We start from the raw sequence: 72,089 nt of genomic DNA, 5'->3' as shown, positions 1-72,089 counted from the left end.
TTTACCTGTGTGATTGACATGTATCCTGTGTGATTGACATGTATCCTGTGTTACCTGTGTGATTGACATGTATCCTGTGTGATTGACATGTATCCTGTGTTACCTGTGTGATTGACATGTATCCTGTGTTACCTGTGTGATTGACATGTATCCTGTGTTCACCTGTGTGATTGACATGGATCCTGTGTGATTGACATGTATCCTGTGTTTACCTGTGTGATTGACATGTATCCTGTGTGATTGACATGTATCCTGTGTTACCTGTGTGATTGACATGTATCCTGTGTTACCTGTGTGATTGACATGTATCCTGTGTTACCTGTGTGATTGACATGTATCCTGTGTTACCTGTGTGATTGACATGGATCCTGTGTTCACCTGTGGGATTGACATCCTGTGTTTACCTATGTAACTGACATCACCTGTGTTACCTGTGTAACTGAGTGAATTTATCCTGTGTTTACCTGTGCGATTGACTCCTCCTCCAGGTGTGCCCGAGAACCACACACCACTGCCCTGTTAGTACTATTCTTATTTACGTTCTTCATTTCACTCTCCAGCTTTGTAAAGTCACTAAATTTACTTGCACCATCGGCATCTGCAAACAACAGGAATCGTCCCCGAGCAGAAAACATTCCCTGATAAAAATTATTACACTTGTGAAATGCCAAAACTTAAAACAATCAACAAAATAAAATAAAATGATGCAGTCTAATCAAAATCAAACCTCTCACTTCACTCAATATACAGACAATCGCTGCATGTCCGTATATTGAGTGAGAGGTTTGATTTTAATCAGAGTGAAAATTATGAGAAGTTGTTGGGAAGACACAGAGACATTGGTTACATTCATTCATACACGGAAATATCATTACACTGTCCTATCTGAACAAAGAAAGATCTTTCTGTATATTAATTACTGTGTAACAGCGATTTAGTAATGTTTACTGACCAATCTTATGGCACCACCTTTCCCACGATTCTTTGCTAGAGTCAACACACGCACTTTTTCAGATCCATATTTATTGCAATAACTTTGTGCTGTCTGGAAAATATGAAAATCAATTTAATTCTTTTTCCAAAAAATGCAAAAGTCTTTTTAATGTTCTAAACACTTATCTTTATTGTTTAGGGGGGAAAACAACTAAAAATGAACTTAAATCTGAAAAATTATAAATCCATCAAATTCAAGCAGAATAAAACAATGTGACTTACTTGTGTAGTTTTATCTTTGCTTCCATCATCGACAACAATCACCTCATAACTAAAGGATCTGGATTTTTTCTAAGTACAAAGAAAAACACCTTAATAACAAAATGAAAGACATACTCTCTCACATTACTGTAAACCAATATTCAAATGTACCCAAATTTCACTTTGGACCAAAAAGATAATTTGACAAAGTTTGACTAACTTCCAAGATATGATTATCTTTGGATCTATAACAAACATACCTTTCTATCCTCCAAAAATCCTAATGCTTCATCCATCATAACTGGTACTACAAAGAAATCGGCTATTTACTAATTTATCCATTAATCATGTTAATGAATTAGTCTGAATGAAGTTTTCAATATAATATACGTACATCTCTCCTCCTCGTTGTATGCTGGTACAATCACCGAAAGCTCCACACTGGCTGGGTCGTTGATTGATGGGAACAGACACTTCTCGTGTTTCTCATTTAAAAAATATTTCTCAGTCTCATACCTTCCTAAATCTGGATATGGCTTCGTTGACATGGCCACAATAATTAACGCCTGCAATATGAAATGGGATTACTTTTTAGGGCTAGACAAATAGCATTACCTAAGTTCATGCTGTATGAAAACCACTTCTATTTGGGGGTCCTTTGGTGATCCGGGTTAGAATAGGTCCTCAGTACCCCTTGCTTGTCGTAAGAGGCGACTATATGGGGCGGTCCTTTGGATGAGACCACAAAAACCGAGGTCCTGTGTCACAGCAGGTGTGGCACAATAAAGATCCCTCCCTGCTCAAAGACCGCAAGCACCGAGCATAGGCCTAAATTTTGCAGCCCTTCACCAACAGTGGTGACGTCTCCATATGAGTGAAATATTCTCAAGAGGGACATTAAACAATATCCTGTCAGTCTGTGACTGGTTAAAAGTCTGGCGGACTGACCAACATTTGTTTTAGTCGGTCCGATAGAACTGTTTAAATTTTTAAAGCATCATTTTGGAAAATATACTTATGAAATCTTATCCACATATTTGGCATGCTTCTGTTATTAGACGAACCCGATTAATAAACATAAATCTCACATTAGTGTTACAATATTTTCTGAGGCATATTGAGTTAAATTTCATTTCAAGAACATTAATGAAATATGTTTAATTATTTCTGGAAAACTCTGTTGGACTGGTAAATTTTTCTGTGGACTGGTTGAAATTATACCCCATCAGTCCGGCTGGACTGGTGATATAAAAAGTTACCTTCAAGCCCTGATAACCAATCAATCAATCTATTTGGGGAGGGGGCAAGTGATACAAAAAGCAATACGTACCCACACACCAGTAATTTCCAAAGACAATCTGCACGTCCAGTACACAGATCGATCTCATGAACATGTGCACACTGATTTCAAATACTTATATCTAAATTTCATTTCTATGTTTTCTTGCCTCAGACTAGAATATTTTTTGAAGAGTGTTTCAACAATCAATATAAAATAATTACCTCACTTGACAGTTTTATGTAATAAATTAAATTGAAATATTTTAAAATGTCTTTATCAATAACTACATATTGTTCTATTGCTTGTATTTTCCATAAAATGTTTTGAAAATCACTGATTTGAACACAATCTCACAATGTACACACCATATGTACATCAATTAGATAGCCCTTCCTCCTGGTTGTTTTCTTTCTTTTTTTCTTTTAATTTGATTTCTTAAAAAGTACCTAGATAATGAAAAGGTGACGAAAACGAACAGAGATCAATCTAATAGCTCCTATATTTAGGATACAAAATTAAGAGTAGGGTAAACAAGGACCCCTGGCCTGGACAAACCAGAGATGGGATCAGAGGGTTTTGACACAATCTGAGCAAACTGGTATATATAGTGAGCACTATGTACATGTATACCAGTTTGCTCAGATTGTGTCAAAACCCTGTGCCTAAGATGAGTAAGCATCCCGTCGAAATGTTCTAACTAAGAGTGCGTTTGACTATGTAACAGGAAGGGAGAAAATGCAATGGGCCAGACCGGGATTCAACCCCCCCCCGAATCCCCAGCCAGGTGCTCTACCAACTGAACTAACTGGCCACCGACGATCGAGCCTGGCTGACCGCCACATTCCTCCCTCCTTAAATGTCTTCACACCAAAAGACAATAATCACATCAACCCAGGATCTTAAATCCCCAAGCAGGCATTTTCACCTGTTAGTTCCAGGGGCTGGTATACGGCACCAAATGTAACACGAAGGGAGAAAATGCAACGGACCAGACCGGGATTCGAACCCGAATCCCCATCCAGGCGTTCTACCGAGCTAACTGGCCACCGGCGATCGAACCCGGCTGACCGCCACAATTAAAACATTTAGCCCATTTCAAATTGTTCCATACGCACAGCCTGATAAGACTATGCTATAGAGTTGTTGAAAGTATGTAAACTGACAACAGTCTCTTACATATGTTACGCTTGCAGTTGCAAGATTCGGTTCTAATGTCATCATGCATTAGATGATGACATCTGATAAGCTACAGGTTAATTGTAAAACAAATCCTTAAAGTGTGGTATGTACTTACACAAATTGCTAAAGTAACTGCCACGCCCACAAGGGACAGCAGCATCAATAAAACATCCATCTGCGTTATTTGAACTGTTACTATTTCATCATCCTGCGCAGCCGATGTTAGAGAACCCAAAATAATGCCGGAAGTCGTTGGAAAAATCTCGGTGAACGAAATGTTTGACGATAAACTGCAGAACTTTTCATAAAGATTAAATAAATCGCAAAATTTCAATCAGTGAACGTGAGAGTTACTTTTTAAGTTCATTGTTTAAAAAAATCATGATAACATATTGTAATTTAACTCCTGAAATGAAATGAAATGAAAAAAAGGGGATGGGACACACCGGGGAAATTCATTCCGATCGTTTTCTTTTTTAAGCGTCTGAGTGATTTCGTTGTTTACATTTCTTCTTTGGTCAGGCCCCCGATGGATTAAATGCATAATTCATAGGCATAGAACATGGTGGAACAAAACCAGTTACATTCCTATCGGACACTTGTCCGCGAGACTATAAATGGTGAGATGTGACGAATGTCAAATAATATATATTGATTTGTATGGCCACTACCGGTTCCTCCTTTGAGAAAATGCGGAATAAGGGTATGCCGGTGAATATCTCGTGTTTTCCTGACCTGACATTATATAGTACCTATTGCACATTGGCTATTTTCTTGCATGTAATGTACGTCATTGGCTATATGCAGGCAGTCAATCTTCATAACTTGGCATTAGAACTCGCTTGTTCAAAGGGCCAGTAACATGTAGAGTACATGATTTTTTTGTCCTTCAGCCAAGTTCTGGTGACAGTCTGGGTGACTCAAGATAAAATGTAAATGTATTGTTTAATTTTTACCATTCATTTGGAAAATTCAGAAATATCAGACAGTGATAAATGACAGTCATAATCTGATTTTCAGAGAAATTTTTTTCACATTGATTTAAAGCAAGCATGAGTTTGCTTTTTACTGGCACAATGGTCAGACTATGCTTTGAGTATGTAGATACTCACAGTTATTTGTCTGTCTTAGGCTGACGAACAGGCATTAATACCTAACACTGATAAAAGTGTTGTACATAGACTTTGGATAGTTCTTTATAATGGTGTATATATAGCTGATACAGAAAATATGCATGACAGTCATATTGGGGAACAAATTGTTGTTTGTTGATAATAATCCAAAGATCTTTTTTGTAGGTTATGTTTTCTGGTCACTGTTCCAAGGTATGGGGCCTATGATATGGTTCTATCCATTGAACGAACTTGACATATCTGGGTATGAGGCATTTGCTGCCACATGGTTCAGCCCTATTCTCCTGGGTATACCAGGCATGATGTCACTGGTTCAGAACCGCTGGGTCCTTGGGCTGCTACGGCTTCTGATGGTGGGATCTTTGGCCTCGTTTCAGGCGCCCACAACTCTGACCAGACTGATGATTCTTGCAGGGGGAGCTGGTGTGTCAATGTTAGTAATAGCAGCCACACTTTGGAGTCCAGATGTCAAAATAAGGTTAGATATGGATACTTATGTCTGATAATGACTAATTCTAAAGGTTCTCCAAACAAGTACTGTACCTGCCATTTTTATTATTCTCTTGCAACAGAGTTGCTGCTTGCATATTGATGCTGCAACAATTTCTCATTTTTTCGACAAATATATTGGAAAGTCCTCCTGAATGATGACATCATACACATAAAATGCATCATTACAGGATGCTGGTATTTAATTCATGATTATTCATCAGACACATGGCAGTCTCTTTTCTTTTACATACCATGCTTGTACATATTTTAATGGATTAAAATTTTAGTGGCTTTGACAAGAAGCATTTACACAATTTATGGTACATGTATCACTAAAATATGAAAATTTCTATTTATCTGTTTATCATGCATAGTAAAAGTTCTTAATCATGATTAAGCCAAATAATGTATTAGTTATGACTGTGCCAAATAAGTACCCATACAGTAATGGGGAAAATGCTTATATTTGACTTGCCCTTTTTTAGGGTCAAATATAGGAACAATGTTCAGTACTTTGTTTTTCAAAATGGATAGTTTATGAAATACCTATTTAGTATTATCACATGACTATTGAAAACTTTTAACCAGGTCTTCTACATTCTGGGGGCTTTTCCTGGGACTTCTGTCCCTGGTCACCAGCAGAGTGTGGTTTGTCTCTTTCATACCCACATGGTGGAGCAAACAGACAAATTCTGCGGTCATTGCATTAGCCACCATTTCCACCATAGATCAGATACTGTCAGGTAAATCTTTGAATTCTAAATTTTTTTTTAGAAACACCATTATCAATAACTATTAAGAGCTATTGATTTCTTATACAAGGGAATTTATTTCTGATTGGAGTACATTTTATTTTTTGTGTAACTTTGACTTTGTGACACTCTGAGAGAGATATAAATATGCACTGTCATCTATGAGAGCAACAAATATGAAACATACCTATGAGCTTTCCAGTGTTACATTATACTTCTAACATCTGACAACAGGATCAGACTCTATAAACAAGAGAGACAAAGACAGGCCGGAGCAGCCCTACTGGCTCCCAACAGCCATTGGATTCGGCAGTCTTATCTATGTGACACATTGGTGTTTTGGGGAGGTGTCTTTGATTACCAGATGGGTGGTGACAGGATTTCCTGAGCATGGACCAATGCCATATCCTTGGGGGTAATTTATTTCTGAAGACATGGCACAGAAATTTGATTTTTAACATGTGTAAATAGTGTATACTTGAAACAATGCATATAAACCCATTGCTTTAGAGATCTGACATTTTGTAATTGTTTGCTGTGTATATTTCCAGAGTTGGGGTATTTTTGTGTCTCGTGCTGGGATTTTACATGTCAGCTTGTCGTCATGTAGCACAGAGCAAGATTTGGTGGCTGATCGGTGTCTTTTCATTGGCTGGGCTGTATTACCTACCGACCTATCAGGGATATGCAGGTTAGGGGCCATGAGGAGCAATCATGTAATATGAAATGCACAATATCCAAGAAACATGTGTCGTGTGTGTCAGGTCTTATGCAATGGAGAATGTTTGATATTCCTTTATTTCATGGGTACATCTGTACTTAACTCCTCCCACCGTTTTCCATCGATGATGACCGTTTTCAACTTACTTACAATCCGTTACACCTTAGGCATGTAGGGCAGCAGTTATCAACTTAGGACCTCCTTGTTTCACAGAGTGTTTGTATTAGTATTGAAGATGTGCATATGGCAAGAATTTTATTTTCTTGAATTTTTAAAAAAAATTACAGGTTGTTGGACTTAATCAATTTTGAGGAAATATTACATAGGGTGTATGTCACAGCTTTATGATGGCTGATACTAACTTAAGTAAAGTTCTACAATTCGTGGGATTTTTGCCATGTTTGGTAATCAATGTCTTAGAAAACAAACACCTTAATACAAACACCCTACATAAGCTTGTGATGAGCATATCGTGTATCCTTTCTGGTACTCAATTTTGTATACTAGCTGCAATAATGTAGCCCTCTCTGATATTTTTTATTCTGTTGTTTTTGGGAGGTCCCAAAAAGAAAATTCAGAGAGGGCTGTTTCTAGTACTTGTGTTAATTTTGCTTTGGAATTACGTTATGTTTTGATTATGTGGGTCATAATAAGTCATATGGAAAATTTTGTGTTTACATGGCAGCATATTTATTTCAACAGGTGGCCTAATATTAGCTGTGTATACCATGTCCATCTGGCCAGAAATGACAGACAGAGTCAGTCGATGCCCCCCATCAAGGTCACTGGTGGTTGCTGTGGTAACCTATCTGGTGGAGATCTTCTTTTTTGTGTGGACTGTGGCGTATAATTTTGTGCCGGGTGGTGTTTACACAAGAGAGCATACAGATTATCTAATTGCAGCTGTGATGTTGGGGATATATATAGGACTCTTCATCGGTATGAAACAAATACAGTGCGCCCTTGATATATTGCACCCCGTTATAATGCCAGTTATGCCACCCCTTCTTATTGCCTGAAAATCCTAAAGAACAGTTTCCTCCCATGTTAACACCCTCGTTATAATGCCAACCCAGCATAATGTCATGCCTTTGATTTTCACAAACAAATGATCAAGTTTTATAGGGTTTACCCTAGATAATAATGCCAATTACCTACTGTCCATCAGTAATCACACTTGTACTTTGATAGTGGTGTGGTGAAGTGTGACAGTTTGGAGGAAGTATTCAGGTGGCCAGGTTAATTACTAATAATTGCAGAACTAAACTCAAGATAATCTAAATGTTTATACAGAATGGTGTCCAAATAACTTGATGGTGTTGAATTTCTTTTGACTGCTCAGTGAATTGTCCATAATGGTGAATTCATTATAATGCCACCCCAGCTTTATTGCCCAAATTCGTTTTAAATGAAAGTTGTCACTATATCGAGGGAGCACTGTACATTGATTTTACTATTTATCTGTTATTTAATTTCAAATATGATTAATCTGAAAAGCTAATGAAATTTTTTTTGGAGCCATTTGGACCTCTATATCTGAACTGTTTACTAGACCAACAAAAAATTCACTGGTCTAAATTATATACACAATATATATATATTTTCAGTTATGAAAAGAACTTTGAATATAGAGAATTCAAGAGTACTGTAGGATTATGATATAAACACAATATTTACTATTTATTCTGAATACAATCATCACTCCATTTAGATGTATGGTTATATAATTTTAACAGAATGACAGTAATATTGATAAAAAGCACAGGCCTAATGGTCTTGTATTTTAATATTTTTACAAGCTCAACTCCAATTTTACTGGACTCAGTCTTCAGACAAGTGGCTAATTTCAAAGTCTGGAAAAGCCAGTAAAAATGAAGTTTTTTTTTTAAATTAAAGAATTAACTTAGTGTGAATATTCTTTGTATGTATGAAGTATTGTATGAAATAAATCAGATCAAAATGAGTTTTAAATATCTTGATATTTTCAGGTAAATCCTTTGATGTGACTCATACAGTTCTACCCGTTATTGAGAAGAAGAGGTTTTCCCTTTTAAAAGTCAATGTTTGTAAGTTTACTAGAAGTGCATGAATGTGTCTCGTCATTTTTTGTCTAGAAACTGGCAATGTTTCACATTTTAAAAAAAACATAATGCATTTTCACTTTGTACTTTTGTATTACAACTATTAAACTTATTTAAATAAGGACAATAAGGAATCTGTTTTGACAGTGTTGGGGCCAATTCTGTGTTCTGGCTTGGCCGGGTTTTCTTCAAGATACCGTCGACAAGAATTCTCACATCCAGCAAAGGTATAAGAATTGTCTCCTCAAATCACTAGTGAGAGCTTGACATGTAATTGCCCCCTGGATGATAAATGACTAAACATTCTAAGATAGTGGACTTTGTGTAATCAGTTTGCAAACTTTGACATGCAATTGCTATCACTGATAATAATGATGGAACAATTAAGGTTTTTGTTTACAATATTTATGTACCAGCCAAAATTTGTTTTCAAAACTTTCAAGATTTGAGCAGCTAGGAAGAAATCTTAGAGTAAGAAGGTGCTATTTGCCCTGTAGAATTGGACAGCTTTAATATTACATAGAAACTGAATCATTATTCTGAAAAATACTTTAAAATGTTGTTCATATTTTTTTCTTTCTACTTTTCAATTAGAGCAATGAAATTGACATTAATTCTTTTTGCAGGTAGAGCCTCGTGAATTTTCAGCTATGATATGGACATATCACTTTGGTTATGACAATAGAGGCTGGCCAAGTCTGGAGCGTTCAGCTAAACTTATCAATGAAACAGGTACAACTGTAATAAAGTGAAAGGACTGTTTACGATAAGGGATTCATTTGCCCACCAAAATCGACATTCATAAAATATGCAGGTGTGAAGTGTCGCTATTCATACCCTCATGTATATTTTAAAGATGAAATTTGAAACTGAGATTACAACACGAAAAGCAACACATCCATAATGCTCCAAAGTTGATTTCTTGAAAAGAATTTTTAATGCATGAATTTATTCAAACTTAATTTTTTAAGATGCATCTGTCATGAAGTTATAAAGCTCACCATTGATTTTTGTCTGAATTCTATCACATTTGTGTTGTTAAGGATTAAAATGGTGATTTTTTTTTTCATGTACAGTAATTGACACATTCAGACAATTTCACTGTTCTAATACATACATGTCATGCACTAAGACTTTAAAGTTTGTTGATGAATAATTAAGGGGCAGATTTTGTGACCCTCTTGGAAAGCGATGCCTCCAAACCGTTCCTCGGCAACAATGACCTTGGGATGTGGCTAGGAGAGAAGCTAGGAATGTATGTGGACTTTGGACCTGCAACCAAAACGCACACCTGGGGGTAAATGACTCATTTAGTTTATTGGACCTGCAACCAAAACGCACACCTGGGGGTAAATGACTCATTTAGTTTATTGGACCTGCAACCAAAATGCACACTTAGTTCTGTAAAGAAAACACACAATGAGGAAGTAAACAACTTAATTCTGTAAACAAAACACACATGGAGGAGATGAACAGCTTTATTCTGTATAAAACAAAACACACACTAGGATATAAATAATTTACACATCTGCACAAACATGTATCTTTATAAAATAACATTGAAAAAAAAATTAATAAATGAGCTAGCTACATGTATATGAAGTGTTGTATTTTTGACAGGAACCTAATTTTATCGAAGTATCCAATTGTCAAGTCCATCCACCATCTGCTACCCTCACCACACGGTAAGTCAAGTCCACCCACCATCTGCTGCCCTCACCACACGGTAAGTCAAGTCCACCCACCATCTGCCGCCCTCACCTCACGGTAAGTCAAGTCCACCCACCATCTGCTGCCCTCACCTCACGGTAAGTCAAGTCCACCCACCATCTGCTGCCCTCACCTCACGGTAAGTCAAGTCCACCCACCATCTGCTGCCCTCACCTCACGGTAAGTCAAGTCCACCCACCATCTGCTGCCCTCACCTCACGGTAAGTCAAGTCCACCCACCATCTGCTGCCCTCACCACACGGTAAATCAAGTCCACCCACCATCTGCTGCCCTCACCACACAGTAAGTCAAGTCAGAAGTATCTAAAAACTTAATATTGTATCATCAGTGCCTCCGGGTGCAACAATGACATATTGTTGGTATGTTTGTGGAGATTCTGTAAGACATTAGTACCTTTGTTAATTCTACAGGGGAACTCGCCCCAGCCATCACCGCCACTGTGAACTATGGAGGGAAGCATGTCGACTTTGTGGTGACTCACATGGGGAATGATAGAGATGTGCTGGACCGAAAACTACAAGCCAAATTCCTCGCTAAGGAGCTAAGAGAGAGGTCAATATCTAGATCAATATTACACTCAGATGTCTATATATGTCATTACTCAGACAGAGTGATATCTATGTCATTACTCAGACAGAGTGTTATCTATGTCATTACTGAGACAGAGTGATATCTATGTCATTACTCAGAGTGATATCTATGTCATTACTCAGACAGAGTGATATCTATGTCATTACTCAGACAGAGTGTTATCTATGTCATTACTGAGACAGAGTGATATCTATATCATTACTCAGACAGAGAGATATTTATGTCATTACTCAGACAGAGTGATATCTATGTCATTACTCAGACAGAGTGATATTTATGTCATTACTCAGACAGAGTGATATTTATGTCATTACTCAGACAGAGTGATATCTATGTCATTACTCAGACAGAGTGATATTTATGTCATTACTCAGACAGAGTGATATCTATGTCATTACTCAGACAGAGACATATCTATGTCATTACTCAGACAGAGTGATATCTATGTCATTACTCAGACAGAGAGATATCTATGTCATTACTCAGACAGAGTGATATCTATGTCATTACTCAGACAGAGTGATATTTATGTCATTACACAGACAGAGAGATATCTATGTCATTACTCAGACAGAGTGATATCTATGTCATTACTCAGACAGAGTGATATCTATGTCATTACTCAGACAGAGTGTTATCTATGTCATTACTCAGACAGAGTTATATCTATGTCATTACTCAGACAGAGTGATATTTATGTCATTACTGAGACAGAGTGATATCTATGTCATTCCTTAGACAGAGTGATATCTATGTCATTACTCAGACAAAGCGATATTTATGTCATTACTGAGACAGAGAGATATTTATGTCATTACTCAGACAGAGTGATATCTATGTCATTACTCAGACAGAGTGATATCTATGTCATTACTCAGACAGAGTGTTATCTATGTCATTACTCAGACAGAGTGTTATCTATGTCATTACTGAGACAGAGTGATATCTATGTCATTACTCAGACAGAGAGATATTTATGTCATTACTCAGACAAAGCGATATCTATATCATTACTGAGACAAAATGATATCTATGTCATTACTCAGACAGAGTGATATCTATGTCATTACTCAGACAGAGTGATATCTATGTCATTATTCAGACAGTGATATCTATGTCATTACTTAGACAGAGCGATATCTATGTCATTACACAGACAGAGTGATATTTATGTCATTACTCAGACAGAGCGATATCTATGTCATTACTCAGACAGAGAGATATCTATGTCATTACTCAGACAGAGTTATATCTATGTCATTACTCAGACAGAGTGATATCTATGTCATTACTCAGACAGAGCAATATCTATGTCATTACTCAGACAGAGCGATATCTATATCATTACTCAGACAGAGTGATATCTATGTCATTACTCAGACAGAGTGATATCTATGTCATTATTCAGACAGAGTGATATCTGTCATTACTGAGACAGAGAGATATCTATGTCATTACTCAGACATAGTGATATCTATGTCATTACTCAGACAGAGTGATATCTATGTCATTACTCAGAGTGTTATCTATGTCATTACTCAGACAGAGTGATATCTATGTCATTACTCAGACAGTGTTATCTATGTCATTACTCAGACAGCGATATCTATGTCATTACACAGACAGAGTGATATCTATGTCATTACTCAGACAGAGTGATATCTATGTCATTACTCAGACAGAGTGTTATCTATGTCATTACTCAGACAGCGATATCTATGTCATTACTCAGACAGAGCAATATCTATGTCATTACTCAGAGTGATATCTATGTCATTACTCAGACAGAGAGATATTTATGTCATTACTCAGACAGAGAGATATCTATGTCATTACTCAGACAGGGTGATATTTATGTCATTACTCAGACAGGGTGATATTTATGTCATTACTCAGACAGAGAGATATCTATGTCATTACTCAGACAGAGTGATATCTATGTCATTACAGGGCTCGAAATTAACATATGCCCGTCAGTCTATGACTGGTTAAAAATCTGGCGGACTGACATACATTTGTTTTAGTAAGTCCAGTGGGACTGGTTAATTTTCTAAAGCATATACTTATGAAATCTTATACACACATTTGGCATGCTTCGATCTGTAGAGGTACTGTGAGCAATGCTAACTAAGAATACCCCCTGCTTACCCCAATCTCCCAAAGAGTGTTGTTAATAGGTATAAATTACCTCTTTCCTGAGTGTAAAAATATGGTATGCTTTTGTAGAAGAAAATGGAAGATATAGTCCGAACACAAATCCATGGCATAAACCTATAATGTTGACCTAGAGATCAAAGGTCAAGGTCATAAAGAGGTCATGAATGTACATGTCACATAGTCTCATGGTGATACACTCATGTTTTATGGTATGACTATGTCAAAATCCTATAATCAATTTTGACCTTGAGGTAAAAGTTCAAGGTCATATAAAGGTCATGAAGGTACTGGACACATCGTTTCATGGTGATACACTCATGTCTCAAATATGATATGCCTATGTCAAAGAACAAAGAAGTCATAGCCCTGACATGAATCCATTGTAAGAACCTTTAATTTTGACCTTGAGGTCAAGGTCATATGGAGGTCATAAAGGTACATGACACATCGTCTCATGGTGATACACTCATGTGTCAAATATGGTATCCCTATGTCAAAGAACAAAAAAGTTAAGGCCCGGACACGAATCCACTGTAAAAAAAAACCCTTTAATTTTGACCTTGGGGTCAAGGTCATATAAAGGTCATGAAAGTACTCGACACATCGTCTAATGGTGATCCACCTGTGTGCCAAATATGGTATGCCTAAGTCAAAGAACAAAGAAGTTATGGCCCGGACACGAATCTGCATAGACAGACGGACAGACAGAGTGATTCCTATATACCCCCCAGAACTTTGTTCGGGGGGGGGGGGGGGGGGGGGGGGGGAGGGGGGGTATAAAAATAAATCCCACATTTAAGTGTTACAATATTGTCTGAGACATATTGAGCTAAATTTCATTTTAATAACATTAACGAAATTAAATATGTTTAATTATTTCTGGAAAACTCTGTTGGACTGGTAAATTTTCTGCGGACTGGTTGAAATTATACCCCGATCAGTCTGGCTGGACTAGTGACAAAAAAAGTTAGGTTCAAGCCCTGCATTACTCAGACAGAGTGAAATCCATGTCATTACTCAGACAAAGGGAAGAAGAGAGGTGCAGTCAAAGCGCCATGTTTTTTTTTTGATTTGGAAAATGTGGCCATATGACAAAGGCATAAAGAGAATGTATAGCTTATTGATGGATAGTTTGATAATATGCATTTAAATGTTTGTGACAAAGCATGGTGGTATAGTGATGAATCAAGTGGCAGCAATGTGAGAATTCTATATCTACATGTCATGACTCAAACAGAGCTATTTTCAAGTCAATACTCATTCAGGTGTATAATTAGGTCAAGTATGTGTATATTTAGGTCAAAATCAAAACACAAGTATCATATGATATCAAATTGGTAAACTTTAAAGATAAAATTTTGTGCCTAGTAAAACATTGTGATGAAAGACACACTATTTCATTTCTAAAGGAAAACCTTGTTTTCCTTATACCTAATCATTCTTAAAATTTATTTTCGTTTTTTAGTAAAAATCCAGTAGTTTTCCTTGGCTATGTGACCTCTGCCCCCGGTAGTCGTGACTACCATGAACTCCTGACAAATGGCAATGTCAAGGACATTGATGAGACAGACCGAGACAGATGGTGTGAATACATTATGTACAGAGGACTCAAGAAGTAAGTGCTAAGTGTTGGAGAAAATCAAATGATGATAATGTTCTTCACAGCCCCTAATGTTCTGTTTTTGGTACAGTATACATAGATTTCATTTTAGTGTTACATGAATGATACTACCAATATACTATTATTGGCTTTTGATGAGGTCTGTATAGCTGTGAGTGGATGGAATCAAAAGTCAATAATTCCTTTATTAAATGATCTGACAGGAATTTTTCAACAGTTATCTAGGAACTATAACAGTGATAAAATTTATTCTCACATATTTACGTGGTGGTGTTTGGTAAAGCTAACTGCATCGAATTTTATTTATCGATAAATGCTAAAAATTACGCAATTTGATTGGTCGATAACAATGTCAGCAAAGCTACGGTTGGTCAAGAGGGAAATTCCTGAATAAACCTCCCAACGTTAATATTGAGGTGAACTCACTTTGAGGTACACACCACAAAAGATTGTTTGGACCAATCAGGGAGCATCAAAATTCCTGATCATTTAACAATGAATGAATGAACAAATGGAATTCACGAGGAATTTTTTTATTCTGACACATCTATTTGAAGAGACTAGTTTATGATTGAAATAATTGATTTTATTAATCAGACGGGGCTATGCCCGTATAACACATGGTGGTTTGAGTGACACAGAGGTACAGATAGCCAAATTCCAGATTCCTGAAAAGTCCAGTGATTACAAAGACAACACTAGACTGACCACTGACCCCTCTAGAGTGGACCCCAGTGTACATTTTAACAAGAGGTACAGTATTACATTTATTGATTTTTGATATTTTTAGATTCCAATGTAGTTTTAGAAGTAACAGTGGTAGAATTATAGTTTTGGTTGTGGTGGTGGTGGTGGTGGGGGGGGGGGGGTGTCAAGAATTTTTCACTCATATGGAGACATCACCATTGCCGGTGAAGTGCTACAGAATTTAGGCCTATGCTCAGCGCTTACAGCTTTTGAGCTGGGAGGGATCTTTGTCCTGTCACACCTGCTGTAACACGGGACCTCAGTTCTTGCGGTCTCATCCGAAGGACTGCCCCATTTAGTCACCTCTTATGACAAGCAAGGGTACTGAGGACCTATTCTAACCCAGATCCCCACAGGATCTGTGTAAAGATTCTGTAAATAGTAAATACTGACTAATTTGTTGCGTCTTCTGTTCCAGGTTTGGATCTTTTCACCGTGGCCATGGCTATTTCTCCGACCATAAATTCCACATGAGCACACCCAAGTACTTTCTGCCATAGACTTCTTCAAAGCTTGCCATTCTCAACTTCCTGTGATTCCGACAGCCATTTTTACAACCTATTTGCTTGTGTGTCTGTGCAAAGAGTGAAAGCTGTTATATTATTCTATAAATATGTCCATAACTATAGTATTCTTGTCCAAAAAAATACTCAGGAATCTACAATCTGCATTTGGGTATTGAATTTAATAATTTTGTGTTGTTATGGTGTTCATTTAGGGATGAAGGTATGCGTAATTAATGATTTTCATATACATGCGTAGTGTTTATTTTAAATCACTTTAAATTCATGAGAACTTCATTTTCACACAGAATTCATGGGGTGGAACTGACATGAAATTTTATATTTAGTACAATATTGATGAACAAGAACATTCATGAAATTGTGTTTCATTGATTTAATCATGGGAGTGAAGTCTCGTGAAATACAAGTGATTTACAGTACCTGCCAAATAACAGAGTTCATTGTCGTTATCATAAGAAAGGTCATCGTCATTCGAGTCCATTGTCGTAAAGGAGTCATCATTGTTATTAATTATCATAAGAGAGTTCATCATCATAATCTTCATAACAGAATGTGTGCACTTCTCGTCCATCAGAAACAGTCCTGTTATCTTCATTAATCTTTGTGTTTTCTCTTATTTTTATACACGTCCAGTAAAATGCTTTGAAATACACAGTGTGCATTCTTTGAGTTATATACACAGAGGGAGTGGTCAGGATTTATGGTAATTATCCTGACCATTTCACGGGACTTGGTTAGCTATTGAATGAAATGCATGGTCGGGTTTTTGGAGGTTTCAGAAAATCTTCACAAGGTCTGGGGGGAGAATGTTCGTCCAAAGTGGATTGCAACCTCCGTAACAGTCTAGATCAGACCAGGGTTTTGATTTGAACAACACACTTGTCAAAAATATTTGTAATGAATTTATGTCATTATTTTTTAAAATTTTGCCTCACGTAGCAAAAGAATAGAATTTTAGTGTAAAGTTGTCAAGAAAAAATATTAAAATCCTGTGGTGGAACTTCCACAGATTGTTAGCTTAATGATCATAGTGACCGGTTTTTTTTTTCATCTTCTCATGAAGGGTTGTATTTTATATTTTAGTAATATTAACTATACTTCGTATATCGGCTGGATTCGTGTTTAGATCACCTAACATCATGTGTATGGTATTGTAAGGTCCCGAATGTGATCTCTGATTGATCGGAAGATTTTCCTCCCCTTCTTTGCAACAGTAACTAAGTAATCTCTCTTTCTCTCTCTCTCTCTCTCTCTCTCTCTCTCTCTCTCTCTCTCTGGACTGATGAAACCTGTTTAGTGAGGACGTCCTCATAATGTCTAGAAGAGAATACACGGATATGTTATTGTAAAGGCAAAAATGTGCTGTTATGTATAGCTATAGGGACACCTATAAAAGTTTATCTAATACTCTTTCGAATTGTGAAAAAAGGGTTTTGAGAGAGAATATTGGAACATGTCTTCACACCACTTGTCCTCATTAATCTAATATTTTGTACCTACATTTTTCACATGTTGTGGATCATGTTTATGGGGACGTGATTTTGTCCTCATAATGTACTTTCTGTCCTCACAACTTTTGTCAAATGGTTAAAAATTGTCCCCACTATACATGTTCTCTCTCTCTCTCTCTCTCTCTCTCTCTCTCTCTCTCTCTCTCTCTCTCTCTCTCTCTCTCTCTCCACAGTGTATATAGCCAGGAACAAAATAAAATGCCAATGTCATGAGAAATTATATACACTTCTGACTACGGATTACTCCGTTTACCCATCGAGATATAGGGTTCACGGCGGATGTGACCGATCGATAGGGGATGGTTACTCCTCCTAGGCACCTGATCCCACCTCTGGTATGTCCAGGGGTTCGTGCTTGACTAACTCTCTATTTTGCATTGCTTATAGGAGTTATGAGAATGATCACTGTTCGTTATCTTCGCCTTTCATACATATACATTATTGAGAAACGTTTGCCTTAACCACTGAGCTAACACGATAGATGAAAACTTTTAAGGTAGTGCATTACACTAAATTTTTATTTAATGGCTCGTTAAAACACCTCTGATGAAGTATGATTTCACCATCGAAAGAGTGATACGAGCTCTCAAGTATTTTATATGATGTTTTTGTGATAATAAAGGTACTTTGTTTGCAAATAAGATACTCTAGAGTAAAAAATTTTACAATGATTTGATGCATAATAGGAATATCTAAGAAAACATGCCTAAACGACTCGGATAGACGTTCTGATTTTTTAAATAAAAAATATTTGTGAAAATTTAAAACGTTATTTGCTAATAATTTTTAAATCTACGGAAAAATCTTCCCCCAAAAAACATGTCAATTAGAAAAAAGATATATCAGGAAAATATATTTTTAAAAGAAATTTAAAATGAAATGGTCAAAATTCAGAAATATTACGATTTCTCAAATTTGAACCAAGCCCTATCGGAAAGTCATAGAGAACATTGTAATCAGAAAACTACATTCCCTTGATGTAAAATGGTTCACAAATTAAACGAATTTATAAAGGAAACTAATTTCTTAATGTTCAGTGCATACAATTCTCAACAATATGATTATTTTTAGTAATTTGTATCCAATTTTGATCGGGATCGGTACTTTTTTCTCTTGTTTGAATATAATGATTATAAATATATCTGAAATTTTGTCATTTCGTTTAAATTTCTTTTTATAATATATCTCTTCGATATATCTCTTTCTAACTGACTTAGTTTTTGAAGATTTTATCCGTAAATTAAAAAAAAATATTAACATGACGTTTTCAATTTTCTTAAATATTTTTTTCTAAAAAGTTAGAGCGTTTATATCTGAATCTTTTAGGCATGTATTATTAGATATTCATATCATGCACCAAATCACAGCGAATTTTGGACTCAAGAATCTCTTATTTGCCAACAAAACACCATTTTTATCATTCCAGGGAAAATCACAAAAAATCATCTCAATTAATTGAGAGCTTGTATCACTTTTTCGATGGTTAAATCATACTTCATAAGAGGTTTTTAATGAGCCATTGAATAAACAGTTTCTTTGGTTATTGATAATTTAAATTAAACAATATTAAGTGGGAATTAATACAGTTTTTCCACTTTCAACCATTAATTTTGATAAGTCACACGAGGATGGAGCTACCTTAGAAGGACAAGATTAATATATTTTCGACTTTACTTTTGTATATATATATGGTCCACTTCCGCTTGAAAAATTCGTGACGGCGTGTTATCCTTAATTCCATGAAATCCACTGATACTTTTTAATGACTTTCCTCACCCTCGCGTTTATAACTTCTACTCTATGTTACAGGTAAAATTAATTACCTTAAATTACCAATTTCTCTCGTAAAATGAAATACTTGTATATCATAAACGTATACAAAACCTTATCACCTTTTTAAATAATTCAGGCTCCTCATCACCCACACAGAATCATTGCTGTAGTCAGGTGCTGTGATATTTCCGGAGTACAAACCGTCTTGCAGTCTTGCGTGACCAGTGTTTTCGATCGTAATTGATTACTTTCATATCTTATTAACGATGAATGCTTAGAAACGAATTAATAAATAATGGCGCGTCGTTACCTTCACAACCATCTCACTTGGAGCCGCGCTTTGTAACGGTGAGTACTGTGTCGCAGTTTTACTTATAATCTTACCAGAAATGTTTTGCTTTGATTTTGGATTTTTTGTTTTGTTTTATGTTTTACATTGTATATGTAATAGACGCTATGAAATGTGCGCGAATTTTTCGGTTTGTACGTTTTTTGAGGACACATGTACTTTGGCAAGACCTTGGGTGGGCGTGAACTCAACATTCTTATACATGTATATGATTATAGTCTTGAATAAAATCTTAATTTGGGGGATTTTTCTTTCGTTGTAATTATTGAGAGTAAGAAAACTTACAAAATTGTAATATAGACCAGTTTTAGTGGGTTTCGGATAAATCCCAATGGGTTTTTTTCCCCTAAGAAACATTCAAATTACTGGGACGAGGAGAACGGTTGCACAGCAATTTCTCTATTCTATGATTGTGAAGGAAAAAAAATGTACTTGAAATATAATAAACATAAGCAATTTTATCAGTCGTGGGGGAAACTTGCGTGAAACATCGCGATTGTTTGCTCTATCTGGTTACGTGTATAAGTGCAGTCATAAATTTGATATTTCAGCAGACTGATTGATCTTTTTTTTTCCTCTCTATTTGTTTTGATCTAGAATTGTTTGAATTTGAGATGACAGTGTTGGTCGTCTTACAATCCAATGCACATGAGTCCTAAGTAGATTTACATCGAGACTTCGATCAATGGACGGAACTAGATCAAACTTTAAATACGTGTTCCTTTAATTTCTTTTCCCAAATACGTCAATAACTAGCTTTCTTCCACTGAATTACCCGTCCTGTATTTGATAAACAAACACATTTAATTTCTGCTCTTTGAAAAATGAAATTTAAATAGACGCTTATAAGGCATGTTCTACGGCATATATAATGCATAGTCAGGAAATCAGGCAATACTAGTGGGGGTTTGTTCATTGAGACATGCGGCACTGTTATGTTTAAATCGACTTGCTTGACAACGAGACTCGGGGCTTTAACGACAGCAAATCATATGGTTCAGTTGTACAATTCTCGTTTACAATGTGAAAATGGCGACTCTGGCATACTATCGAAAACCAGTGGATTCAATCCCTGCACCCCGAGTGGAGTATGTTAACACAGACACACGGGTAAGTCCGCCCTGACCCCCACCCCCTAACTACTCCACCCTGTCGCGGGTTACATGGCGTATAGCGAAGAATGAACGTTTTTAATTTGTATTCAATAGGTTGGGGACGAACTTGTTGTCCCAGGGTTGCAAAGAGATCTCCAGGCGTTCTATGACAAGACTGATTCGGAGGCTGACCGAGCCAAAGCTTTAGAACTGTTGGCGTCATTACAACTAGGCCCATCCTCCGCTCCCCCATCCCTGCGACCAGCCACCGCCCTCCCGGCGTACGGTAAGCTACCACACTGCACTTATAGAGGGTCCCAACTCTCAAAAGCAGGTTACCAATTATCAATACCGAAATCACTCTAGGTCAAAACCAGTCATCGATCTTTTCTTCATTAATGTAATTGGCCTTTGTTTCAGACTCAGATGATGAAATCGAAAACGAAGGTAACGGTTTTATTGCCCAATCAGTATGTATATGTATATAACTGTTGCCGAGATAGCTTTCTGATGACTCAGTGTGTACTGATTGCATGGAAGCAAAGTCAGACTATCTAATATGACTATACATGTATTACTAATTTATATATTACTGTGGCATGTGTTAACAAATGTCCGATTAATAACGGTGCTTGGGGTGCGGTGCATAGGTTGTTAGTGTGTAGGAAGGCAGAGAAAAATGATTTGAAAAATGGCAATTTGATGGCTTGACATCAGTAGAATAAATAGCTCGGTTTATTCGAATACATGCACACGATAAAGGATCTAGAAAGTTTTCTATAAGAGCCCTTTTTTATCTTCAACGTAACCACATTGATAAGAAAATTTCTATTGTGTTCTTGTGTACATACAAACGAACTGCTCTAATACGCGTGGTTTTTATTTTGTAACCCGTTTGCCTTTAGAAACATGTTCAGCTTGCTTATAAGACCTTGTTGAATGTTAATCCGAATATTCTTTGCCCGTCAACCGTTTTCTCCTTCATTTTGTTCCCTATGATTAATTGGTCCTTTATTTGCTATACAACCCCAATATCCACGAACTACTTTATGTCAATATTCTTTTTTTTTTTTAATTACTGTGACGTAACAATCCAATATCGTGACATCACAATTGCAACGGTCCTTCTATGACGTCACAATAATGCTAGTCTATCTTTACAGGTAGGAAAGAAAGCTATTATACGATGAATCCCTACCAGACTACGTATTCCAGGGACTATCCCGTGAAGGAACCCAAGGAAACAACAGCCCACAGGTATGTTGCAACTTCTTTGGGGGGTGGGGGGGGGGGGTAAAGATATGATAGTAGACGATTCAAATTAGATTCCTAAAACAAATCTAGTAAGGCAGTAGTTAGATCTAATGTTAATCTTCATTAATAAATCATAACATAGTTCCTGTAAAATTCCTATATGATATCGAATGAGGTGGAACAACTAGTAAAGTGACGATTCCAGAATAATGATAACTTATATAAGGTTTTGTTGTTGTTGCTGCTGGTTTTGTGCCTAATTACGTAGAAAGGCTGTTTTGTATCGTTTTCAAGACATCAGTGTTCAAGAAAGAAAGACGGCTCATTAAAACCAACATTAGATAAATGGTCTCAGTATGTGTTCAAGGCTTGTCAACATCAGGTTTTAATGTGTTCCGGATTCCGTACCTTTGTATAGTTATGTATCATCCGTAGATCTGTTCGGCGGGATTTTTTGTTTAATTTTATTGTCGCATAATTTTATTATTATACATGTATTTTTATTTATGTTCGATGAATTTTAATTTTTCAGTTCTATTCATTAGTTCATCCATCATTTCAATATTGATATATCTTTCATCCGAAAAATATTTTGGGCATATTAATTGTTGAGTCACCTCAAATTAAGCAGGAAGCACTCATGTATTCTAATTTATTTGTTTTTGTAATAGATGCACACCATGGTTATAAAACATAAAGAAAAAGAATTATCAATAGACCTAAATATATATACCGTTATTGTTCAACACTGGTATCGTAAGGCCCACACACATATTACAAAGTTAAGTAACTAACCCCCCCCCCCCCCCTATGAATATACATTTACAGTGTATATATTTATCTTTAAAAAACGGGCGGGCCCAAACTTGGTACATTTAACTTCTTCTTGATAACTATCATTCCATTTGGTATGAAGCATCTTTGGAACAAGGGGAACATAAATTGTAAATTTCAAGATTCCTGCACCCCTGGGGCCTTATGGGCTGGGTAAAAACTGCCCAGAATTGACAGTTTCTAAACAATCTTCTTTTCTAGAACTGCACATGTTTAAGAAACATGTAAAAACATAGTGATGTAGAGGAGGAAGACCTCTACCAAAATTGTAAATTTCATGACCCCAGGGGTAAGGGTTTTGACCCCAGGGCGGGGCCAAACTTACTATATAGTGTCTATGTGTAACACACCTAAATAACATCTTCTTTAGTGCTATTGATACTAAATTGAAACCAAATGGATATTTAGAAAGAGCAGGTAGTCCTTTACCAAAATTGTATTTGATGATCCCCAGATTAGTGGTTCTGACCGCAGAGTGGGGTCAAACTTTGTATATAGTATTTATGTGTAAGTTTGCTGATACTGTATAAAATCTAAATGCATACTTAGGAATAGCAGAAAAGGATGTACAAAAAATGATGAATTTCACAACCCAGGGTTTTGACTTTAGGATTGGTCCAAATTAGTCATATCTTTTGATGTACTACACCTATTATATTATGTAAAGCCTTTCATCAGTGTATGCACTTTTGAGGGCATTGAAGTTTTAAGAACATATCTTGTTTTATGCTGAACATTAGAATTTAGCTCAGATATTCAGAACAGGGATTTTTTTTTCTAGATTTCATAGCCCTTGGGAGTAGCGATACCTTTTCACTAGTACTCAGGTGACCGATAAGGCCTGTGGGCCTCTTGTTATTATCTCATAATTATGTATTCACTTTCATTCAATTTCATGTTTTTCTTATCTCATGAATATATATTAACCTTTATATCATTCCGTGTTTTTCTTATCTCATAAATATATATTTACTTTTATTTCATTCTGTGATTTTTTTATCTCATGAATATATTCACCTTTATTTCATTACGCGTTTTTCCTTATCTCATATATTTATTTTTATTTCATTCCGTATTTTCCTTATCTCATAAATATAAACATGTTTTTACTTATATTCAATTCTACGTATTCCTTATCTCATGAATATATATTTAACTATTTCATTCCGCGTTTCCCTTATCTCATAAATATATATTCACCTTTATTTCTGGCACTTTTTCTCAGGTGTTCTGTTTTCATTCCGATATTAGAACTGTTTTCTATGAGGGATGTCGCATGTTTTTCCCTCTAGTATTAATTGCCTTGCCTTATTCTGTTGACGATTTTTAAACCGCATCGTTCCGTGTTTTTACAACTTGTTCCGCGGATTAGTTATTTTTGAGGTTTTTTTTGGGGGGGGGGGGGATTTTCTTTTTTTTTTCTGGGACATCATTCTTCATATTGAGACTCAGTTTTTACTGTAAATATACGTCCGCAACCATGCTTTAAAGGGACTGGTTCACGTTTTTTGAACAAAATATTTTTCATTTTTTTATGTTTAATATAAAAAATATAACCCATTTAATGTTGACAGCCAAAACTTTGACCTTCTGAATGCAAGGATAAGAGCAATATTTTAGTCTTAACTCTGTATTATGTAAAGAAAGACTCGAGTCTTTTTATATTTACAAACAACCTGTGAGATGTTAATTTTGTCATTTAAAGCATCTTAATTTTGTACAGTTACGACACATTTTCCCTAAAGAATGCTTGAAATGTGATATAATAAACTTGGATCGATATTCATTTCTTTTGAAAACCTCGTAAACAATAACATACTGCAGTCTTTGTTTACAAAACAAATAATAAACTCTCTAAATTGAGCTTCTGTGATGATGTATAAGCATAATGTTTTTGTGAGCCCTTTCAAATACATTAGACAGTAGATTTCGATAATTAAAAATGAAAAACAAAATATGGCGAAAAATTATTAGTCAGTCCCTTTGATTAAGAAACAGCTAAATACAAAGAAAATTGTGTATAAAAGTTCGTGAACACTTTCATTTTGTAAGAAATAAATAAAAAAAAAAAGTTAGAGGAATGACTTTTTAAAAGCAACACCACGATGTCGTTGTCTTTGCAACATGGCAATATCCTGTGAATTGACTGAATGTCTACCCCACCCCAAAACTGTAGCTGTCATGTATAAGTGACGAAAATACTCACCCTAACCTCCTAACCTGTACGGTAACCGTCCTATGAAGGGATGGTAAACCCACTTCCGTACTTCAACCGGTCATCAACCTTATTCATTACATATTGTCTGAAATCTAATTTTGAAAAGAAACGCAATACAGGAAGACTTTCCACTCGCTGATATAAAAAAAAATCCAATTAATTTAATGACTTGCGGTGCGGGTGTAGTTTTGTTTTTGTATTTTGGTTAAAATCAAAGTACAGTTCGTCTCTTCTTCGTGACCCATCATTTTTACATAAGTATAGATAGGTAAGATAATAGGTAAGATTAGAGGCGGGTATGTAGATTAATAGAAAGGTAGGATGATTTGTAGGTAGGTAGGGAAGGTAGGCAGGAAGATAAGTAAGTAGGAGGGACCTATTTTTAGTCGTTGAGCAAATTGCTAAACCAAGCTTTAGAAAGTGGAAAATGATTCCGTACTGTATACCAAACCAAGAATTGGGTGTGTTTATTCAGAGTGTGTTGAAATAAACAATCTGTCACTATTTAGGCCCTGATCATGGATATTATCAGGTTACGCCGGTTGATTTCCCTTATTACGGAAACTTCTCCATGTATTTTATTATGTAAATATGGTACCGTACCCATATCTAATCATAGTGCATGTACATACAAAACGCGAAAATGTTGGATTTTTTTTTTTTTTTTTTTTTTTTTTTTTTTTGCTTGGGGGGGGGGGGGGGTGATTGTGTTTTTTAGGGGGTATTATTTTATTTTTATTCATTTGATTATTTTTAGATAGACAAAGTGGTAAATGATAACTTGTGTTAGGATATTGGGTAGTAAATGTCGTGATAGATATTCATGAGATGCATTTTTACCATGACAGGCCGCAGAGTTCGCAAGGGTTTACAGCCTCACACCCCCTCGAAGGCCCCATTGGTGACACACACTACACTGAGGAGTTTCATGAAAAGCCCAACAGACCTGCCACTCCCATCAGGAGTGGAACAGCCTCGGGGTCTCGGAGTAACAAACCACACCCATTAGAAGTAAGATATATATATATATACATGTATATATATATATATATATATATATATATATATACTTAATGTCAAGGCAATAAAAATTGATGCGATGATTGCACACATCTATTTCAATATTGATATTGTGTGGTTTTTTCAAGTTCAACTTCAGTTTATTCACTCAAAGCATATAATGGTACGCGAGGAGCATGCATATTTATATTATCATTACAACTATACACTTGTCAGAGGTTATATAAGAGATGCTCTGTAGACTTAAATATACAATATATACAAAGTATGTTATAATGGAAAGAGACATGGAGGACAGACTATCCGACTATCTCATATTTTTAGAATAAACTTAAATAGATTGTTTAATGTTGTAAAGTTAGTAAATGTAGTCGACGAGTTCGCAACACTGATGACATTTGGTGATGTACAGTGTACAGTATCTAACATTTGAATATTTCTTTCTTAAATTCGTTAGTTCTTGACATTCAAGAATAAAATGAAATTCATCAGCAGCATGTCAGTTACATACTTTACAAATTCTTTCATTGAGAGGGATATTGCACCATCTCCCAGTTTCCACCGAGAGATGATAGATAATTTCATGTTCGGAATTTCAGAAAAATCTTTCTAAGTTTGTGTGGCAATATGTTGATATAATTTTCATAACTAAAGTTGGTCGTTAATATTCTGTATATCTGGCTTTTTGATGAGTCGCTTATATCACTGAACCATGTTTGAATAAATTTGTCTGGTAACATTTGTTTTACAACGGCTGGAATCCATTTTACATTTACATTATTTTGTTCAGACCAGGTACTAGAGAACCCACACATGTCTTATATTTTCTTAATACATGGAATCCAAGAGTGTGGCATGTGTCCACTATTGTGATGCATGAATAAATAATTGTACAAAACAAATACAATTTAATTTTTAACGCCCTGTCTCGTCGTATACCATTATGCCATATAAGGTGTACTGCTTTTAAAAATTAAAAATACATTTTAAGAATTTTATGTACACGATCAATAATAATTGTGTTGTAATATAAATAAATAAATAATTTAAAAAAAAAGTTATACGCTGCGAGCAGGGTTCGAACCTGCGCGGGGAGACCCCATTGGATTTCAAGTCCAACGCCTTAACCACTCGGCCATCACAGCTGTTAACGGTGATCTTTTAAATGTGAACATATAGGTGTGTAGGTAGTTTAAATAACGTTACCTGTACAGGTAATCTATAATCTTTATTGAACGTCAATGGTATAAAAGGCCTAGTTCACTAAATTACAATTTCATAAGCCTTATTCTATAAAATCGTGTTAGCTGTAGGAGAAGTTCACAAAGGCAGAGGAGCGAGGCTGAAAATATTCGAGAAAAAATGCAAATATTGTGACATTATTTTTCATTTGAGCTCACACGATTGGTGTAGGATACCCCTCCACCACCACATCCCCCCTATTCATTTTTTAAAATGTAGGCCTAGTTACTGTAATTTAAGTGTCCGTGAAGTCAAAGTCAACGATTTGTCATTTTAATAATATGAAGAAATTATTTATATATATATTCAATTCAGTGCTATGCATCTCTAAATAATTGACTTATGAAAATTAAGTCCTTACTCTATAAAAAAACAAAAAACAAAAAACAAAAACAAAAAAAACACCATGTGTTCAATTTCAATTCAATTCATTTTATATGTCATGAAGAAAGTCAACAAATTAAGAACCTACATGTTACATATGTATACATTCAATAATAACTTTAGAAGAGAACCGGACTATTTTTTACTATGCATGAATGTTGATGATATTTTTTTAAAAGTTGTACTTTTACTGGGTGTATAAATCAATGATTATGACAATTTCATATTTAATATTTTGAATGGTTGTTTAAAAATATGCTTTTGTATGCCAAAATGTTTTCCGGGGTCCTTGATTGATCAAGAATTTGTTTCTTGTACTAAATTCTTTATTTCAATATCACTTTGTCCTTTGCATTGATGTAAAAACATTGGAGAAATGTGTAGTAAAAATACTAATGTAATGTTAAATCACCTGAGAAACCCTCATGTCTGCGTGTAAATCATTTACCTATATCCTAAACTTTCTATCAACAGATATATTTAAAAGCATTGAACAATAATTAAAAAGATGTATGTTTAAGAAGATTAAATCTGAATTCTGGACCTCCGCATTGTAAAATGAAGGACACTAATAAATTTAAATATCTCAAACAAATTGATTTTTCTGTACCGTGCAACTTTCCATAGTAAAATAGTTTTACAGATGTGAATTTTAATGTATTGCATTACCTGTAATCCCCAGAGATAAGACTGTCTTAAGAAAGCTATGAATTTTCCTTACAGTCTTTTCTAGTCTGGAAATTTCCGTCCAAGGCGAAAGCGGAACAGGACCCCAGTCCGTGGTCCGAGCAGCTAACGGACGATATGATTGGACAGGTCCACAAACGTCTGTGTCAGTCCACGTACCAGAATGACTACTTAGGAATACCACAAGGTAAATCATCTTAGTCTACTACTAAATACCTAATGTACTGATTAACAATCATACTATACCTAATGTACTGATTAACTATCATACTATGGATCTGTGGCCAGAAATTGAGAAGAGACTTCAGTCCAAGTTTAGTTCAATGGAATTCATAATATGTATTTAAAGTTCACAACAAGTCCGTATTTCAATCTTGATTCAAAATGTCACTAAATCATGAATGTGTGACTGATCAAGTTCAAATATACTAGATACCAAATATAGGTTTCACTGAAAGTCTATTTCCGGTTATAGGGTCTCCAGGCCAGAATGCTTATAAATATTCTAAATCAATGAAATACATTTGACAATGATAGGTTACCGTATGTATCAATGAATACAGTAATTCTTTTTATCCCACTTTCCCCTAAAACCTCTGATAAAGTTTATATACACAGTACGTTCCATAAGTAAAACACATTGGGTGCAAAAAATGTTTCTCCTCTCGATCAAACTTAAGATGCAAATTACTCACATGCAGAACATTTTATGTAAAAAGTAACATTTTATTGCATATACACGAGGCTATTGCTGCCTGTCATGCTTGATTTTACTAGAAAATTAGAATAAACTATTTAAATATCAATATAAGTAGTTTATTTTTATTAGATATATATATATGGTGGCTAATTGGAGGGGGTATGAGAGAGCTTACCCAAACTTCTTGTTAAAACAATAATTAGACAGTCAGAGCTTTCTAGCTCATGTTACTTGTTTATTGTAAATAGTTCCAAAATTACTTACTCACTTACAAACAAAAATGAAAGTAACTTGTCGTCGTTTTATTTTCTTTCTGCTGACTATAAAACATTGCCCTCAACTAACAACTATTCTAAATAAAGAACATAGATCTACATGTACATCATAAATTTTGGGTACAATTCTGGATGACAAAATTTCTTGGATACAATTATGGACTTACGAAAAATAAAGTGTTTTATTTTTCATCGATTGGAAACTTTTGCATTTACTTTTATTTTCCCCTCGCGAATCACTATAAAAATATCCTGTAAAAACTCAACGTACAAGGTTTTATCAAATAAAGGGAAATAATTCAATTATTGAAAACTAAACTGTTTCTTTCTGAGAGTTATCTTTCATTCTACTTCGTTTCTCTTTCGCAAAGGCTTTCAGGTAAAAAGTGCTTACACCCTGCCCCCTGACTGGAAAGCTAACGTGCCGTACACCTTGGATAGTGTGACCCGGTACTCCTACCAGAAACCCAACCCCCAGGAGGAACTCCAAGTTCCCATCAACAGATACGGGAGCAACAGGAAGAAACCGGTGGCTGCCACCGGCACAAGTAGGTCAACTTCAGCATTCAAAATCCAACCAATTTCATTTTATTATCATAGAACCAATATCCGTTTTCTTTTATTTTGATGTTTCTTTTTTTCTGTTTATAGTATTTATAAATACCTATAATGATTGCCAATTGCACACCACAGTGTAAACTATTTAATAATTTCACACAATTAATATAATACATTTGTGAATTAATTATAAGCTGCCATCACATAGATTACCTACATTATTGCAATCTTCAAATTATTATATCCTTTGTGTATGTATATATTCTAATGATTGTATGACCTTGTACCTTCTACGGAGAGGACTTAAATTGGTAGTGCCTGCTGACCTATCATGTCATGATTTATCAAAATGCATACTGTTTAAATTAAATCAAATTAGTGTAATATACATTCTACATAGCTTAACTCTTACCTAAACGAATCTAGCAAATTTTCAAAGACGAGTTGCGACCCAAGTTTTTACATTTCCCGCTTCAAAAAGGGGATTGAAGACCTAAAAATGGCAAAATTAATTACCATTTTTTGTTAAAATAACCAAGTTCAATCAAAGGGAGATTGCAACCCACCGTTGTACACTTTTTCTGTGATTGTACACGTGATAATTATCGTGATCGTGTTGAGGATCTACTCGTACATAGTTTTATGTCAGAACTTCGTGTCAAAGTACCCGTATCTTGTGTTTCAGTTCCCACCGCCTCCTCCCGCTTTTATCATATAAAGGGGCGGACAACCTACGACCGTCACTACAACGACAACGCTGACAATGTCGTCACACAAATCAGAGAGGTCGGTCAAAAACTGGGACAGGAAGCTTTACAGAAATACCTGGAAAAGACTGAAGGTCAAGGTCGGTACCTTAGCAAAGCTACTGTTGTGATGTGGAGTGTTAGCACCCTTCAACCGTGAATCAAATATTTTCAGCCATTATATATTTTGAATTCTGAATGTTTAATGTTAATTCTGCTTTTAACTGGTAAGTAGAATTTGATATGGATCGTTGAAGTTGTTAACCATTGAAATGCCATAGATAGCTAGAGTATTGTGTAGTTTCAGCCAGTTGTCTTCAAATATACCTTACACTACAAGAAAGCTAATGTGAAATTGAAAGCAGGGGACATCAAAAAATAGCAAGGGGATTATAACTGTAAAACCAGAAAAGTATGGAGTAATAGGGGTGTAGAGACAGAGAATGATGAGAGAGGAATATGGATGTAAAATTAGAGATTGATTAGAGACCAATAGGACTGTAAAATCAAAGATTGACAAGAGAGGAATAGGACTGTAAAATCAGAGATTGATAAGAAAGGAATAGTACTGTAAAATCAGAGATTGATAAGAAAGGAATAGGGCTGTAAAATCTGAGATTGATAAGAAAGGAATAGGACTGTAAAATCAGAGATTGATAAGAGAGGAATAGGACTGTAAAATCAGAGATTGATAAGAAATGAATAGGGCTGTAAAATCAGAGATTGATAAGAAAGGAATAGGACTGTAAAATCAGAGATTGATTAGAGAGGAATAGTGCTGTAAAATCAGAGATTGACAAGAGAAGAATAGGGCTGTAAAATCAGAGATTGATAAGAGAGGAGTAGGACTGTAAAATCGGAGAATGATACGAAAGAAACAGGACTGTAAAATCAGAGATTGATAAGAGAGGAATAGGACTGTAAAATCAGAGATTGATGAGGGAGGAATAGGACTGTAAAATCAGAGATTGATACGAAAGAAACAGGACTGTAAAATCAGAGATTGATAAGAAAGGAATAGGACTGTAAAATCAGAGATTGGCAAGAAAGGAATAGGACTGTAAAATCAGAGATTGATAAGAGAGGAATAGGACTGTAAAATCAGAGATTGACAAGAAAGGAATAGGGCTGTAAAATCAGAGATTGATAAGAGAGGAATAGGACTGTAAAATCAGATATTGATTAGAGAGGAATAGGGCTGTAAAATCAGAGATTGACAAGAGAGGAATAGGGCTGTAAAATCAGAGATTGATAAGAGAGGAGTAGGACTGTACAATCACAGAATGATACGAAAGAAACAGGACTGTAAAATCAGAGATTGATAAGAGAGGAATAGGGCTGTAAAATCAGAGATTGATAAGAGAGGAATAGGACTGTAAAATCAGAGATTGATGAGGGAGGAATAGGACTGTAAAATCAGAGATTGATACGAAAGAAACAGGACTGTAAAATCAGAGATTGATAAGAGAGGAATAGGGCTGTAAAATCAGAGATTGATAAGAGAGGAATAGGACTGTAAAATCAGAGATTGATGAGGGAGGAATAGGACTGTAAAATCAGAGATTGATACGAAAGAAATAGGACTGTAAAATCAGAGATTGATAGGAGAGGTGTAGGACTGTAAAATCAGAGATTGATAAGAAAGGAATAGGACTGTAACTGATCAGAGATTGATAAGGGAGGAATATGACTGTAAAATCAGAGATTGATAAGAGAAGAACAGGACTGTAAAATCAGACATTGATAAGAAAGGAATAGGACTGTAACTGATCAGAGATTGATAAGGGAGGAATAGGACTGTAAAATCAGAGATTGATGAGGGAGGAATAGGACTGTACAATCAGAGATGGATGAGAGGAGTAGGGCTGTAAAATCAGAGGTGGATGAGAGGAGTAGGGCTGTAAAATCAGAGATTGATAAGAGAGGAGTAGGTCTGTAAAATCAGAGATTGATACGAAAGAAACAGGACTTTAAAATTAGAGATTGATAAAAGAGGAATAGGGCTGTAAAATCAGAGATTGATAAGGGAAGAATAGGACTGGAACATCAGAGATTGATAAGGGAGGAATAGGGCTGTAAAATCAGAGATTGATAAGAGAGGAACAGGACTGTAAAATCAGACATTGATAAGAAAGGAATAGGACTGTAACTGATCAGAGATTAATAAGGGAGGAATAGGACTGTAAAATCAGAGATTGATGAGGGAGGAATAGGACTGTACAATCAGAGATGGATGAGAGGAGGAGGGCTGTAAAATCAGAGATGGATGAGAGGAGTAGGGCTGTAAAATTAGAGATGGATAAGAGAGGAGTAGGTCTGTAAAATCAGAGATTGATACGAAAGAAACAGGACTTTAAAATTAGAGATTGATAAAAGAGGAACAGGGCTGTAAAATCAGAGATTGATAAGGGAAGAATAGGACTGGAACATCAGAGATTGATAAGGGAGGAATAGGGCTGTAAAATCAGAGATTGATAAGAGAGGAATAGGACTGTAAAATCAGAGATTGATACGAAAGAAACAGGACTGTAAAATCAGATATTGATAAGATAGGAATAGGACTGTACAATCAGAGGTTGATTCGAGAGGAGTAGGACTGTAAAATCAGAGATTGATATGAAAGAAACAGGACTGTAAAATCAGATATTGATAAGATAGGAATAGGACTGTACAATCAGAGGTTGATTCGAGAGGAGTAGGACTGTAAAATCAGAGATTGATATGAAAGAAACTGGACTGTAAAATCAGAGATTGATAAGAGAGGAATAGGGCTGTAAAATCAGAGATTGATAAGAGAGGAATAGGACTGTAAAATCAGAGATTGATAAGAAAGGAATAGGACTGTAACTGATCAGAGATTGATGAGGGAGGAATAGGACTGTAAAATCAGAGATTGATAAGGGAGGAATAGGACTGTAAAATTAGAGATTGATAAGAGAAGAACAGGACTGTAAAATCAGACATTGATAAGAAAGGAATAGGACTGTAACTGATCAGAGATTGATAAGGGAGGAATAGGACTGTAAAATCAGAGATTGATGAGGGAGGAATAGGACTGTAAAATCAGAGATTGATAAGAAAGGAATAGGACTGTAACTGATCAGAGATTGATAAGAGAGGAATAGGACTGTAAAATCAGAGATTGATAAGAAAGGAATAGGACTGTAACTGATCAGAGATTGATGAGGGAGGAATAGGACTGTAAAATCAGAGATTGATGAGGGAGGAATAGGACTGTAAAATCAGAGATTGATGAGAAAGGAATAGGACTGTAAAATCAGAGATGGATGAGAGGAGTAGGTCTGTAAAATCAGAGATTGATAAGAGAGGAGTAGGTCTGTAAAATCAGAGATTGATAAAAGAGGAATAGGACTGTAAAATCAAAGATTGATACGAAAGAAACAGGACTGTAAAATCAGAGATTGATAAGAGAGGAATAGGACTGTAAAATCAGAGATTGACAAAAGAGGAATAGGACTGTAAAATCAGAGATTGATACGAAAGAAACAGGACTGTAAAATCAGATGTTGATAAGATAGGAATAGGACTGTAAAATCAGAGGTTGATACGAGAGGAATAGGACTGTAAAATCAGAGATTGATACCAGAGGATTAGGACTGTAAAATCAGAGAATGATACGAAAGAAACAGGACTGTAAAATCAGAGATTGATAAGAGAGGAATAGGACTGTAAAATCAGAGATTGATGACAGAGGAATAAGAATGTAAAATCAGAGATTGATAAGAGAAGAATAGGACTGTAAAATCAGATATTGATAAGATAGAAATAGGACTGTAAAATCAGAGATTGATAAGAGAGGAATAGGACTGTAAAATCAGAGAATGATACGAAAGAAACAGGACTGTAAAATCAGAGATTGATAAGAGAGGAATAGGACTGTAAAATCAAAGATTGATACGAAAGAAACAGGACTGTAAAATCAGAGATTGATAAGAGAGGAATAGGACTGTAAAATCAGAGATTGACAAGAGAGGAATAGGACTGTAAAATCAGAGATTGATACGAAAGAAACAGGACTGTAAAATCAGATGTTGATAAGATAGGAATAGGACTGTAAAATCAGAGGTTGATACGAGAGGAATAGGACTGTAAAATCAGAGATTGATACCAGAGGATTAGGACTGTAAAATCAGAGAATGATACGAAAGAAACAGGACTGTAAAATCAGAGATTGATAAGAGAGGAATAGGACTGTAAAATCAGAGATTGATGACAGAGGAATAAGAATGTAAAATCAGAGATTGATAAGAGAAGAATAGGACTGTAAAATCAGATATTGATAAGATAGGAATAGGACTGTAAAATCAGAGGTTGATACGAGAGGAATAGGACTGTAAAATCAGAGATTGATACCAGAGGATTAGGACTGTAAAATCAGAGAATGATACGAAAGAAACAGGACTGTAAAATCAGAGATTGATAAGAGAGGAATAGGACTGTAAAATCAGAGATTGATGACAGAGGAATAAGAATGCAAAATCAGAGGTTGATTAGAGAGGAATAGGACTGTAAAATCAGAGATTGATACGAAAGAAACAGGACTGTAAAATCAAGGATTGATAAGAGAGGAATAAGAATGTAAAATCAGAGGTTGATTAGAGAGGAATAGGACTATAAAATCAGAGATTGATACGAAAGAAACTGGACTGTAAAATCAGATTGATACAAAAGAAAGTGGACTGTAAAATCAGAGATTGATACAAAAGAAAGTGGACTGTAAAATCAGAGATTGATACAAAAGAAAGTGGACTGTAAAATCAGAGATTGATAAGAGAGGAGTAGGACTGTAAAATCAGAGATTGATACGAAAGAAACTGGACTGTAAAATCAGAGATTGATAAGAGAGGAGTAGGATTGTAAATACAGAATAATCAGAGAAAATTAGGACTGTAAAATTAGAGAATGTTAGGAGGGGATTAAGACTTGAAATCAGATAATGGTAGGGGGGCTAAATCAGGAAATTGTAGGAAAGGATTGGGTCCATGCATTAAATAAGTGAATACTAGCAATAGTAAAAGTATGGGTGTACTAAATTAGGGAGTGTTAGGCAAGGTAATGATAGGAAAGCGTTTAATCTGTTAAATCATGAACTAGGTAAAAAGGATTATAACATTGTGGAAATGTAACGGCTGAAAATGTTTGTTTTCATGGTCAGATGTTCTTATACGCACCATGGCATGTTGGAGGTTTTTGTTGCATGATGCAATCTTCAAAGCACCACCAGTCCATCACACAGTTTAGGAAATTTATGCTGTTGATGAACATCTGTAAAATGTCTTGAGTTTTCTACAAAAGTGACGTCAAGCACCATTGACGTTTTTTGAAATTATAATGTTTGTAGGTGTTCAGACGTCATTTCTCTTTAAATACAATTCATTATCATACAATCTCACGCTCCAAGAAGTCAATGGGACATGAATTCTTAACCTATCTACACTACATTAAACGTGCCAACGACCTGGAGATCGAGCCATTTATGTTGAATATTCAATCACTTGATGTTGATTAATGGATATTTTAATACTTTATTTATTATGTTCATTCTTATTTTTCGTCCTGTGTGCGAGATTTGCTAGAACTTTGCTAAATGTAGTGGTGTGATTTAGTATATATTTTGCTTTCATTCATTTAATTTCAGAAAAGGACACGATAAGCCGACTTCTGAACGCGTATCACAGGGCAGACGGGGTCACACCCCGTCCCCCTGCACGCATGACTGTGCGGTCAGAAGTCCCACCCGTTAGCACACCTTCCTCATTTGCAAGCAAAAACTATCCTCGCACCCCCAATTCCGCGCGCTCGGACACTAAACCACCAGCACATCCACTGTACAAAAAGCACGTGCAAGTAAACAGACCTCGAGGAAAGTACCCGGATCTAAGACATCCGTCACGATCTCCTTCAGCACAGTCAGCAACTCCAGTGACGTCATTCAAATATACCCAACGAGAGCCTACCTCAGCCAATGGCATTAAAACACCGCCCCAATTGACGGACTTTGATATCGATGTTGCCTTACATGCGCTGCAGCACCCAGACACACCTAAATCCTTACCCCTCAACTGTTATTCACCAGGATACAATCTGAATTAGATGTCACTTTGCACTATGGAATCTTTCATTTGTTTTTTTTTAAAAAACACTCATGAGGAGCAATCTAATCTATTTCAATGTCATTTTATTCAGAAATTGATTTTCATCGTGCTTTTTATTGTTTGTTTGTTCAGCGCTATGGCATTTAGTATGCATGGATGATACTGCAGAACTTGAGCTCTCCGGGGTGGGGGTATCAATGTTTTCCTCAGAGAACAAAAGTTCTGCACAGCTAGCATGCATGCAGTTGCGAGTACACAAGCTTCGCACGCAGTGTTGGTGCCAATTATTTTCTATCTGTGATATGTAAATTATATGAAAATTACGTTCACTGTAAAGGAAATTTATATCAAATAAATGATGATTATTGTTATATCAAGAATATCTCCATTCTTCTGCTGATAACTCGTCATCTAAGATACAAGGAAAAATGGTAAAGGGTACAAATGATTTTATGTAATACAATATTTTACAGAGAAAAGTAAGAACGTCATTTCCAACGTTCCCCGCCTAGAGAGAACCCGAACATCGTTTCCTCGGCTTCGGAATACATCGTCACTAAACCGTGTGACCACGTGGTCTGGACCAGATCATGTACCTGCTTAGTTTATTCCAGATTATCACTACCTTCTATTTCTGATCCAATGAGAAGGTACATTTCGTGCTGGAATAAAGCAGATTGGGACTATGATATGGTCCATATTTATCCAGTTTTGCATTTGAGGGGAAATCACTAGTCCTCATTGTACAATAAAGTTCAAATCGTATATTGATATTTTACTATACATTATTAAGTTTGATAGTATGTATTTTTGACTTGATGTATAAAAAAAAAACCAAGAAAAAAAAAAACAACTGGAGAAATATTTTCAGTATTAAAGTCTTATTGCTCAGTTGGTGGGAGACTCATACATTATTGTGGTTCTATGTAATAGGTAATTAGTCAAAACGAACTTGTACGCAAATCACATAAATAAAATCGTTATGAACGAGAAGTGGTTGTATTTTGTCTCCGGTGGCAAGATTGGGATTTTGTAAAAGTAGTTTTCAATTCGGCGAGCATTATGAGCCTTATGATATTATTGGTCATACATGTTTACTGAAATTAACAGAACTGGTGATACATTTCATCCTTTATTTGTTTACATTAAGTAATTTGATTATTTAAATAAAGTTCAATCTTAAAAATACATGAGGGCATGAACTGCCACGCGCTCCACCCTAGCATAGTTCATGAAACACGTTAACGCTTGATGTATGCTGGCGTGAAGCGTTGCACTTCTTGCTCTCGTATATTTTCAAAATTTATTTTTGCTATTTACATTCCATACCTTCATTTCTGTCGAAATTTCCAGCCGTTGAAATAGATCGTACTATATTTATCGAGATTCATACGCATATTGTTCACATTTGTATTGCATTCATGAAGAAATGGCCAAGATATCAAAGACAAAAACATAGGAAATGTAAATATTACAACCTATAAGCAGCCGTAACGACATCTTATCGCATCAACAGGATGCATTTGAATGTACTACAAGACTCTACTGTAGATTCCTAAATATACACGAGGAATTTATCATCGCGTAATTAGCGAAAAGCGTCATTCGCGAAATAAAATTACTCGCCATTATTTTTGTATTTACTGAAATGCAAATATTTAAAAAAGAAAAATTCTTGATTAACAGTCCACTCGCGAATTCTTCTCGCGATTTATTGTACACGCGTAAAATAAGGAGTCTACCGTATGATAGTGGTGCAAGTCTACATTAATCCTCCATCTCTATATACAAATGTGTTTGTTGTGTATAGTTATAAACGAGGTGGCCTCTTGGGAATCTTCTGCTTTACAATGTTAGCAATGACAGACTGCATAAAAATTTATACAGACCTACGCAGTACGATGAGACAGAAACTACCATTGTATCGTTCTATCTGTTGTTTTCCGTATTTCTCTCACTCGCGCCTTTGTCAGGAAAATAACCCCTTGTAGGTCTCAGTAAGTAAACAACCAAACCACCGTGCGAGCAAATCTAACATCAACAACATTCCAAAAATAATTATTTTTGCTCCACTTACAACATTACTCTCTCTCTCTCTCCCTCCCTCCCTCTGAATCACTCGTCTATTGTCCTTCCAAGACTACTATTCCCAATTCACGTTGACCACGCAGTTTAACACAGAAGCGACCTTTTTCCAAAAGAAATTCCAGATGTGCATTGGCTTTTACATGATAAGCACGTTGCATCAAAGCGTCTGTAAGATAAAGGAAGAAAGGGAGAGAGACGCTTGTTGCTACTCTTCGTCTTGGGTTACCGGTGGTGCCTTATTTGTAGAGTATGACGTAGGGCAACAATTCTTTAAAATTATCATGGCGGAAAGGTGCATGTTATGTTTTTTCGAAGATGCAAAAGATATTTCGAAATTATAACATGGAACTAGCTAATCTACTCGAAATTCTTTATCCGGAAAGGATGAAATATGTGAATTTTACCTTGGAAAAAAATCTCTGAGTTTCTCTGTTTGCATCGCCATGGTGATTAAGCTACCATGAATTGCACTATGCAAAATGTGGTTTAATCGAATAAGTTTTGCTGATTTTTTGAACGATTATTTGGTGCGTTGTTAATGCTGTAATGTTAATGAAAACCATCTCCAATGGGATTTATGCGGCCGGACCCCTGCGATTTCATTACCAGCAGTGACAGTAAGTACTCACAGTAATGTGTCAAAGTATCTACTGATGCACTCAGACTGAATTATATTTACTCAAATGATATGTACATGTAGTATCCATGATTAATGACAAACCAAGAAGGACAGCGAGACGTCCCTGGGGTAGGGGTGTGGTTAAGCGTCCTTTAGCACTGACCCAACCGGCCAACAAGGCCAATAATCCCCTGGTCAAGCGAAGACCAAAGCCGAGGAGTAATTGGACACGGCTGTGGGAAGGTGACAATAATTGTAAGAGACAGAAATGCGGAAGTAAAATGTGGCGGATACATTCCTCGCGATGCTGAGATGTCTCTGCAGAAGAAGCAACACGTGGGACACAGGGAAATTTGATTAAGTACATCAGACTTACCTAATTACAAGTACTAAAGTACTACCTGTCGGGTACTCGGGAATGTTCTTTCCCCGATGTCAAGTACTAATACTAGTGTACATGCAATATTTAATGTGTAGAAAAAACCGCGGTGAAACAAGAGTTCCCGCCCGTAAAGAAAGGGATCTCTCTCTCTCTCTCTCTCTCTCTCTCTCTCTCTCTCTCTCTCTCTCTTGCATTCGTGCCAACACTGCCTTGATACGATGACTCATCAGTTGTCTGGTAGTTCTGTAAAACCAATATAGAAACTTGCATTCCGCCGCCCAAGCATTTTTTTAAAATTTGAAATAAAGTGTTGATCTTTACATTGTAGCTGATTTCACAATCATCCTCCCTGAAAATAGTCAATTAATTTCTCTAAAAATCCCCATTGTTTGTATTGCATTCTTGAAAACTGTAAAATGAATTATTAAGTGCTTGAAAAAATCTTGGAATTGGCGTAATTCTTAATCATCCTCACGGAGTAACGATCACTTTAGTGCGGTGTTATTTTATATTGGCATATTTCCGTACGTATGTAGTCTGCAAAGCAAAAATGCATTAATATTTTGAATTGAGGGTTAAAGTTCAGCAGAAATCCGACACAAGGTATTTTATTGGGGTCCCGGGAGGCGTATAATATTTTCATAAACATATAAAAAAGTGAACATTTAGACAAGTAGAGTGCTTTTGTGAAATTCCTCCTATAGTACATGTCTAATACGAATAATTCATGAATTTTTATAGCTTGCATGATCAGAGACTTGATCTGGACCAGAGTGCATTTTCGTCAAGGCTATCATTTAGACTCGATGACCTTGAATGTAGCCTTGACCTTGGAACTTTTCGATACCAGCGGGAATGGATAGAGAAGGATGAGATATTTCTCCGATGGAGTTTTTAAAAATCCTCTTTTTGTGGTTTTGTGACATTCTGTCTGCAGCTTTGAATCACCCCCCCCCCCCTCTATGTCCACATTTCATGGACATTTCCAAATGTGAGTTGTTCTCCTCCCAAATTCTGACCTTCGCCAGTGATAACAATGCGTACTATACGGCTGGTAGTAAATTTCTTGTGCATGGAAATATGCGCTAACAAGAGCTCCAGCGAAGCCGAGCCAAAATCAGGCGGAATAAATTGATATGCAATTATCTCTCCCACTATGATAGATTATAAAATCTTCGGGGAGTTGCATGATGCCATGTAAATATTAATAAGAAATTGTGCATGTTTGTATAATTGTTAAATGATATTCAAATCAACCAGCACCTACATTTGTTCCTTTATGCATTCAAATCAACGCATTTGAAACATTCGCATCATGCACAAAATGCAGCGTTTAAATGAGAAAGTTGGTTTACAGAAAAGTAAGTATAATAAGAAAAACGGGTTCTCTTTGGCAAAATAGTCTGGCTACACGTGACTTGACGGAGAGATTAGTTTGTTTGATGACGCAGATGTTGCTATGGATATTTGTGGTAATTAGCCGAGTGTGCAAGAATAATTGTAAGTTTCTTTCGTGGATTATCGTCCGGTGTACCCATTATTTACAGCATAAAGCACATGCAAAACGAGATAATCCGCGGCAACAACCGTCTCAATGATGGTGTGCAAAATGCACTCGTACCTCGTTAGTATTTTTCTATAAATAGAAGAAGAGGTACTCCCCAGGTGTTGCCGATGTCAATGGTCGAGATGGGAGCTATCTGTGTATAAAAAGAATCTATTGTTTATATTCTCTATTTATTTTATAGCAAATGTTGCTGTTAAAAATAGCTTAGATCTTTTCCAGCGAGACCCACATGACGTCATTGGTTTTCTGAGGCTTACAATCAGCCGTTTGGTCTCTTAACCAGAAAGCTTGCAAATTGTACATGTTCTTCTATATCCATTGAAATGGGTCTGCATCAAGTCATTCTTCCATTATTTTTTCAAATAGTTATAGATTTTGGGGAGTAAAATTTTGAAAACAGTCTTTCTTTTTACGTTTTGTTGGGTTTTTTTTTTTTTTTTTTTTTAGATGATTGCTTATTCCATCATAGGTTAACACACATTCTTTAAAAAAGGGGGGAGGGGAATAGTATTGCGATATTTCATTCCCCCCGATGTATAAGGACCTCGACTCTGAGTTTATATCTGATAAAGAAGACATATCTGAGGGGTTCTCTTTTTCCCTCACACACAACATAACTTACTTCAGTTTTAAACACTGTCCAGGGGCGGATCCAGGAATGGTGGTTAGGGGCGCAACTTTTATGAGGCAGGGGGTCTGGGGGCCGCCTTGAGGCTCCCAGTGGGTCTTCGTCCTGGTGGGGGCCTCCTGGATTTTATAGATTTAAAAGGGCTTGAAATATGTCTCCTATGCAGTCATTTTTACTATATTCTGTCATTTTTGATAAGGTGAAATTAATTAAATGAAGCAAATTTTAAGGGCTTTTGGAAATAATGTAAGTTCTCCCAATAAAAGTAATTCAATAAATGAAAAGATTTTGTCATTTATTTCTCCGAGAGTGGAAGAAATTATTGCTTCTTTTATCGTTTACATTTTTCTAAAGAAGAGACCACGATTTACTCTAAATTGAAATTAGTAGGGGGCGGGGGGTGGGGGTGGGGGTGGGGGGGCTGCGCCCCCGATAAATCCGCCACTGCTGTCTTTAGATCATTAAGATTACAGAAAACAGATAGCGGAGGGTAATTTAAAACATGACAGCAGCAAATGAACTTCTTTTTTTTTTTTTTACATGTTCGTAAATCTAAAAATTAATCAATGTTGGCCTAAAAGATCATTTGTATGGCACAAAGTGCAAAGCAACCTGCCAATAATGTGTCACATTGCATGACGTTCCAGGAGTTTCCTTGTCAATAAAATCTGTTTACGCCGAACTCTTCACTTTCTGCACTATGTGCATGTTAACTAACGAGGCACGCGAACCACCTCACGCTATGTCAGTGTATGTAGTCAGTGTATATAGTCAGTGACTTTAGCGCAGTCCATTTCTTGCATTCCATTTCAATAAGAGATTCACTTTTTAGACTTAAGAATATTTACCAGATTTCCTTTATTAGACACGGATAATTTCGTATTTTAACTGCGTAGTTAAAATTCGAAGTCGTTAAAGTTCTTTTTCACATTCTTCGGTAAGTCATGTGAGCATAATTATGCTAATTATCATAATTTGGGCAGTGACGATGACCACGCGGAATGGCGGCATTGCGTGATACAATCTGGGACACGGGAGGCTGACTACTCTACGAAATCTCCGTTCCGAACAACGAACCACGTGCTTAATATTCTGTTAATGTATCTCATTTTGTAGGTTTCATACAAATGGCATCTTTTGAAGTATGCGTAAAATATTTTATATCCAACAAATATGTCATCTTAGATTCTATATGATTTGAGAGAAACCAGTTATTTCGTAATGTTCATTCATAAAAATCGGTTAATAATAGGCCCGTGTGTAACTTATCACACAGAATGTAGTGATGTTCCGCAATTAAAGGATGCACCCAGTCAGAATTTATCAAAGCAGACGCGATTGAAAACCACGATCGGTCGATCAAATTCTCCTCTTACACAAGGCACCTTTACAAATTTCTTATCCATTGGAAGTCGCGCACTTGATTACTGTTGCGTTTTTTCTCGTTGGGATGTGAAGCAGTTGTTACATAATTTTTTCATATTCATTTAAAAACGAAATGTCATAGTTATGTAATTTTGTAAATTAAAGACTGTCCTAAATTAATTATTCACTCTTGTCATACTGTCATATATTACCGAATTCATTAAGTCGTCGTAGGTCTGTCAAAATGTCTGGATAAATACTAGATATCTGATACGAGGGCGCATCTTTGAATACTTTTAAAAGCACTTTTCAGAAGCTGATGAGCGGATATATTAGACAGAGGCAATGGAATTTTTCATATTGTATTTCCACTTACAATACAAAATGATACGATTATTCGTTGAGTTACGTTTTCCTCCGAGCAGAAATGAATAGGCGAGATGTGTATTGTCTATGATTTAATTCAAGATACCTCGGTCGCCGAACCCCAAGCCACGATGACACGGTCGTCACGTGCTGATTAATGGGACCACGCCCACTTTCTCTTTCTCCGGGCTGCTGATGCTATCTTTGAGATTGAACTGTTTTCATTAAACCAATCGGAACGGACAATGACACCTTTTGCATTATAAAGCCAGTTTCTTAAAGTATGAATAAATGTTTTCGTAAATACATTTTATAGGTCTATAAGTATACAAGTTATAAATTTTTATTAATTTTGCAAATGAACAGTTCCTGTTACAAAAATTAGGCTATGTATTATACATGAGTGAAAATCGTGAAAGATTTGATATATGGGCTAAATATGCACATGTATGCAAAGCACCGTCTCAGAAAACCTTCGACGATCTCAGAATTATAAATTCATGCATTTTTACAATGATGTGGGTGATGTGTCCTCACGATCAGTCGCATGATCACCTCTAAATGACTCTGGTATCCTGATAATGTGTGCCTAGTTATCCCCCCTGAAAACGGAAGCGTGTGTACCTGCGCTGTACATCACGTGGTTATCAATAGTCTTCCTCCAGATATTGGTATTGATCAATAGGCTAAGTAAGTTTAAGAAGTTGAAGTAAAGTTTGTAAACCTAGAATATATAGTCCAACGGTCAAGCACGTCTGTGTAAAATGGTAAGCGTCCATAACGATTTTGTAAGATGGCGCCGTGGTGATGATGGGCTTTACTGGCACCGTCCATCCATCATTCACTGCACAATCATGCGTATCATTTGCGGACACGGTCGAGTTATCAAGTGCAGTCCGTGGACGGTCAGGGTATAAGCAGGCTACATCAATCGACGCACTGATCTGGAAAACGGCATGGTGTGACGTCTTGTCGACAATAATTTTGCAGGTGTTGTAAATGTACACCGAAAGATAATTATTTTTGTCCACAATAATCTTTGCAAATTGTTTTTAATTTTGTTTATACGAATGATATTTTTAGAATCTTAAGATTACATATTTGTTATGTTGAATGTACGTATTAAATGAACTGTCCGGGGATGTTTTGTGACAGTATTGTCTCAGAAAACAAATTCAAAATGACACTTGCCACTTGAACGATCGTTGCACTGTAACAAAAATACCATTTTCTTTTATTTGAATTTGAATGTCTGATAAAGGTTTTAATACAATCGTACCGCAATAATCATTAAGTTAGAATAAGTTCATTGAACAAATACTTTTTGGGACGTTCACTTTTTTCTATGAATTAAAGAATGAATTCAGCGTTGTGTATATAGATAAAACTTTTGTCGTTGTGGTGCAGCGTGATCGATTACCAGTTAAAACTGAATTTAATTTACAAGTTTAGGTTTGGTTAAGTAAGATATAATTAACCACATGACAACCACAGATAGGCATATTTTTGACATGATCTGTAGTTACATTCGTAACCCGTGTTGCTATTCACGTTTTCGTGTGGTCTGTCATTAAGTTTTTAAGTTACTGATTCGGGGTAACAATTATTACATAGTGAAATTATCTGAGATCGGTTCCAATGTAATGACATCAATTTCCTCATCAATGCGTTACAGTTGTGAACAATGCGCGTATGAATTTTGATAGATATAATACACATATCTTAACGACAGGGATTCAGACAGAAATAAATGTGAAATGTAAATATAAGAAATAAATTTCACTTTTAAAGATACGTAAGTGTATGAACTGGAATACTTCGATCCCACCAGCACTCTTTTCTTGAAGCGATAAGATAACGCGCTTTACCACGTATACTGGTGTAAAATGTCGCAGTTCATGCATTTATGTATTTTCAAAAAGCGAAATTTATTTCTTAATTATCGTTGAACGCTCGTGTGATATGAGGAGTGATGTCTCTCTCAGTAATGAAGGAAATGAATATTTTGTCTCCATTAGTGCTCGAATTGACCTTTATCTTAAAGATATTCATCTATTTACTGTGTCATTACAAAATATTATACCAGTTAGGTGTCATTACTTAAACCAGTTAGGCGTCATTACTTAGGCATTAGATGTTTTCATGTATACTCATATTAAATGTGATCTTAATTTCGTCTTGCTTTTTAGTAACATCTATGTAAATACCTATCATATTGAGAAAAGGCGATCTAAGTTGTTGTTGTTGTTTTTTTTTAGCCCAATGCCATGGCAATTACGTTTCAGTTGAGACTGAAAAATGCAAGTTGCGCAAGGAAGTCAAATATAAAATATGCAAATGTGCATTTCAGAACTTACTGTCTCACCATACATCAGCAAAAAAGCCAACATACCGATTAAATACATTAATGCAATTAATAAATCAAATGTTTCAAATCTAAGAAGACAACGAAACCATTTTTTGGACAATCTTAATTCTTGACTAGACGTTGATATTTTGAGGGAATAAATGAATTTGATATAAAGAAATTTCATGGATTTCTTTTCAAATAAAGAAAATTAAGGAATGAGTAACTTGTATATATATATACCATTAATTTAATTTACACTGCTCGCTCACTGCCCCACGATGGTAGCAATTCTGTACTGAATTATTCATGACGAGAGCTCCGCTTTATTTTAGTTCAACAGTCATTAGACGACGTTTGGTGACACTTCATTAATCTATACAGCACCGAAAATAGCCTACAAAATTTAAAGCATATTCAGAAAATGAAGAAATATGCAAAATTTGTTTAATGATATGACTTTTAAAATTTATTTCCTACCTTCAATTGTTGAGTGAATAACACCATGCTTGTTTTAAGTTTTCAAAGTTTAAAACAATTCTAAAGACTGTACGATTAAATTTTGGGTATGACTCGTTATGAAAATGAATCTTAAGATCTAAAACGCCTCAAATTGATTATCGATTACACAATCGAAAAAGAAATATTCCGACAAATGAAGCCGAGAATAGAATGTGTTACTTGACCTGGGGCGCAAATCAGTCAAAAGCTCTATATTTCATTATCGCCTACCTGTATACAGAGCCACTTTATTTGATTTCAATATGAAAATCTTTTAATTATCAAGAATAGTGTGTGCTTTTGGATTTTTTTTCCTTTCTGGATTGTTTGCAAACACTGGTCTGCATCATTATGAGCTGTTTGCCGTGTTGACAACCTATTGTGGAAGGTTCTAATCGGATCAGCAAATTCCGGACATGGTTCGTTTAATCTGTGGCGGGCGGATTTGGGTCGGGCTTGGGTTTTGTATAAAGAAGGTTTGAATAGGTTACCCTGATACAGGTGGTACAGATCCCCAAGCTTGACACACAGCAGACGGACTCAATTACGCCATGCTCTACCCCCTCACTTTACCAGACATTGCTTTTATTTATCACAAACACAATTACAGAAGGATTATGTAACATATGTCGACCATGTTTACTTCCTAGTTATTTATATAACAAAGTGGAAAATAAAGGAACACTTTTTTATATTCCTGAAAGTTCTGGTTCACTTTTGTATCGAAGTCTAACCTTCACAAACTCGATTCAAGGTTTATTTACTTACATACAATATCTGACAGTTTTACTCCACATAAGAGCTCTTTGTCAGCTCATTCTATACCAAAGCGTTAAGTAGCTTTTTATGTCAACAAAGATAAAAAATCTAACAAAGTAGAAATAATTTCCTCCCTACGGGGGCCCAACCAATTCAGCCGACCTGAAACAAGATACCTGTTTATTGCCCTATAATAACTCGTTCCGGTTGGTTGATGCGCTGTGACAGGCCGTTTCACAGCTTGGTGCGGTAACTCCGCCCACCAAAAATAAACCACTCGTCGCTCCATATACGAGAGAAATTATCTGTTCTTCATATGTAGGTCGAATAGGGACCGCTTTCGGTGGAGGATATTATTTACATAGTTAAAATTTTGTGTACAAGCGATATATTGGATTTTCCCTACATGCGATTTTGTGTTTACTTTTATTTTCACGTTAAACCTTTTACTCGGAAAGGAATATTTGAAGAAAAAAGTGGATGTTTCACTACAATTTTCATACATTAACGGGTTTGAAAAAAAGGGAATTTTCCTTATGCACATGTTGTAGATAATATTGAGGATTTGGGAAGTGACAATTGAAAGACACGCGAGGCCTAATGTTTAGGTGCCCGGGATAATGACGGTCCACGGGCAGCGATCTACATGTAGCTCCGAGAACAAGATGAAGATGCTACCCTCTACCCAGAACGGGTACGTGGGCTCAGTAGTCCATCCTCAGGACTCTGATCTCAGTGTCAGTAGGTCGTGGAACGGGCTGGTTTTCCAGGTATCCCCCATTACAATTGGACACACAAATGGACACACTGTGGTTTCTCCCCTGTCGTGCCAGGAAAATTACTTGGACTCACCAAGGTCCGGAACATCCACACCAGAAAAACTATTAGAATCATCGTTCGTTTCCGTGGCCAAACCTAGGTTTTCCATTGGAGATGACGATGTGGATGAAAATTCTTATTATTCCCAGTTTGAGTATTCAGATACTGAGCAGGAATATGTAACGCTGGACAATAATTACATCGTGTCCGCCCCTACTCCGGTGTATACAAGACATTTCTCCATGCTGGACTTCAAGAGAAACCAGCTGAACAATTCCACTAGGTCGGACAAATCCCGACGTGTTCCTTTTAGTGCCCACAATCAAGTGTTCATTGACAAAAATAAAAATCTCGATCAATCAAGCAACAAGCAAAAATCCCTAAAAAGGAAAAGTCTTAAGAAAATCGCGGAGAACATTGGGTCAGTGCTAAGTTTATCCCCCCGCAAAGATGGAAATCCAAGGTTGTTTTCTCCCAACGAGGAGGAGGAAGTCTATGTTAAGAAGGAAAGGAGTAAATCTGTGGGAGACTTGGAAATGTTTCAGGACTTTTTGGGACAGAGAACAGTAGGGGATGGGGAAGGAGATAGGGAGGGGCTGGGTCGGTACAGTGAGGATGATGTAGACGGAGACGACTTTGGTTTTCTTAGCTATCCCTTTCCTTCCTCCTCATTTCTCTCTGTAGCAATGAACAAGACGAAATCCCCCACACCCACCCACCGTATCCTACCACGGATACGCAGAAGCAAGACCAAGCCTCTCCCTGGGGCACAACACACGTGCATGTGGAGTTCACAGGTGAGTCCATTTCAATATATCTTTATTCACGTATTTTTCTAGTGGTTTTGCCTTTATTAATATTCTAATGTGAATGTAGTTAATTGTATCAGAGAAACTGACCCTTAGAACACATGTTATTGTGTGTGGTTTGCATCAGAAAGCCAAAAATCAGGTCAAATCATGAATATTATTGATGTACATATTTTATTGATGAGATGATCGTGTCTGTAGACAATGTGTCACAAATTCAATAACAAATTAATAGATCAGTTACTTTATGTAAGATGAAGAGATTTCATTGGGTGATGACACAGCCATGTAGCCAGACAATCTTTTCATGTATACTGTTACGTCCTCCTATTTCACGGTAGCGTCTCAAACCACTAGGGGGTCGGGGTCAGTCGACGTTGAATTCGTCCCACACTATTTACGAGCATTTTTTTTTTATCAAATAATGCTCCCTACATGTTTCTTTTATGACCAGGTGAACTATATTTAATTTCCCCAAGAACGCGGATAATGTCTCTGATTATGGTAGTATAAATCATAATCGCCTCTATTTTGCTTAAGCCTCTCGTATACACAGGCCCAATTTTGGGATTTGGGGGAAATAGACCAACCTGTTTGTTTATTTCATGCCAAGATAGTTAGATATCACAGTCTATTGAACTGGAAATTAAGTCATTCCTTGCATGACGAAGGGAATTATTTTGTCATGAATTTATTTTCGACTCGTGGAATTCTTCGCAATCCGTCTTCTCCTACTGTGACTTCCATTATTTAATAATTTATCGTCCATTCGTTTACGATTTATCTACCTGTGTCAATATTAGAATCTGTCCACTGTTTACGACAGAGTCAACATTTGTTTACATATTTATCTGTACTTGTAACATCCTCTTTCACTATTGCCACAATAGAACCAATTCAATAGTTGAATGGAGATACCGACTCCCCGCGGAGAACGTCACACCGTAGAACGTGTTACTGTATCAATAGGTCGGGTTCAAGCTTCTTTGTTTCCTCGATTCATGTCTTTGGTCGCGTGGGCAACCGCAAAGCAAATTTGTTCTATCGTGTGTTTTTGTCAAAATTGAAAAAAAAAAAAATGACATCACAGGTTGTAGTGTTTCTTTGTATGTATCTCTGTGCCATTACAATTTGTGGTAAAATTAATGAATTAGTTTGATGGGCATGATTGCGTGAAATTTTCTAACAAACTGTTGAAAACCCACGACACCCTCGCGTCTCTTCTGTAACTTCCAAAAGGCTTCAGGAGTTCGTGACGTTCTTTTCATTTTGCTACTGTTAAAATGATAAATGAATTTTATCTATGTGTTTGATCTTTTACTTCTTTGTTGAACAAAAAGAGGGTGTTGTTAGCGGGTAACCTGTGTAAAACAATCCACAGTTAAAATCAACATTCCCCCCCTTCATTTGTGTTGACAAAGTTGTCTTAGAATGATAAAGAGTTAGTTTAAATCTTGAAGGTTGGGTTCTATATCAGAAGGTCCGAGGCAGATGCGCTGTAAACGATCTTTAGATCGAACTATAAGTGGTCGTCCACATTATGCTTGTTGACACATACGAGACACACGAGGTCGAAAACCAACACGTCTCTGCCTTTAAGTTAATTTTCGGCGTTATTTTTCCACAGCAATAACTTATTTGGATATTTCATGTCTATAAAAGGTTAAAATACTAAACGGTGTTTATTTAAATTAGCTGCCAAGATGCCATTTATGTCGTAAAGTGTAATTCAAGGCTGGATTTCTGACCAGGGCCTGTTCGGGTCAGGCTAGGGATGAATGGAATCCATTAATCTTACAAAGAAATTAAAGGTGTGCTACACTAATTAGGTCTCGTAAACATACAGAACAATAAAGTCAACTGACCGTGGTCAGCACAAGTCCAGTCCTGCCTGTCGATTAGACACAATCAAGGACGACCGGACACTACTCTTACAAATATTTTCTTAGTAACATGCAGTTTAGGAGAGAGATGAAATAGAAAGACTTTTATTTCACCTGAAACAAAACTCACAGAACGTATAACGCATTACCCGGCTGATTTGATGGAATTTGACGTTGAGATGATTGCAGAGTTTTAGAATTAGTCTTAGATATATTCAAAAGAGGATAGAAACATAGCCTGAAAGAGCTTTTGTTTGTTCTGCATTGAAATGCAAAATAAACTGAGTGCAAGAACCCTGGAACACATTATACAGGTTGAAAACAGGAACGTTCCCATACTGCTTAAAGCCAGCGCACCTGTCATCCAACAGAGAGAAACAAAAACCCTAAAGAGAAAAAGATATTATACTCTCATCATTAGAGTTGTATAATATTCTTGAATATAAATATTGTATTCTCATCTCATCATTAGAGTTGTGTTAGATTCTTAGATATAAATATTGTATTCTCATTTCATCATTAAAGTTGTACAAGATAGATCCCCGCATGTAGCTATTGTACTCTCGGCTCATCATTGGGGCCGTGTTTTGCACCTGTCTAATATGCGTAAGGTTACACGTCGATATTCGTCCCGATCCGCCAGCGCAGAATCATCGTACTTTTAGAAACTGGTGATTGTAACTTTATCTACAATGACTGGACTGATTTCTGAGTACCATGTAACCAGTTCTAGCAAGGGGGTGTTCTTATGTTAATTGTCAAAACCTTAATTATTTATGTCTACCGCATAACTTAAAAACCAAACTTTGAACTAGGGTCACATCGTTCTTAAACGTTAACTTTCGAGGTGGAAAATTGGAACAGTATCCTAAATACAAAAATCTACACCAGTGCAATTTGATATGTTATACTTTAAATTAACCATTATTATATGGTGTCGTGTTATCTATTATCTCAAAAATCAAATATCGTTTTTTTAAATTTCGATAAAGAAGAATTAGCACATAATTACACGCGACCATGAAAACTAAAACCCTCCACTCAACAACTGGCTGTATCATTTAGAAATTTCTAAGTTTATCGCGGGGGCAATCTTAAATCATTTTCTCACGCACGTGGGGAAATATTAGCAATACACATTCTACAACTAACAGTCATTCCCCGTCCGTGATAAGGCACCGAGCTTGTGTCCAGGAATCCCGAAATCTGGAATGGTTTCAACCTTTGTTAGCGACACCGGGGAAATTTATCGCAATGCGAAGGGGGGTCCCTTTAATGCCGTTAAACATTCGGTGTCTATTGAAATAGCTGACAAGAAAATTGGAATCCTAATAATGAGAAATTTACTAACACCGTAATTACAAATTACCACTTCAAGCGAATGAAGTAACGACCCTATCTTTTCATTAACGGTTAATCTTCTCGCATATTTACTATCTCGGTAGTGGGTTTAGCGTGGAAAATTTCACTGAATTTCATGTTGGGTATCGCATCACCGCCAGGGTGAGATTTGCGACACGTCAAGGTCTGCTCGTCCCCATACTTATGTAATCACTGGGTCTGGTTTTATAACCCCCAATATGTTCAGTCGGCGATCATCAGTTTTATTACACAACAGAAGGTGTCTGGGTTGTATACAGACTTTTACGATATCATGAACGATAAAATAGATGAATGTTTTGTAAAGAGAAAAATTCATTTCCACTACGGCGCTATAAACTTGAATGATGGTTGTTCATCAAATTTCGTGATACAATTCATACACCATCGATCAGCAGGTTAAACTATCGAGCATAAAGAAATCATGAAAATATTTGTGTTTCTTGGATCGAACCAAGTCCGTATCACCAACACCTGTTTTTAAATGGAAACAAAGAAAATGTAGCATGTCAGTTATTTTTTTAAGAAGTTATGATAAAAAAAGGATTTTCTTGACAACCACAGCCGCACATAGTTCATGAATGTTGGTCTTGTTCACGACAAAATATGGCCATCGGTAACACACGCAAAGCTATACTTCATTCCTACAGGGATTGGTTCATTTAGTAAATGACTAAGTGGGTCATTTAAGATTCAGGGACGAGCGCTCTATCAAATACCAAAAGAAAGACTCGAACAGGTCGATAGTCAACACGTATGTCTATGCATGAGTGAAAACGGTCATCTTTCCTCCGGGGTCAATTTATTTTCCCGCGAAATTGTAGCATGAGTAATTGGGCTTAAATAGCTCTGAGATGGAGAGTTATAAATTGTTCAGGCATTTCGGTGTTTGGTGCGTTCTGTTGTTATAAACACTGATCACAGGGATACACTTCGGTGTTTGGTGCGTTCTAACGTGATGACTGTTGTTATAAACACTGATCACGGGGATACATTGCTTTCATATTAGTTTTAGTGATGCAAAAAATTCAAATTATTATTATTATTATTATTATTTGGTTATTTTAAATAAATTTTGAAAGAACAATTGTAACAATCGTGTCTTCGAAATAAAATTATCATGTTATAGATGGATGATTTATAAATGTATCATTTTTCAAAACTATCATTCCTATTTTGGAAGATAGGTATCATGTGACCGTGTGACTGCGTTTTATCGTGACAGAGGTGTAGAGCAAGTAATGCCGATATGTGCACCACTGTCCTTCTTAACAATGACTTAATGAGGCTACGTAACGTATGTCGTGTTTGAATAATAACATATTCAACACATAAATATGCCACACTTACACATGTCATCGCTGTGGGGTCAGGACAAATGAGATTCGTGGTGGCTGGGCCCTTGTTCAACTGTCTGATAGAATTATAAGGAAATGCACGGTAACAAGAAGATGCATCATTATGAATCCAACTGTTACACACGTGTCCGTTGAGAATTTATGGTCACTGTCACACTGACCAGTGTATAGAGGGTGGTTCTTAGTTTGGATTTTCGTTCAAAATGTGTATTATCAATTCATGACAGGCTTTTATTTTTTGTTTATTTGTTTCCCTAGTAATTATTTGTGCTATTTTATAACCAATACACGTAAATGACTGGATCACCCGGTAAGAGATATTTGAATCAGAGGACACCCTCCGGCCATGCTTGGTTTACATGTAGCAAAACACACCATATTCTGAATATTTACGGGATTTCTCTCAAAATTAGTATGCAATTATATCAAACTGCCCGTGGCTGTCCTGGTTGTGCCGTGTATTGCGTATAGAGGCCGGACTAGGGTCTGTTAGTTTATACAATCTGAACACGACTCGTAAAAAGTGTATTAATTTGAGCAAGACTGTCAGAAGTTAAGTTAAACTTCCTTTCATTTTTAGTGACACAGTGTACACTTACTGTACTTTGGGTCAGAGGGACCTGTTTATCTCTCTAGGTCAAAAGTTATTGCAGTATACTGGTGTTTATTTACAACATTAAACCGAACAACGGAATTATCATATGTATAAGAAATTCAAAACGACACACCGGAATGAACTTGTATGTAATACACTGTACCGTAGATATTACAGATGATCATATCAAGAACGTTAATTTATCCTTGCTCAAGGACAATTTACAGCAAAGACATTTTGAAGGGTATTCAGAAATAGAAACCTGGGATTTGTTGCCCCGAACACTGAATTCAAGGTTGACACCCGAGCCGTCAAATCGGTACTTATGTAGAGATGAGAGACAGGATAACAGAGATAGCTGTCGCCAGTGAAAGAAGATTCGGTACAGGAGTGGCGTATGAATACATACCGTACAATGGCTGATGGCGACAAAAGAAGCAAATTCATCCCATTCATGTTCCCTGCTTTAAATAACAAGGGGATATAAAGGGGTTTCTGCATCTAGAAAATATGATGAAAGTTATAAACGTGAAAATATTCTTTTTAACCTCGAGATTATATGTGAAAATAACGTAATTAAGTACACCAATCCATTAGAACTTGACTTGTATTTGGAAAATCTTATCCCACGAGCAAATGTAATTTGGTAAACGGTGACAGGCGAACAGTACTAAAATAAATTATCCCTCGTACAGTAAAAAAGTCACGCAAGTGGTAAAAAAGTAACTCAAGTGGTAGAAAAGTCACTCAAGTGGTAGAAAAGTCACTCAAGTGGTAGAAAAGTCACTCAAGTGGTAGAGGGTTCGATTTGTTCATGGGATATCGTGGTTTGAGTGTCCGTCCCCGGTCCACGCAGACAGTAAACTTTGAAATGGGTAGCAGGTACCAATGCTAAGAATCTCACGGCAAGATATTAGCATTATGAATAATGCTTGCGGCCTTGTCACAAGTTCCTACATATAACTTGTTGCAAGGAAATACAATTATGATATCTACAGGCGAAGTCTAATCAGTAGCGGGCGAAAGAAACCTATTCCAAGTCACGTGGCTTTTGATGAAGAGTGACTTTTGGCCCTCGCGTTTAACATGGGCGGTCGCTGAACATGAAATAAATGGAGATTAAAAAAAAATCATTGATACTCGAAGAATAGACATCCTACTCTGAAATCATCGCTGAGAATTTCGATTAATTTCATTCAATGTTCATCTCTCCCGTTTTGAGAACATTCTGACGCCCTCGACAAAGCCCGAGTGTGTGGAATAATCATATTTCCTGTTAATGCGCCACCAAGGGAGACATCATTTTTTAATGTTTCTTTGTCTTCAGGTCACTAGAATTTTAGTCTCGGTAACAGGGCGTCCTGATCTCAAATTTATTATACCAAACACAATGTAAAACTCCAGATATTCGGCTACCTTTAGTTCTCACTTCAGTCGTAAAAAGGTTTTTAATTTTTATAATGTTTACTTCAAACGAGTCGTTAAAATGTGTAAACATATTTTTAACCCAAATCTTCATCTACCACCCCCAAAACACATTTATTATGTCGAGCAAATGAAAAAAAAGTTGTATAATACTGTGAAAGCATTGCCGCTAATAGCTTAAAGCTATGAAACTGGTGAAATTGGCGGGTGCCATGTAGGTTTAGGGCTCTAGTTATAGAAATGAAATTTAGTGCATTCCTTTCATAAAACTTCGATTATAAAATTGTTTATGTCTCTCTGCTATTGTTGGACTTCGAAGGGTTTTCGGTTAACCACATATTTTTCGGTTACTGCAATACAATTCATGTTTTCATATGTGCAATTGAAATATTAATAAATATAAGTTATTGAATGTATAACAATGTTTTGGTCACGTTAATTTCTGAACACGTGTGCTGTTGCTCCTTACAGGGACATTGCACTGCTCAAGATTATCTCAATCATGAATAATCGGACAACCCTTTACATTTTGACATGGAAAGAAGCCTTTAATAAATACTATTGTCAATATGACCTATTTTTCATTTCGTTGCATGCTATGCAGTTTTAATTGACCAATATCCAAATAATCACGGGGCAAAAATAACGCAGCTAAATGGAATCGATTAAAAATAGAAACGATGAGGGGGTGATTTACGCTATTAGTACAGCAACATTTTCCCAGGATTGGGACACAGACAATGCAGGTTTTTATTGGAGATTTCTATTTCTGGTTCCTCGGGGAAGGCTTTTCCACAAACTCGACACTAGGCGCCAACAGTCTTAAATTCTCGAGTCCAAACAAAAACAGACATGGGATCAACCATTTTAGTCACTGTCATATTTACATGTCAAACTGTGTATTTTGTTTTCCAGTGAGCCACATGTTTTGCATCATATGAAATATGTGAAATGTATAAAATATTTAGCATTATATGATTAACCGTGTTTTTTGGTCACGTTGATTTCTGAACGTGTTTTGTGAATTGATATTACAGGGACATTGCACGTGGGCCAGCCTAAGTGGACGTAGAGTTGAACTCCGGCCATTCTGTCTTCTGCAGATCACGGATGCTGAGAGACACCTTCTACATAAGATTGTCTTGTCTCGACTTCAGGCTCTTAATCTCGGATGTCCTATAGCAATCCCTAAAGGTAATTAGTCCAACCCTACCCGAAATATGAAATTGTCATGGAATTATCAAATTCTAATCTTTGCTGTATTTAGCACAGTCCAAAACAAACTTTTTCACAATGGACCAACTAAATATTGAATTCTAAACTTTACTTTTTCATCAACTGTATTTAGCATAATTCAGTAACTTCAAATTGCGAAATTATTTGCCCATGTTCCAAAGCTTAGTCTGGGGTCTATCTGGTTTGGATACTGGAATAAATCAAATCTTCATTTTTAAAAAAAATATTTTCATAATTATGATACATTAATCAAGAATTGATGTTTCGAAACAATGGCATCGAGCTGTTGTGGTTTTGCGAATCTACTTGGTTAAAATCTCCTCAACAAAAGTTAAAAGAATGATCTTGTTTACATATTGATAGCAATGAAATAAATTTTATATTTGAAGACGAGAATATGTTTGATGTTTATTCCTTCACAGGGCGCGTGATTGACCCTGTAGGTGTAAACTTTAACGTAATGAACTTAAACTGACCCTAATGAAGGATTTTACGGAAACATTTAAAGTTTCAAATTCTGAAATACATTGCTTATTTTTGGGGGGATGAACTCTAGGGTTGAAATCTAAGAAGACACAACAATTTGGGCGTCACCAACAAATTGGCTTTTATGGAACTAAATTTTCGCACAATTACGGTTTCTTTGTTCGCGGTCCTAGCACAAACGAAAAGATCAAATGAGGAGAACATGCCCGTCCATAATCACATTGTAAATTATTTAGCGTCTCTAGCTTTTATGCTCATTTTTTGTAACTTTGTCAGAGCATAACGTGTTTCAGATGAATACAGATCTCTCAGGAATTCCATTGTAAAACCGCTCTAAAGAGGTAGAATCTTTTACACTGAAATACGAATGACTGGCGAGTTCAGCGGGGATACGTTTTCATCGTATCTTCTCCAGAAACAAAACACAGAAATAATGGACTACGATACTGTATGAAATATCGGTCACATGGAATTGTTCAGGAACAAGAAAAAAGATAATCGTTGTCTGATAACATCGACCTTTAAATATTTGTGTTGTTTAGAAAACATAAATTTATATTCGTTGTCTAAATTTGGATAACTTGTGATGGGTGTTTTTTCACTCATTGTGAAGTTTGAAGTTATGTGTTTTTTAGTATATGTGTTAGTGTTTGCGTATATGTACAGATTATGTGTTTAAGATTTACTGGGAATTTCTTTTTATCACATTTAAACATGAATTACTTGCAGTTCTAAATTTATATTTTATGGAAGGTGTCGAATTGATTATTCTCACACAGGTGTTTAAAACAAATTCTCTTTAGTATTGCCACCATGATGTATCGCTTTAAGTACAAGTATTATGATAAACATCAGTCAATACACGCACAAATCATTGTAATCAAATCTACTAGCCGGCGATACAGATGTACAAAAACAAATGGAAACTTGTCCGAAAGGTGACAAAATTCTGCAATGGACACCAAAGGCCAATGTGTTTATTTTCAAGTTGTCAGATACATAAGTGTTGTTATGCTCTAAGGCCATCAAATGGGATAGTCTGCTCAATAAAGCATAGGTCATAAAAGATGTTCATAAAACTGTGGCCGTTCCCACCAGATTAGCAAGTAGACTAGGGAGGGGTTTCTCTGGACCGTTAAGCTGGACAGGTCGGGCTAGTGATCGATCGGTAACCTAGGGAGTAACGACTCCCACGGACCCCCACAAACCTCGTGGTCCTGTAGTCACGGAAAGTTTCAGATCTGAACAGAGATATTCAGAAATTGTAATATTTTCGTAATGATAATGAGATGTTTGAAATTCCTCCAGTCTTCCCAGGGGTTAATTGCATTAGCTAATTTACAGATTTTTCAAGTCTGTCCGAGCGATAACTGGAACTAGAATGCTTTTCATGAACTCTGCGTTTTCCAACAATGATCAAAATTTGCCATATTCTCTCCAAGTTAAATATGCATTGTACCAATTGAATTTCTTATTATCGCGTTTTGCATATTTTTAGAGTAAAATCCTAGTATGATTCATTGACTAAATATTCTAAAATTAGTAAGTAAGCCAAGAAAGATTTGTGTAAGATTATGGGCAAATAATATGCTTATTAAATAAACTATGGAATATCATATGCATTGTCAGAACGGGTGATTCAACTCGATAAAACTGTTTACTTTTAAATGATTATGAATGGAGAACTTGCAAGAATGGTGACCAAAGAACGTAATTATGTCATCCACTGGAAGGGTTACGGCTTAATGCTTACAAAACTTTCAGTCAAATGACCAATGCGATGCCGGCTTATAACCTATTGAAAATTTACACAAGATTCCTTGGACCGACATTGATTTGGTCTCATTCATTTGATTTAATAGTCTCGCTGTTCGCTTCACAGTACGTAACACACAATTCCAGATATATTAACGAAAAGTACATTTTTAAAAATGCATCAAGATAATTTCACATGATACAAATCAAAATATAGAATCAACATTCCTATCTCAATTGGAGCAGATCTTTTATTTCCGGAATGACGTATCCGTCATCCATCACATTACGCTACAGTGTGGAGGTACTTTGACGCCAATCCGCGAAGTGGCGAAAAAGTCAGATGTTTATTTCACTCATTTCGTGAATGGTATTCCGTCATTATCATAATTCAACATCACACAAGTAACATTCCTAGGCTTCTCTTCTCTCTTATTTTGATCAACATCACGGAACTTGTCACTTCTGGTCTCCCACAAACTATTTTTGCAGCGCCCATTTTACACGAATAACATATTTACACCACTTTCTGAAATTCAAATCAAAAATTAATAACTTTGCATCCTTAATGAGATCTCAAAATAATTTGTTTTCGAAAATAAATTCATTTTGTATTTGAAATTAAAAAAAAATATGCGTCATTTATTCTATGAAATCTCTCCGACGTCTTCCTCGTAGTAACAATATATTCTTTTATACTTCCAGAATCGACCGACTGTCGGCGACCGAAGCGACAAATATTGTCATTTAAGAGAAGCAAATCAGCAAACCTAGCTTCCATTATCGACAAGGTGAAATCCGACAAGGACAGCGAGAACAAAGGTACCCCCCGCCGCTATTATTGTTGTGACAGTTATGTTTCTCCGTATTTATGCTGGTGTTTGAATTTTTTATACAGGACGTGACAAATGACATTTAATATCACACTAGACCACAGAAAGATTACACCGTAATAGATATAAGATGATTTCTGAGACAAACATTGCTTCTACTTTTTCTCAAAGTCTAAGAACACGTGAGACAAACACACACAAAAAGAATCCATGTACAAGTCGATATGCTCTGACGTATATTTTTGTTCCAATTATTTGCAAACACATTTTGATAATTTAAGAAAAATCGTTGACTTTTTAGTCTTGTGTTCTAATCAAAGGCTCCTGTGATTGTTGTTATTTTATTTCCTTTTTGCCTTAGACGATTACATTTACATGGTGCATATGTACAGGAAGTAAAAAGTCTGTGTAAAATAAATAAGATATTTGTCTCGTATGTCCTTATTATAATTGTTATATCTTGAATTTGTAGAGCACCAACCAGTTGGTTTGGTCTTCGGAATACCACTAGCAAAATGCATCGCCAACGATATTGACTTGCAGAAGAAAAGACGTGCTAGTAACGAAAACAATGACGTCATTATTCATTGTAGAGAACCACGGTAACGAGAAAACATTTATTTGTCAATTTCACAAAAAGTTCTTTTTATAGTCAGTGACCTTCACCTTCCTTGAGTTCAGTATTTCATATTCTCCTTCCATTCTAGGAAGTCCAGTAGCTCATCGCAGGGTTCCATAGAAAACATCAATCACAATGGAAACACTCTGTCACCCACCTCGATCAACAAGGTATGACCTAACATTTGAAATACTCAACAAAACAGTAGCTTCCTTACAGCACACTGTGCGATACCGTGCTCTGTCTATTTACACGGGTAGCCATATTTGATCTGAGCTATCACTGGGTATATTTCTTGCTTACAGAGAATACCGAGCACAGATTCGTTGTCGGAGTCGGACTGCAGTCGACACACGACAAATTCTAGTCTGGTCGACGCCTTGTCGCTGTCAATATCACGTCCAGAGAATCTGAAGAACGACCAGCTTCTGTCCTCCTCCCATCGGCCACACGTCCCTGAGATAGTACAGACCTGTTTTAAGTTCCTCGAGGCTTATGGTAAGCAATCACGTTAACATCTCGCAATTAGTAAGGGGGACGAAAAAAGGCCAAGTGTAACTGATCTCTAAAAATAAAAGAATTTTATCAGTAAATAGTTATGTACGAAAGGGAATCAATGAATGTTTCAATATAAATATGGTCTACATGTAATAATCCTTTACTTTTTCAGGCCTTCAAGTTCTCGGCATTTTCCGAGTTGGTGCATCTAAAAAGCGAGTGAAACAGGTATGATAATACAGAATTTGTTAATGAATGTGAAAGGTACTTGTAAATGACTGAAAACAATGAAGCTCTGTCTTCGGGGTTTTTGTTTCCAAGGTTACATAAAAAGTGCACAACTACGTTTGAATCGATGACAGGGTACATGATTAATGGTGCTTCGAACATAATTATTTTGGGAAACATCAGCATAAATGAACTTGGTTCCAGTACTATTCTTGGAATAGACACGAAGCCTCCAAGGCATGAACTACTGGAGTTGTTAACAACACAGGAGGTCTATATCATTTTCAAGGCAATCACTTTTTGAAAAATATTTCACATATATTCAAATTGAAAGGAACTGCAGTCAATATGCACGAAAGTTTCTATGGAAAATGTCACTGTATTTTACAATTAGATAATTTCTGATCCGATTTACATGAAATTTAAAACATCAAATCAATACATTTCTGTAGTTTATTACTGCATTTTTTTTTTCGTGATTCGCAACAGCTTGAGTTTTGATTTAAATAACAGATAAGAAATAGTTGTTTCTAAACATAAAAGGATATATTGAGGTCAGCAAATCATGAAACCTCTATTGTGGTTAGGTATTATGAGGTCATTGATATGAAATTCATGAAAGCCTAGGAAAGTGGCTTCAAAGTAATATTTTTGAAAGAAAGATAAATTTTAAAGAAAAATTTGATGATTTTTTCAATCGTTCAGGTTCTTTTGTTCGCTTTCTATAGTGTGATGAAGTAGTTTTTCTTTTGATATCCAATGCACTCTTTCTTTGTAAATGGAATAGTACCACTGAACGCTTTGGAAGACACATATTTAGAAGAAAAACGTTCTTGCTGACACAGTTTATCTTTGTTTCAGCTGAGGGAGGAGTTTGATAGTGGAAAAGACGTTAAACTGGACGAGTCCCACAACTGTCACGACGTAGGAGCATTGCTGAAAGAGTACTTCCGGGATTTACCGGAAGCGTTGTTAACACGTGATCTGTACTCCGCACTTGTTGCTACACGTAGTAAGTAATTTTATCTCCACACTTAAATAAATAATAATAATAATAAAACGGAGGCTGGTATCGATTTTGATACTTTTACAAAGTTTTTAAAAAAAAAAAAAACATTGTACAAATTACAGAGTTGACGTCCAAAGAGACCCAATTAGAAGCCATTGGTTACCTTGTGTCCCTACTTCCGGTCTCAAACAGAGACACACTATGGTCACTTCTCAACTTCCTGTCCACAGTAGATCAACATTCCATGGATAAAATCGGAGAAGATGGACAAACAGTAAGTATTTTTAGATCACGAATCTCATTAAGCGCTCTCACATGATCAATGATCTTTTTCTTTACGATGGTCATAGTAATATGCAAAACTTATCTCTAATAGTTACCAGGAAATAAAATGGATTCCCACAACCTTGCCACTTTGTTTGGGCCAAACATTCTACACAAAGTTAAACTATCAGAAAAAGAATATCAGGTGGAGAGATTGGAGCGAGCGGAAGAGCGCAAGGATGTCATTGACATCATCAAAGACATGATTGACAACTACAATAAAATATTCCAGGTGATTACTTCAATTACAAGTTACTTATAACAGTTTTCTGCATCTGAAAGTGTGCTCGGTGTAGTTTTTGAAAAAGAAATTCATGTCAAATACGTTTTAACAGGTTCGCCCGGAAGTACATGATGAAGTGATTAAATTGTTGGTGGAGACAGACCCAGAAACCGCCGATGATTTGCTCAAGGCCATGTCAAATGATATGGGGTATGTACAGTGTATTATCTAATGTTTTTTTTATTTCTGTTCCACACATTGTCCTATTGCTATTTCGTTCACATTCATACATCGGGACATGAAATTACATGTAATTTTTTTTACCAATGTGGAAAAGGGACACTGAGTATTAATGTTTTTTCTTCTTCATCAGAATGGAACCCGATCCTGACACTACTTCAAGCAGCATTTTTGAAGACAGTGATACAGCGTCGCTGCCTCATTCACCGTGTAGTGAAGGTGACTTTACTGCCTCCACGGCAAGGAATAGTGCGTTACATCCACCTCTGAGAAATACTCATAGTGACGATATAATGACTCCCAAAACGAGGCGGAGATTTTTCTTTTCTGGTAGTGACAGTGACAAAAGGAAAAGTAAAACTGACAATAACAATACGGAAAAAGAGCGACCCAAATTCCGGTTACGCTTGGATAGGAGTCCAAGTCCCGGAAATAGATCGAAAATTAGACCACCGAAAGTGAAAATATCTCCAGAAAGTTCAAGTCCAGAAATTTCAGTTCGTCGTTCTCGCCCAGAGAAAGTAGATAGACCTCGATCCGAAAACTATGTAAATCTTGCCATTCCAAAACCAAATTACGTCAGACAAAATAGTGCCACAAGTTTTGGTAGTTATGCTAATACCTCTTCTAGTGACAGTGTACTAGAACCGGAGGTGTCTGGACAATATTTACTGCCAACTCCAGTTTCTGGAGAAAACACGCCAATGTCTTCCAAGAGAGTGTCCTCGTCTCAGCGCCGGCCGTTAGGTGTTCGAAGTAATGCGTACCCTGGCTGGGAACGCGAGCGATGGCGGCAGTGGGAATTGTTAGCAGCGGAGGGAGGAGACGAAGGGTTTGAGAAAGAGACTCTCGTGTGATCAGTACGGAACTATGCAATTTTATGATATTTAAAATGCGTGATAATTGGAAATATACATTTTTTCATTAAACGGGTAAATATATATGTTCAAATCAGTGCTCTGCAATATATTTGGAAGTTATTTCCTGTGCAATATGCATTTGGATTGATGCAATACGAGTAGGAGCTGTATTTTATTGTTTCTCGTTTTGTTTATGCCCATATTGATGTCTCTCCATTGTGTTTCATGAAAGCATTGTTAGAAGTCGAGATTTTTGTCTATGCAGACTAGGGACAAAAATCTGTTATCAGAATTCCAAATCTTTCAAAGTGTTCGGTCAACATATGAATACAAATGTGGAGTCTTAACAGAATAGACGAGTATATGTTGCCCTTTTCCGGAAATATTACAGAGATCCGATGTTCTACTATTCATTGTTATATTAAATTGTTTATGCTTAGTAATTGTTTATAAAATCACACAATAAATTATTTTATGTACGGATAAATCTCTTCTTCTGATTTTTTGGGTCTTTTTTCAAATCTTTTATGCATACAAGTTAGCACGTTTTGCCAAAGAGCATAGCAAAGGTGCCTATATGAATAGAAAAGTACACTAATTTATATGTTAATGGAACAGAAAATCAATTAACTTTCAATATGATTATGTCGTAAAATCAACGTGAAATGATGGAGTTCTTTGATCTTGAGGCTTTTACATACCAGAATATTGAATATTTGGTTCCGGTTGAGTGTAATCGGTGAAAACAATGATGTAGGTTGTACTAAGCTGTGACATGCATCCGTAAGATATCCGTTACACGACATACCCTAAACAGCCCCGGGCTGTACTCCTATCTCAACAACAACATTTTTGCAAGACGGAAATACTATACGGAAAGGTCACGGTGACACAGTTTTGGTGATTTTTTTTTTTTACAGAAACATTCTTATTTCTTCGTTGTTCAGTACGAGTAACGTGGGTCCCTCATCCATTGTGTCCCCGCAACCGCGAGTTCAGTATTGTCGCTTTGCGGTTGTTTCATCGCGGGGCCACGTTCATACGGCGACGTGGGTCATTCATATATTGTATAATTAATTCTCTCATAGTAAAATATACCGAGTACTGTACATAAAACCCCTAAATATGATTGTTTTCGGATTTATAGAGATTTTCTTGGTTGGTTTTCAAACTTTAGTTTTAACATATTCTTTCGTATTTTTGCAAAGTTCTTGAAGTGAATATAAATATGTTTTTGAGCTTGTAACCATATAAGCATTCTACTCGTAAGTGTTGCTGCCAGTTTCAGTAAGCAGAACTCTTTCCCACAGCAGACAGGGGCCTAAGCTTTAGAAACAACACGAGTCTCCATATTAGGTCTCACTGCATAACATTTGGTCACTCTCAAAACATCCTCCAATAAGCTTGAAGGTCGACATATAACACATTATAGTCCCGATATCGCGAAAATTTCCTTAACTTTGTCAGTGTGTTCAAAAGAGAGTAAGAAGGCGTAACCCTGAGTCTCAAAGACACATTAAGAATTCGGTAAAAAAACCAACAACACTAGTTTAGATGTGGAATTGCGTGTCAAAATATAAACTGAAACTTTTATATATTCATGCTTCAATTTATTTGAAAATGTTGCTTATTAGAGTAATCAAGTCAGAGAAGCATTGCGTGTTTCATGTGTAAAATTTCAGATATTTCCTTCTATTGCGTGTTTCATGTGTAAATTTTAAGATATTTCCTTCTATTGCGTGTTTCATGTGTAAAATTTCAGATATTTCCTTCTATTTCTTCCACAAAATGCGTGTTTTAAATGTTTATCAAATTCAAAACAGGATAATTTCTTGTAGTTTTCTAAATAAGATGGCTTGAATGTCATAAAATAAAAAGTTTGGGTTGGTACAAAAACAGTGAAAGGTTTGGAAAATGTCCCGAATTTGCTAAAAATTCTCTAGCACATACCATGACCTTGGCCTTAATTTTCATGACCTTGTTATTAGCCAGACAATTATATGCATTGTTTGACAAATTCCTATTAAATTTCATGAAAAAGTGATGTTATTTATCCAAGTTTTTGCCATATATACTGAAATCATTCATTCATTCATCTTTTATCTCCTTTATTACAGAAATTATCAACATATAAACATATTACAGTATCAGCAACAAAAACACCCCACAAAAATATGAAGTAAATAAATCATACATTGTACATTCAAAAACACATATAGAGAGATATGCATCCGAAACAAGTGGTGAAGAAAATTGGACAATGGCGACGATTTTGAGATGAGCTAACCCGTGTCAATTTTTACGCGAATTATATGTGTAAGATTTTATTCCTTTTCAGAACTAGAATATATTATGATTTACAGGCGAAAATTGCTTAATATTTGTTATGCTTGTTATAAATCAATTTCAAAACCTTGGGACAATTGTAAAGCCTTCGGACAATTAAAGCAATAACCTTCCTTAGATGATTATAGTATTAACTTTGACGTTTGAATGGGGGTCATATACCCCTGAAGAACATGTACCATATATCCCGGAAGAACACCATATATTCCGGAAGAACTCCTTATACCGCGGAAGAACACCATATATTCCGGAAGAACACCTTATACCCCGAAAGAACACCATATATTCCGGAAGAACCCCATGTACTCGAGAAGAACAATATGCACCCCGAAAGAACATAAATTTGGGTCGGGAGAACAATATCGGGTGAAGGAAAGACAGGACAAGACGGACGGACTGGTCACACGGGACGGGCGGACCGATCACACAACGCCCTCGTAAGACCGTGCTCTAATAAAACGATATAGGTGTATATACATAATATTTATATCATTGTCTAAAAACACGTTTGATTTGAAAATTAAAATTTCGATTATTACGTGTAATGGTACAATGCGCTAATAAATTTATAGCAAGAAGTGAAGTGCTGAGATCCTGCATTTAATAGTTCGTTGCTAATTATATGCCATTTTAAAAATTACAATTATAATCTAAAGTTAAATTTTATTTAAACAAAACATTTCCGATGGGACAAGTCCTTGGACACCTCCCCCCCCCCCTCCGAGGTATCGTGCTTTTTGTTCTCATTCCGTCTCGTCTTTGGTGTGGTCCTCTTTTGGAAAATCTTGGATCCGCCAGTGATGTGACCTAACTCCTTGACAATACAGTATATTCTTGACCTAATATTACAGTATCTACCATGAAATAATTAATTTATATAAAGAATAAATAAACATCATTTCCTTTTCTTGACCTAGAAAAAGTTCACAGTGAGATATGATTTACACTAATTACAGTGTCTCCTTCTACTGTCCAGTAATTCTACAAGGACGGTAACATTGCTCACGTGTCTGTCAGAGTTTTAATGCTCATTGGAATTTTACAAAGAATATATAAGTGTGGATAACATTAACGAAAGCCTTGTAAACAAGGTCCATCGTGAATATTTACGAATTCGCCTTATCCCCCCCCCCTCTAACATAAGAGCGGACCCAGATCATCCCCTCACAAAAAAGTTCGTTCTGCAGTGGCGGATTTAAGGGGGCGGGGCGCAGCCGGTGCCTCCCCCAACCTAACTTTTTCAATTTTAAGGTAAATCGTGGTATCTTGTTTAGAAAAATGTACTAAACGATAAAAGAAGCAATAATTTCTTCCACTCTCGGAGAAATAAATGACAAAATCTTTTGATTTCTTGAAATATTTTTTTGGGAGAACTTAGTTTTTTTCCAAAAACCCTTAAAATTTGCGTCATTTTATTAATTTCACCTTATTAAAAATGATAGAAAATAGTACAAATGACTAAATAGGAGACATATTTCAAGCCCTATAAAATCTGTAAAATCCAACAGCTTCCGGAGGCTTCGCCCCCTGGGCCCCTGCCTCATAAAGTGGCGCCCTCCGTAACCACAATTCCTGGATCCGCCCCTGTTCTGTGTAGTGGGTACTCGGGGTGGAAACTGCAACACATACACCATCTTTAATACATAGTTCAAAGAGAGACAACTGCTGTTCATGATCCACCTGGTTCCTGGTTCAACTGTATACTCCTCGTCACATTCGAAAAGATTTCCCCCACATTTTCAGAGAAAACCCTACCATGGTTTGAACAAAGCTGAATTCACTCTGCGTAAGGAAATTTGGAATTTTAGACATTTTTCTAGAAGCGATTTGTACGTGAGAACAGTTGAAATTGGAGACTTTTTAAGAGCTTTGCGGTCTCTGAACGCAAGTTGTTTACCAAATCCGAAAGAGAAAAAAAAAAAATCGGTCACAGGCGAGTGTTACAGCTCCGGCGCACGCCCCTCCCTCACAAACATGATCAATTTTTATATGAATATATCCAAAACCACTAAAATAAGTTTTATATTGTCAGAACTCAGTAGTTTCAAGGGGCTTTACCTTTCACCCCGAACTCACTGAGGGCTTCAAGACATCGCTAATACACCCAACCGTTTTCTGTCGCCTCCCCGTGTTCAAAAATTTATGGGTTCTAACAAAGGGTCATATTGAAGCCCTTCAAAACCAGAGGACGCTGAGGAAGTTTCACTTCCACTGAAAGTGAAGTTTGAGTAGCACCCTTTGGTTAATTAATATATCTTGAGTGGAATACCCGGTAATTGGAAATATTTTCAGACAGCAGATGAAAGTGGGAAAACTGTAATAATTTTTCACTCAGTATAGTTAAAAATTAATAACCAAAGAAAATGTGTACGTTGGCACCTTTTTAAAGATGTCCGACATACAAAAAAACACAATCTTATTAAAATTAGATGTTAGATCCGCTCGCGTACTCGCATACACGTACATAACATCGATGTTATGTATGCGAGTACGCGAGCGGATCTAACATCTAATTTTAATTAGATTGACAAAAACATAAGTGCATTGTATATGTTAAAATCAGAAAATCACACATTTTCGTTATACAGAATGATAAAAATAAATAAACATATTTATGAACTCAGCCGTGCAGTACATTGTCAATTTTTCTACTTTCTTTACTTCTAGCCTTTGTTTAGTATGAATGTCTGTCCGTGTGAATCGATAAATTTAGTTTCCTTTTACACAAACTGGTTCTTACTGCGGAAAAAAATTTATCAGAAAAATTCATTTTTGACAGTGTTTTTTTTTTTTTTGCTATCAATAAAGCCGAAGAAACACTCTAGCACAAGATAATAACAAATGTTTTAGAAACATATTATATTCACCTCCGTTTGACAATATTCAAAATTCAGTGCTATGATAATGAAAAATATACCAGTCAGGGGAGACCACAACACCATGCTTGATCTCTCAGGATATTGACCAGACATTTCCAAATAACCAGTCATGACCTTTGACCTTGTTTCTTGAAAACCACTGAGGGATATCTACTCTTCGAAGTACCAAAGAACTACGCACACTAACTCTGGATTCCCGCCTACATTTTCAACTCGTATATTTTAGAAAGTTTTGCAATTTTGCTAATGATATTTTTAAATGCAAAGTAGAATCATTAGTAATTGATTATTAACTTTAATACCAGTGTTAATTAATTACTCTTAATTTCAACTGCTTTTGATTAGGGGGTAGAAAAATATGCTCCTTGAAACCAGGACTTAAAACGTCATATATTTTAAAATGCTTATTGATATCAATAAATAACCATTTAATTCGTCATTTTACTTCATATTGTTGAGTAAGAAATGGTTAATCATCATTTCTCACACATTAACCTCATTTGCAATTGATCACAGTGAACATTTTCGCTGTGTTTTGGTTTGTAAACACCCCCCCCCCCCCCCCCCCCCCCCCCCCCACGAAACTATAAAGAGAGTGTTGCACCGAAGCGAGAATTTTCCCTAAACGGAGCTCCGTGCCAGCACTCTTGACGTAGAACTGACCTTCATCCATATTTGTATTCTTATTGCGTATTTACCATTCAAATACCTGTAGGATTCCCCAGTACCAAGGACAAGCCTAATACATTTTAAGTGTCAATACATTATACATGTAGTCAAAACATAATTTTTGAAATCGTGAAAATTAAATTGCCCTTTTTTCCTTTTGAGTATCTGATACAATGTATACGGTTACATGTTACGAGTGTATCAAATATTCAATATTCTATACTACTACAGTCCAAAAGCTCTTATACTCGTATGTATTATTCTCTACAACCAACAGTTGGCAACTGTACATGACTCTGACCACAAAACAAAATATGGGAAGTTTAATACGCATTAATAAATTTCAACATAATTCGAAGTACATGCACCTGAAAACATTGATTCACCATAGCAATTTGCTATTGGAATGCATATCAGCTTATCCACTCAAATTGTTTAACGGTTATTAACCTTGTTTGGCCTTAAAGTTTTTCTTTCAAAGCTTTGCAAAGTTGACAACGTATTTCGTAAAAGGCACCGTGCCTTTGTCCACACCGTCACTCAGAAAAATATACAACCTTGACTATTGAAATACAGGTATTGCATGCTGTATTCGGCGTGTTTGTTGCGAGTCATATTCACAAACTAAACAGTGTCCAGTTTAGAAGCTTATTTCAAACTCGGAACATTGTAATAAAGAGAGATTTGACAAGAAACATTTATAAAAACTGGAAGTGTGTTTCAATTAAGAAAAAAAAATCTAAATGGAAAACGTAATATGAAAAAAAAAAAATGTGTTCGTTAAGGATTCGAACCCGGTTGTTTGAAAAAAAGAAAAGAAAACATCGTTACCTATAAAAGTCGAGGACCTTGCCCACTAAACCATGCAGTAGACCATACATTACATGATTAAGGAAAATTAACGTACAGGTGAAGTTTAAAAAAATATCAGTGAAGTCGTTTCGATTTTTTGAAATTTACCAAAAAAAAAAAAAAAAAAAATGCCCCTGTGAAACAAAATTTCAAAGCGAGTTTTTTAGTAAAAAAAAAACTTGAAGAATATGTTCATGCTAAATTTATTTTGTTACACGGAGGTAGTTTTTCTGAAATTCGAGGATACCCTCCATTTTAACGCTAAAAATCACATAAATCGCTTATTGCTTGATTTAAACTTGAATTATTTTGGCTAATTTTGTCAGTACACGTCTTTTAAACTTATTTTCACAAATGTTTGAATCAAGACATACGTTCCACTTGGTTTTATCATATATTTGAATAATTTAATTTTACCGATATTTCATGCAACACCTTTAGGGAAATTAACATGAGACGTGCAACACCTTCTTTGCTAAATGACAATTTATAATACCTGCAAAAAGGAATTTGTGTTTCACGGGGGAGGGGGGTGTTAAAAATATATTCCGTTTTCCATTGATTCCTAGTGAAATACACGATTTTACCCAAATTGTAGTTATTTATCTTTGTTTTGTCAAATAAATGAACTTTTATGAAAATTCATATAATTATCTATATTGACATAAAAAATCATTTAAAAATAACTTTTAAAAATTGACCACAAGGTAGGCAGTGAAACAATACTATCGTTCACAGTTCTGTGATGCCTGTCATCAAAGGGTTCACAAGAGATTTCTTGTGTATAGTTTGGCCCTGCTCTTCGACCTCAAAATCAATCAGGGTCATCTAATCCTTAGGATGTACCAAGGCTGATGTCTGTCATGCAAATGGTCCTCAAGATATTGAACAGACAGCACCTTCCCATGTCCAGTTGGACCCTTGGTCATGTGACCTTAAAATGAATTAAGGGACATCTACTTCTTAGGGTGAGCCAGTGTATTAAGATTGATGTCTGTCAAGTAAAGAGTTTTCAAAACTGAACAGACAATAGTCAAGAGTTTGACTGACCCTTGACCTTCAACTCAGAATCAATAGAGGTCATCTACCGGTACTCTTTAGGTAAATCCAGTATAACAAGTTTGATGTCTGTCAAGCAAAGAATTCTTAAGAGCGGTCAACACTGGCCTACCGAC

General features: G+C 36.2%; 4 protein-coding genes, 1 long non-coding RNA gene and 1 other non-coding gene across 9 annotated transcripts in view; 3 read left to right on the top strand and 3 right to left on the bottom strand.

Annotated features, from left to right (window-relative positions):
• Positions 1 to 4,077, bottom strand: part of LOC125680402 (dolichyl-phosphate beta-glucosyltransferase-like) — a 9,708-nt gene extending 5,631 nt beyond the window's left edge. For both annotated transcript variants that reach the window (XM_048919968.2, XM_048919972.2), the window contains exons 1-6: positions 3,771 to 4,077; positions 1,589 to 1,760; positions 1,455 to 1,501; positions 1,216 to 1,284; positions 953 to 1,045; positions 465 to 638 (exon numbers count right to left, since the gene is read on the bottom strand). In XM_048919968.2, the coding sequence (XP_048775925.2) occupies positions 465 to 638; positions 953 to 1,045; positions 1,216 to 1,284; positions 1,455 to 1,501; positions 1,589 to 1,760; positions 3,771 to 3,830 (615 nt within the window). In that variant the 5' untranslated portion in view covers positions 3,831 to 4,077. The remainder of the gene's footprint in view (positions 1 to 464; positions 639 to 952; positions 1,046 to 1,215; positions 1,285 to 1,454; positions 1,502 to 1,588; positions 1,761 to 3,770) is intronic.
• Positions 4,078 to 4,118: 41 nt separating this feature from the next.
• Positions 4,119 to 16,859, top strand: LOC125680401 (PGAP2-interacting protein-like). Of its 2 annotated transcripts, none has more exons than XM_048919965.2 (15): positions 4,119 to 4,275; positions 4,954 to 5,266; positions 5,869 to 6,023; positions 6,267 to 6,447; positions 6,584 to 6,723; positions 7,456 to 7,692; positions 8,742 to 8,819; positions 8,982 to 9,061; positions 9,461 to 9,566; positions 9,996 to 10,131; positions 10,455 to 10,519; positions 10,976 to 11,117; positions 14,779 to 14,928; positions 15,532 to 15,687; positions 16,100 to 16,859. In XM_048919965.2, the coding sequence occupies exons 1-15, from the start codon at positions 4,218 to 4,220 to the stop codon at positions 16,179 to 16,181; spliced, it is 2,079 nt and encodes a 692-aa protein (XP_048775922.2). In that variant the 5' UTR covers positions 4,119 to 4,217; the 3' UTR covers positions 16,182 to 16,859. The 2 variants fall into 2 exon arrangements, with proteins under 2 accessions (XP_048775922.2, XP_056011351.1); XM_056155376.1 differs by lacking the exon at positions 4,119 to 4,275 and adding an exon at positions 4,331 to 4,358.
• Positions 16,860 to 20,716: 3,857 nt separating this feature from the next.
• Positions 20,717 to 37,959, top strand: LOC125679154 (testis-expressed protein 26-like). 2 transcript variants are annotated; one of them, XM_048918126.2, is made up of 9 exons: positions 20,717 to 20,948; positions 21,047 to 21,218; positions 21,353 to 21,379; positions 22,096 to 22,189; positions 26,087 to 26,249; positions 28,608 to 28,758; positions 29,918 to 30,094; positions 30,790 to 30,951; positions 36,510 to 37,959. In XM_048918126.2, the coding sequence occupies exons 1-9, from the start codon at positions 20,868 to 20,870 to the stop codon at positions 36,962 to 36,964; spliced, it is 1,482 nt and encodes a 493-aa protein (XP_048774083.1). In that variant the 5' UTR covers positions 20,717 to 20,867; the 3' UTR covers positions 36,965 to 37,959. The 2 variants fall into 2 exon arrangements, with proteins under 2 accessions (XP_048774083.1, XP_048774084.1); XM_048918127.2 differs by lacking the exon at positions 21,353 to 21,379.
• Trnas-uga (transfer RNA serine (anticodon UGA)) lies at positions 27,322 to 27,403 on the bottom strand. Its single transcript has one exon. It is a non-coding gene; the product is annotated as a tRNA-Ser (tRNA).
• Positions 37,960 to 46,617: 8,658 nt separating the features above from the next.
• Positions 46,618 to 64,655, top strand: LOC125679153 (uncharacterized). Its single transcript, XM_048918125.2, has 12 exons — positions 46,618 to 49,204; positions 56,895 to 57,051; positions 60,040 to 60,156; positions 60,640 to 60,769; positions 60,875 to 60,956; positions 61,092 to 61,284; positions 61,457 to 61,512; positions 62,374 to 62,524; positions 62,644 to 62,795; positions 62,898 to 63,077; positions 63,181 to 63,278; positions 63,442 to 64,655. Exons 1-12 carry the CDS (start codon positions 48,209 to 48,211, stop codon positions 64,163 to 64,165), a joined length of 3,036 nt encoding a protein of 1,011 aa, XP_048774082.1. The 5' UTR covers positions 46,618 to 48,208; the 3' UTR covers positions 64,166 to 64,655.
• Positions 60,771 to 62,474, bottom strand: LOC130051960 (uncharacterized). Its single transcript, XR_008800245.1, has 2 exons — positions 61,449 to 62,474; positions 60,771 to 61,351 (listed from the first exon to the last, which is right to left on the bottom strand). It is a non-coding gene; the product is annotated as an uncharacterized LOC130051960 (long non-coding RNA).
• Positions 64,656 to 72,089: the final 7,434 nt, after the last annotated feature.

This window comes from Ostrea edulis, chromosome 2, assembly GCF_947568905.1.
Source record: "Ostrea edulis chromosome 2, xbOstEdul1.1, whole genome shotgun sequence".
NCBI lineage: Eukaryota > Metazoa > Mollusca > Bivalvia > Ostreida > Ostreidae > Ostrea > Ostrea edulis.
This window is presented reverse-complemented; position numbering and strand designations above follow the sequence as displayed.

What these genes read in the sequence shown, in the direction of transcription:
- LOC125679154 (XM_048918126.2), top strand. Translation starts at nt 20,868, where the DNA reads ATGGCGACTCTGGCATACTATCGAAAACCAGTGGATTCAATCCCTGCA. An exon ending in ACAAACCACACCCATTAGAA is followed by an intron (nt 26,250 to 28,607) that starts GTAAGATATATA and finishes TTTTCCTTACAG; the next exon opens with TCTTTTCTAGTCTGGAAATT. An exon ending in GGTGGCTGCCACCGGCACAA is followed by an intron (nt 30,095 to 30,789) that starts GTAGGTCAACTT and finishes CTTGTGTTTCAG; the next exon opens with TTCCCACCGCCTCCTCCCGC.
- LOC125680401 (XM_048919965.2), top strand. Translation starts at nt 4,218, where the DNA reads ATGGTGGAACAAAACCAGTTACATTCCTATCGGACACTTGTCCGCGAG. An exon ending in TAAACTTATCAATGAAACAG is followed by an intron (nt 9,567 to 9,995) that starts GTACAACTGTAA and finishes TGAATAATTAAG; the next exon opens with GGGCAGATTTTGTGACCCTC. An exon ending in AGTGTACATTTTAACAAGAG is followed by an intron (nt 15,688 to 16,099) that starts GTACAGTATTAC and finishes CTTCTGTTCCAG; the next exon opens with GTTTGGATCTTTTCACCGTG.
- LOC125679153 (XM_048918125.2), top strand. Translation starts at nt 48,209, where the DNA reads ATGACGGTCCACGGGCAGCGATCTACATGTAGCTCCGAGAACAAGATG. An exon ending in ATTCATTGTAGAGAACCACG is followed by an intron (nt 60,770 to 60,874) that starts GTAACGAGAAAA and finishes CTTCCATTCTAG; the next exon opens with GAAGTCCAGTAGCTCATCGC. An exon ending in TAAGTTCCTCGAGGCTTATG is followed by an intron (nt 61,285 to 61,456) that starts GTAAGCAATCAC and finishes TTACTTTTTCAG; the next exon opens with GCCTTCAAGTTCTCGGCATT.